This window comes from Arachis stenosperma, chromosome 6 (assembly GCF_014773155.1).
Source record: "Arachis stenosperma cultivar V10309 chromosome 6, arast.V10309.gnm1.PFL2, whole genome shotgun sequence".
Classification (NCBI taxonomy): Eukaryota; Viridiplantae; Streptophyta; class Magnoliopsida; order Fabales; family Fabaceae; genus Arachis; species Arachis stenosperma.
The window spans coordinates 56,888,277-56,960,365 of record NC_080382.1 but is presented as its reverse complement, the minus strand read 5'-3'; the positions used below and the strand labels follow the sequence as shown (position 1 = coordinate 56,960,365).

At 40.4% G+C, this 72,089-nt stretch overlaps 3 protein-coding genes and 2 non-coding genes across 5 annotated transcripts; 3 read left to right on the top strand and 2 right to left on the bottom strand.

Annotated features, from left to right (window-relative positions):
- Positions 1 to 39,928: 39,928 nt before the first annotated feature.
- Positions 39,929 to 40,036, bottom strand: LOC130938324 (small nucleolar RNA R71). Its single transcript, XR_009069494.1, has one exon. It is a non-coding gene; the product is annotated as a small nucleolar RNA R71 (small nucleolar RNA).
- Positions 40,037 to 44,782: 4,746 nt separating this feature from the next.
- Positions 44,783 to 45,856, top strand: LOC130934074 (uncharacterized). The gene is made up of 2 exons (XM_057863664.1): positions 44,783 to 45,203; positions 45,297 to 45,856. Exons 1-2 carry the CDS (start codon positions 44,783 to 44,785, stop codon positions 45,854 to 45,856), a joined length of 981 nt encoding a protein of 326 aa, XP_057719647.1.
- Positions 45,857 to 45,899: 43 nt separating this feature from the next.
- On the top strand, positions 45,900 to 46,871 carry LOC130934073 (uncharacterized). Its single transcript, XM_057863663.1, has one exon. The coding sequence runs from the start codon at positions 45,900 to 45,902 to the stop codon at positions 46,869 to 46,871; it is 972 nt and encodes a 323-aa protein (XP_057719646.1).
- Positions 46,872 to 50,013: 3,142 nt separating this feature from the next.
- Positions 50,014 to 54,505, top strand: LOC130934072 (uncharacterized). The gene is made up of 3 exons (XM_057863662.1): positions 50,014 to 50,105; positions 50,151 to 50,570; positions 53,956 to 54,505. Exons 1-3 carry the CDS (start codon positions 50,014 to 50,016, stop codon positions 54,503 to 54,505), a joined length of 1,062 nt encoding a protein of 353 aa, XP_057719645.1.
- A 9,882-nt stretch (positions 54,506 to 64,387) lies between these two features.
- LOC130938258 (small nucleolar RNA R71) lies at positions 64,388 to 64,495 on the bottom strand. The gene has a single exon (XR_009069430.1). It is a non-coding gene; the product is annotated as a small nucleolar RNA R71 (small nucleolar RNA).
- Positions 64,496 to 72,089: the final 7,594 nt, after the last annotated feature.

Below are 72,089 nucleotides of genomic sequence, written 5' to 3'. Positions count from 1 at the left end.
GCGTAGCCGTAGCCTAATGCATCATTTTTTTTCACTTTTAGCTACACTTTTCAAGTGTACCTGAATGGGTGTTTTTCTTGTAGTGTATGTTGTTCTTATACTTTGTTGTAGATCTACTATTGTTCCTCCCATTTTCTTTCAATTTAATTCAAGGTAATTCATAATAATTGTGTTTCTTTTGATTGTTGTTGTTAATTCCTTTCAATAATTGTTGTTAGATTTCATTCTTGTTGTAGATTTCATGTGCTTTCCTTCTATGCCTCTTATGTGTTTGACAAAATACTTCTTTTGGTTTTAGTGTAGATTTTGTTCTTCTTGGCTTTGGTTGAGTAATTAGTGACACTTGAGTTATCTAATTCCTTTGTTGATTGATAATTAGAAGTTGCTAATTGATTTGAATGTCTCTAAAGCTAGTCTTTCCTTTAGGAGTTGATTAGGACTTGAGGAATCAAATTGATTCATCCACTTGACTTTTTTCCATGGTTAGAGGTTAATTAGGTGGTAACAATGAACAATTTATGGTCACAATTGAGGAGGATAACTAGGATAGGACTTCTAGTTCTCATACCTTGCCAAGAGCTTTGTTAGTTGTTAGTTTATTTCTTTTGTAATTTATATTTCTTGTCTAAAATCTCAAAAACCCCAAAATAACTCATAACCAATAACAAGACACTTTATTGTAATTCCTAGGGAGAACGACCCGAGGGTCAATACTTTGGTTTATAAATTTAGGGGTTTGTACTAGTGACAAACAAATTTTTGTATGAAAGGACTATTGTTGGTTTAGAGACTATACTTTACAACGAGACTTCCTTGGTGAAATTCTACACCGTCAAAAATCCAATCATCAAAATGGCGCCGTTGTCGGGGAATTGCAATGGTGTTATGTTATTGGTTATTGTACATATATAAATAGTGTGAATATCTTGCTTTTTGCTTTATTTGCTAGTTGTAGAATTTTATTTCTCTTGTTTTCTATTAGCTTTTGTCTTTAGTTTCTTTTTTCATCATGAATTCTCACTTTGGCTATGAGTGTGATTACAACTATATTGTAGGAAGTTGGGATTACAATGAAGAGATGTATCAAGGATGAGACAATCAAAGGTGGGAGGAGCCATATGCATATGATCAATCCTCATGGCAACAACCTCCACCAATGCACTATGAAGAAGAGCCATTCTATAATGCATACCAATCCAATGGCTATGGTGAATCTCCTTGTGACTTTCAAGAACCACCACCATATGCCTATGATCCATACCCTCAACATAATCATCGACCATACTCACAGGCCTCTTTTCACCAACCACCTTTATATGACCCTAATCCATATCCATCCTACCAACAACCATAAGAGCCATATGAACCACACATAGAGCCACCACCACTCCAACATCAGCATTTTCAAGAGCCACCCCCTCCATATTATTACCAAGATGAACCACCTTCAATATATAAAAATTTCCAACCACAAGATGAATACTACTTTCCACCACAACCTCCCATGGAAGAATACTCATGTCCTTCAATCCAAGAGCCCTATGACCCTACTCATGATATCCAAGAGGAACAAGAGTCAAAGGGTCGTCTCAAGGAAGCATTGGATCAATTTCAAGCAACCATGGAGTGTGTTGTGCAACAAGTGGAAAGAGTGGAAAACATTGAACCACCACATCATTACTATGATGAACCACCTTCCTATTATGAACCCTTCTCCCAAAATGATGAACCCTTCCAACCACCCCAATTTCTAATGGATGAAACCCTTGGTGTTCTTGTTCAAGGGCAAGAAGGGATGAAAAGGGATGTGCAAAATTTTATGGCCACCTTAGAGGGGTAACAGATCAATTAGCCTCCCAATGCTTGAACACTCAAGGAACTCCCATAGCTATATGTGGAGAATCGAATGAAGAACATAGCATGAAGGAGAGATTGGAAACTCTGGTGGGAGATGAGGGAAGTTGCTTTGTGTTGGAACAATTGGAGGAAGCTAGAATTATCGAAGAAAAGGAAGAAATGGTTGAAGAGTTAGGAGATGCGGAACCTCCATGGGAACCTAGAGTTGAAGAAGCCCCCTCCAAGAAGATTGAAATTGATGTTGAGGAGGGATGTGCACAACCTCCAAGGCATATTCCATATCAAGACTTGGATGGGATAGAACAAGAATTGAGTTCCCATGGCAATGAAGAGCAAGCATCAAATTCTAGTGGTGGTAGATCCTTAGAACTTGAAGAACCTTCTCCCGATGAGATGGAAAGTAATGTGTAGGTAAATTTCTCTCACCCTCCCATTTATGAATTGAGTAAGGGAAATGCTTAGATAAAATTGTTGAACAAAGGATTGAGATTAAGAGATCTTGTGAGGAGGTGGAAGTCCATAGGAATGGAAGGATGGAAGTGGAATACGCTTTGTCAAGAACCTTGGAATCATCTTTGCCTAGGTTGCCATCTACTCCTTCACTTGAGTGGGTAAAACTCATTTCTATTAGCTTTATTGTCCCACTTGAGTATGGCTTGCTTGAAACGGATGGTCAACTTAGGGAGCTTTGTGGGATGAAGCGTAAGTGGAAAAAGTTTTGTGGTGGGCGTTACAATTCAAGACTCATTATGGTTGATGCACCAAACATGAGATATAAAGGTTGGAGTAGTTCTCAAATAGATGGGTCTAGGAGGATTGTTGGCCACTATATAGAGAATTCACCTTACTCACCACCTGGTTGGACTAATAATGATGATCAACTTCAAGATGGGTGTGAAAATAAAGTGTGGGATCTCGGATTAGAAAAAGAGGATCAACTTTGGGAGCCCCAAGCTTGTGAAGAACTCCATCAACACTTGGCTCAATCCATGAGAAATCTTGGGGTATAATGGATAACCAAGCATTGGTAGGAGTTCCAAGATGAATTCAAGCATAAGCTACCTTGAGAGGAGCTCCCCATAAGTCCAACTTAAGGACAATAAACAAAAGTGCTAGGTAGGAGACACCCCACCATGGTAATATCTTTTCATTTTCTATTTTGTAAATATTTGGTAGAATTAGTCTAATTTCATGTTTAGATTAGTTGGTTGAGTTTAGTTAGTAGTTTAGTATGTTAAATAAGGTTTTAAGGTGTTTTTGTAGATGTTTGGAGGTTTGAAAGGCTTGGTTTGGTGCAAGAAATTGGAAAAATTTTTGAAAAAATAGAGAACCATCCATGCGTACGCTTACATGGTGCGTACGCGCACTCCAAGCATTTTCGACCATCCACGCGCACGCGCACATAGCGCGCACGCGTGGATGCAGAAGTTCCACCCCTAGCCAATAACCCGAGAGTTATGCGAACGTTGCGTGTGCATTGTGCCTGGGGCACAAACGACCTCATGCGTACGCACGCATGGCGCGCACGCGTCACTCTCGAAAAAAAAAGAGGGAGCAGGGACGCGTACGCACACTGTGCGCGTATGCGCCCCTTCACAGATGCGGCACCAAACTTCAGGCCGAGAGTTGCGCTAACTCTGGGCCAACACTAAGCCGCTGGCCCAGCTAGCCACCCACACGGACGCGCACCGTACGCGTCCGCACCCCCTCTCTATATACCCATCCGCGCGCGCCATGCGTGCGTACGCGCGGATGCCCTTATTTCAAACATTTCTTTTCTTCTCTTCCTTCTATTTCCTTCCTTCTCCTTTCTTCTTCCCTCTTTCTGCCTTTCATCCAACACTTCCAAACACCACCTATAACAACTTAGTTAGTTAGTTATTTAGTTTAGTTTTCATTTTATTTTTCCCTTTTCATTATAAGTGTTGGATTACTAACTCCGTTTGCCATACATTGCTGCTTATCATTAACCACATGCTATTTTAGCATGAATGCTTTTAGATAATCTTTGTTGAATTCTATGATTGAGGTTATATTTTGCTACTTGGTTTTGAGTTTTTCATGCTTACCTTTTGAAAAATACAAAGTGATGAGAATTGCCTTCGAGCTTGTGACTCTTTTGAATTGCATGTTGTAGCTAGCCACCATGTCATTTGAACCCTATTCTTTGATTAAGCAATCTCTTGACAATGGATGTTGACCAATTACTTTAATGCATTGTTGATAAACCCTGATTTTGTGGTTTATCTTGTGCTTATTTTGGGGGATTTTATCACCTTTTCTCACATTTATTCAATGAAATAGCATGGTTTTGCAATTCTCCCTTGATTTGTGCTTAAATGTGAAAACATGCTTTTTAGGCCCTAAAATAGCTAAATTTAACTCACTTTAATTCCATTCGATGCCTTGATATGTTTGTTGAGTGATTTCAGGTTCATAAGGCAAGTATTGGATGGAAGAAGTGAGGAGAAAAGCATGCAAAGTGGGAGAACTCATGAAGAAATGAAGGAACCATAAAGTTGTCAAGCCTGTCCTCTTCGCACTCAAACAAACATAACTTGAGCTACATAGGACCAAATGAGGCGGTTTTAGTTGCGTTGGAAAGCTAACATCCGGAGCTTCGAAATGATATAAATTTTTCCATAGTTGCTTGACGTATAGAGGCGCGCACGCGCCATGTACGTGGACGTGCCGATGCAGCTCGTGACCCACTAAAGAGCAACTCGTGGCCAGCGATTTCTAGCTCATTTTAGGCCCAATCTAACTCATTTCTGATGCTATTGAACCCAAGGATTGAAGGGGGAATGAATCAAGTAGTCATAGTTGAGTTTTCATCATGTTTTAGGCTATAATTCTAGAGAGAGAGTCTCTCTCCTCTCTCTAGATTTATGATAGAAATTAGGGTAAAGTTAGGTTAATCACTCTCAAATTCATCTTTCAATTCTTGTTTTGATTTCAATTCTCTTTACATTTTAGTTTCTATTGTCTTTGTTCTTCTAGTTTCTCTTGTTAATCTCTTATTTTGTCCTCTTTTATGTTTATGAACATTTGTTGATTTCAATTTTCTTTAATGCAAATTAATGTTTCCATGTCTCTTTTATGTTGATCTTGATTGTTATTATTGATTTCTTGTTCATGATAGTTATGGGTTCTTTTAATTCTTGCATTTTATGAAGTTTACTTTTCTTGCACTCTAGGTGTTTGTTAAAATGCTTTCACTAGTGTTTGAGTAGTTTCCTCTAGTCTTGGCCTAGGCTAAGGGAATTGAGTGACCTTAAGTCATTGGGTCTCAATGAATTGGTAATTTGAGAACCCTTGGTGATCAATTTGATATCCATTGACACTAGCCTACTACTAGGTTAAATAGTTGTGAGGTTAGACCTTATGGGTTGATGTGATCAAGCCTATTTGACGTACTTCAAGCCTTGGAGTAGATATTACATACTTAAGGCTTTGGAAGTAGACTTAATAGGTTGGCCTCTCATAATTATCAATATATGGTTTGTAGACAAGGATAGTAATCTCAATTACCTATGTCTAGCCAAGAGTACTTTTCTAATTCTTTTGTTAGTTCTCTTTACTCTTGGCCTAGGTGGAGTAATTAGTGACGCTAGAGTTATCTAATTCCTTTGAGTGATTGACAATTGGAAGTTGCCAATTGATTTGGATGCCACTAACACTAGTCTTTCCCTTGGGATTTGGCTAGCACTTGTGGAATCAAGTTAATTCATCCACTTGACTTTCCTCCTATGTTAGAGGTTAACGAAGTGGTAGCAATAAACAATTTGTGGTCATAATTAAGGAGGATAACTAGGATAGGATTTCTAATTTTCATATCTTGCCAAGAGTTTTGTTAGTTGCTAGTTTATTTTCTTTGCCATTTATATTTCTTGTCCAAAATCTCAAAAACCCCAAAATACCTCATAACCAATAATCATACACTTCATTGCAACTCCTTGTGAGACGACCCGGAGTCCAAATACTCTGGTTAATTCTTATTTGGGGTTTGTTCTTTGTGACAACCAAAATTTTTGCATGAAAGGATTATTGATTAGTTTGGAAACTATACTTTACAACGAGACTCCATTAGATGAATTCTAAATCGTCAAGAATCCGATCATCAAAATGGCGCCGTTGCCGGGGAGTTGCAATGGTGTTATGTTATTGGTTATTGTATATATGTGAATAGTGTGAATATCTTGCTTTTTGCTTTATTTGCTAGTTATAGAATTTTGTTTCTCTTGTTTTCTATTGGCTTTTGTTTTTATTTTCTCTTTTCATTATGAATTCTCACTTTGGCTATGAGTTTGGATCTAACTATGTTGTAGGAGATGTGAATTTCAATGACAACATGCATCAAGGATGGGATAATCAAAGGTGGGAGGAGCCTCAAGCATATGATCAATCCTGTTGGCAACAACCCCCACCAATGAACTATGAAGAAGAGCCATTCTATGATGCATACCAATCCAATGGCTATGGTGAATCACCTTGTGACTTTCAAGAACCACCACCATATGCCTATGAGCCATATCCTCAACATAGCCCTCAACCATACTCACAAGCCTTTTTTCACCAAACACCTTTATTTGACCCCAATCCATATCAACCATACCAACCACATTTTGAACCATATGAGCCACACATAGAACCACCACAATTCTATCATAATTACTCCCAAGAACCACCTCAATACACACCACCTCCTTACCCTTACCAAGAAGAACCACTTCCCTATCATGAACCCTTCCTCCAAGATAATGAGCCCTTCTATCCACCCCAATCTCAAATGGATGCCACCCTTGATGTTCTTGCTCGAGGACAAGAAGAGATGAAAAGGGAAGTGCGAAATTTCATGGCTGCCCTGAATGCGGTAACAAATCAATTAGCCTCCCAGTATTTGAGCACTCAAGGAACTCCCATGGCTATATGTGGAGAATCAAAAGAAGAGCATAGCATGAGGGAGAGATTGGAAACTCTGGTGGAGAAGGAGGAATGTTATTTTGTATTAGAGCAATTGGAGGAGCCTATGATCATTGAAGAAAGGGAAGAAGTGGTTAAAGACTTAGGAGATGCAGAACCTCATTGGGAACCTAGAGTCGAAGAGAACCTCTCCAAGGCGATTGAATTGGATGTTGAGAAGGAGAGTGCACAACCTCCAAAACAAATTTTGAACGAAGACTTGGAGGGAATGAATCAAGAATTGAGTTCCCTTGGTGATGAAGATCGTGCATCCAATACTCTTGGTGAAGAATCTTTTGAATTTGAAGAGCCTTCTCCCAATGAATTTAAAGGTGATGAGGAGGTAGATTTCTCTCATCCTCCAATTTATGACTTGAGTGATGGAGAAGAATTGGATGAAGGTGATGAGCAAAGGATTGAAATTAAAGAATTTTATGAAGAGGTGGAAGTTGACGAGGAAGAACACAAAGGAGTAGAGCTTACAAGGACATTGGAAATACTTCTCCACAAGCCACCACCATCCATTCTTTCATTCAAGTGGGTAAATTCCTTATTCTCAAGCTTTATTATTCCCCTTGAATATGGATTGCTTAAGACGGATGGTCAACTTAGACATATTTGTGGCTTTAAGAGCAAAAGGGAGATAGTTAGTGGTTGGCATTGTAAATCAAAGTTCAAAATGGTTACATGCTCAAGGCTTAATTGCAAGGTTTGGTGTCAAACTAGATTGCTTGAGTCTAGGATGTTGTTTGGTTGCTTAAATGAGAATTCCAAGATTATGGCACCCGAATGGAACAACGATGATCAACTTAAAGATGGGTGTCGAAACAAGGTATGGGATCCGGGAATACGTGAGGATCACCTTTGGGAGCCCATGGCTTGTGAAGAACTCCATCAAAGCTTGGAGCTATTAAATTTGAAGAATGGAGCTTATTGGAGATTCAAGCATTAGTGGAAGTTCAAGGATAGCTTTAAGCACAAGCCACCTTGACAAGGAGCCTCCCAAATGTCCAACTTAAGGACTTAAACTAAAAGTGTTAGGTGGGAGACACTCCATCATAGTAAACTCTTTCCACTCTCTTTTAGATTTGGTTGAATAAGTGATTGGAGTTGCCATTATAGGTAGTTTTCTTCTTTTCTACACTCTTATACATTTTGTTTCGATGATATGTTGTAGTAGTGTGTTTTGATTAGTTTATATTGTTGACTAAGTAGGTTGCTTGTAGTATAAGTTTTGTTTTTAGTGTATTTGAAAACTTTTCAAAAACTAAAAAGATTTGTTGTTAAATTTGATTTGTGATTGTTAAATTAGGAGAGTGCCCTGTTTTTGAAAAAAAAGGCAATCCGCGCGCTAGCACGCTACGCGCGCGCGCAGATTTGCCCTGCCGCATCCGCGCGCTAGCACGCTGTGCGCGTGCGCGCCGTTGTGGTTTCACAACTCCTAGTACTAAAACCCGAGAGTTGTGCCCACTTTGTGCCATCTTTGTGCCAGGCAATCCGCGCGCTAGCACGCTGTGCGCGCGTGTGCGGATTTGCCCTGCTGCATCCGCGCGCGCGTGCACGAATTTACACCCTGTTTTTTTTCCTTCCTCCTTTCTCCCTCTTTCTTCTTTTCTTCTTCTTTCTTTCTATTTTTTTTTCTTTTTCTTCTTCCTCCTCTCTTGAAAATTTTTCTTTTTTTTCTTCCAAAAAAAAATTTATAAATAAAATAAAAAATAAAAAAATAAAAATAAAAATAAAAATAAAAATAAAAATAATAAAAAAAATTCAACTTTTTTTTCCTTTTCTTCCATCCTCTTTTATTGCATTTGCTTGTTTTCATTCATTGCATTTTAATTTTATTTTTGTAACTTGTTTTCCCTTTTATTTTCTAAGTTTCTTATTTTAATAATGGTGTTGGATTCTTATATTCAATTGTTGAGAATTTCTTGGTTAATCTTGGTGCTTCTTGACTTGTTTGATATTGTTGGGTGATGAAACTTTTAAATCAATGCTTAATCTTGTATGACTCTTATACTGTTTATGCATTGCTATGAACTTGCATGTCTTTTATGACCTACTCTTTCTAGTCGAACCTAATGCTTTTGAGTGCTCTTCATGCTTTGACTTTACTCTTGCATCAAGTATTAGTTAGTATGCCTTTTCTTGAATTGCTTTCTCACTCACATGTTGTAGCTACCATGTAGTGAGAACTTACTCTTAGTTGGCATTAGCCTCCGCCCATGTTCTATTTGGTTTAATATCTTTGTTATGGGCTTACTTGTCTTTCTTTTTCTCTCCTTTTAGGTTGGCCACCAAGAAGGAAAGGAATGGAAAAGCTTCTAATGGGGCAACAAACAAGTTCATCCACACAATCTTTTGAAGGAGCTCATCAATTGTAGCAACCCATCCACATTGCTCTTCTTTGCATGCACCGAGGACGGTGCAATCTTCAAGTGTGGGGAGGTCGTTCGACCGATCTCTATGGGTAACAACTCCCCTTTTAGCACCATTTTTTTTTTCAATTTTTATCTTTGTCAGTTAGTTGTTGCATTTCATGGTAGGTTGCATGCTAGTTAGAATTTGTACATATTTTTTTACCACTTCTTTTTATGTTAGGACTACTTGGTTAGGGTGATAATTTCTTTTCCAAGAAAAATTATTTTAGGGCACCCTACCAATTTGAAAAAAAAAATTTGTGATAAACTTGCTTGAAGAATGTATTTTGGAACATGATTTTTGAGCTAAGAACACAAGCATGTGAGTTTTGAGCCCAATTGTGTGGTTACATCTTATAACCTATTATTTCCCATTCTTGTGTGCATTATTCTCTTTCTATGATTGTAATCTTTGATTTGTTTGATTCTTTATGTCCATTATTCCATGTATACATGCATTTATATGATTGAGGCCATCATTTCATTTAGCTCACTTACCCAAATAGCCTACCTTTAATCAACCATTGTTAGCGAATTTTAAGCCTATTTAATCCCTTTTGTTCTTAATGTTAGCACATCAGTACCCCTAAGTGAAAAACAATAAATGTCTTTGATTTGGATCTTTGATTAGCTTAGGCTAGTGAGAGTGTATCATTTGGGTATGGGGAAACTTGGGACATTGGTTGAGGTAAAAGTGTAATTTTTGTATTTTTGTTAAAAATTTTGGGAATTGGGTACATATTCATGCACTATATGTAAAACCATATGCATTGATACGTTTGTTTATACCTTTGAAAAAAAATGCAGAAAAAATATATATATAAAAGAAAAAATAGAAAAAAAGAAAAAGAGAAAAGAAATAAAAAGGGGAGAAAAATGCCCCAAAGTAAAGTTCAATAAAAATAAATGCATATGGAATGTGAATTAAAGAGAATGCATGAGTATGTGAAAAAGTGAGAATCATGGGTAGCTAGGCATTGTATTAGAATTGTATAGGTTGTTATATGTGTTAGGTGAGAGCTTAGGTTAATCAAAGATTCAAATTTCAAGCTCACTTGACCATATGCATCCTACCTTTACCCTGGCCCTATTACAACCTATGAACAAGTCCTCTTGATGAATGTATGCATGCATTGAATAATTGTTGATTGTTAGATGAAAACAAATCTTGGAAAGCATGATTAGAAGAGAATTGAGTGATTGACCCTATACACTAGAGCGACTAGAGCGGATACACTTCCGATGAGGGTTTGATGCTCAATTCCTTGTTCCCGACTTTCATGAGCTTTTCTTCTTGCAAGTCTATTTGAACTTCATTTTGATATTTGAATTGGTAGGATTCATGAGTTATCATACTACTTAGCCCTACATGTGCATACATGCTCTTGGAGATTGATTTGCTTTTGACCAAGTAGGTAGAATCAATTTACATTTAGTTGCATTCATATAGACAGGTGCATATAGTTTCTTTGCATTGAATAAATATTCATACCCTTTTCTTGTCCTTCTTTATTCTTAGCATGAGGACATGCTTGGTTTAAGTGTGAGGAGATTTGATAAACCCCGATTTTGTGGTTTATCTTGTGCTTATTTTGGGGGATTTTATCACGTTTTCTCACATTTATTCAATGAAATAGCATGGTTTTCCAATTCTCCCTTGATTTGTGCTTTAATGTGAAAGCATGCTTTTTAGGCTCTAAAATAGCTAAATTTAACTCACTTTAATTTCATTCGATGCCTTGATATGTTTGTTGATAGATTTCAGGTTCATAAGGCAAGTATTGGATGGAAGACGTGAGGAGAAAAGCATGCAAAGTGGGAGAACTCATGAAGAAATGAAGGAACCGTAAAGCTGTCAAGCCTGACCTCTTTGCACTCAAACGACCATAACTTGAGCTACAAAGGTCCAAACGAGGCGGTTTCAGTTGCGTTGAAAAGCTAACATCTGGGGCTTCGAAATGATATAAAATTTGCCATAGTTGCCTGACGTATAGAGGTGCGCACGTGCCATGTATGCGGACGCACTGATGCAGCTCGTGACCCACTAAAGAGCAACTCGTGGCCAGCGATTTCTAGCTCATTTTGGGCCCAATCCAACTCATTTCTGATGCTATTGAATCCAAGGATTGAAGGGAGAATGAACCAAGTAGTCATAGTTGAATTTTCATCATGTTTTAGGCTAGAATTCTAGAGAGAGAGGCTCTCTCCTCTCTCTAGATTTAGGATAGAAATTAGGGTAAAGTGAGGTTAATCACTCTCAAATTCATCTTTCAATTCTTGTTTTGATTTCAATTCTCTTTACATTTTAGTGTTCTATTGTCTTTGTTCTTCTAGTTTCTCTTGTTAATCTCTTATTTTGTCCTCTTTTATGTTTATGAACATTTGTTGATTTCAATTTTCTTTAATGCAAATTTATGTTTCCATGTCTCTTTTATGTTGATCTTGATTGTTATTATTGGTTTCTTGTTCATGATAGTTATGGGTTCTTTTAATTCTTGCATTTTATGATGTTTGCTTTTCTTGCACTTTAGGTGTTTGTTAAAATGCTTTCACTAGTTTTTGAGTAGTTTCCTCTACTCTTGGCCTAGGCTAAGGGAATTGAGTGACCTTGAGTCATTGGGTCTCAATGAATTGGTAATTTGAAAACCCTTGGTGATCAATTTGATATTCATTGACACTAGCCTACTACTAGGTTAATTAGTAGTGAGGTTAGACCTTATGGGTTGATGTGATCAAGCCTATTTGACGTACTTCAAGCCAAGGAGTAGATATTACGTACTTAAGGCTTTGGAAGTAGACTTAATAGGTTGGCCTCTCATAATTATCAATATATGGTTTGTAGACAAGGATGGTAATCTCAATTACCTATGTCTAGCCAAGAGTACTTTTCTAATTCTTTTGTTAGTTCTCTTTACTCTTGGCCTAGGTGGAGTAATTAGTGACGCTTGAGTTATCTAATTCCTTTGATTGATTAACAATTGGAAGTTGCAAATTGATTTGGATACCACTAACACTAGTCTTTCCCTTGGGATTTGGCTAGGACTTGTGGAATCAAGTTAATTCATCCACTTGACTTTCCTCCTTGGTTAGAGGTTAACGAAGTGGTAGCAATAAACAATTTGTGGTCATAATTAAGGAGGATAACTAGGATAGGACTTCTAATTTTCATATCTTGCCAAGAGTTTTGTTAGTTGCTAGTTTATTTTCTTTGCCATTTACATTTCTTGTCCAAAATCTCAAAAACCCCAAGATACCTCATAACCAATAATCATACACTTCATTGCAACTCCTTGTGAGACAACTCGGAGTCCAAATACTCCGATTAATTCTTATTTGGGGTTTGTTCTTTGTGACAACCAAAATTTTTGCATGAAAGGATTATTGATTGGTTTGGAAACTATACTTTACAACGAGACTCCATTAGATGAATTCTAAACCGTTAAGAATCTGATCATCAATTGTATTTCATGATCATATGCATCCATATGCTTTAGCTTGAATGCTTTCATACTTCTTCAATGCTTGTTTTACCTTACAAGTTCACTTAAAGCATCTCAAGCACACTAGGATAAGTGAAGTGCAGGCTTCTTTTGTGACATCACTTTTATGTTAATGTGTGTTCTAAAAGGCGCCTAATTTAGAACTCACATCCCTATTTTCATAAATGTCACACTAATTCACTCACTCAATTCTAGTGATTAGGACCTCATTCCAACAATGTATGCTTCCTTTCTTTTGTTTTCTCATCTCATGGTGTTATATTTTTGTTTTTCATAAATGATACACCGCAAGCAAAAAAATGGAAGCGGAAGAAAGAACATGCAGCAATCCGGAGATTCGCCGTACCCCTTTGCTCATCTTTGAATGCACCGATGACGGTGCAAACTTTTAAGTGTGGGGAGGTCGTCCGACTGGTCGGCGATTTTGGGTGACAAGTTTCTAATCTCAATACTTTTGCATTTCATTGTTTTAGGTTTTTAGGATTTTTGTTTCATTTTCTTATTTTTGCATATGTATACACAATAAGCTTAGTCAAAATAATGAAATGTTTCAAGGATTTCTATCTATAGGGCACCAATTGATTTGAGTGAAAACTTTTCATAGAACTTGCTTGAATTATATATCTTGTGGATCATATTTTTGAGCTAAGAAAACAAGCAAGTGAGTTTTGAGCCTAATGGTGTGGTTACATCTTATAACCACTTATATTTCCTTCTTATGTCCATTATTTTGTGTATACATGCATTTATATGATTGAGGCCATCATTTCATTAGCTCACTTACCCAAATAGCCTTACCTTTGATCTTTCATTGTTAGCCAATTTGAGCCTACGATTAACCCACTTTGTTTTTTAATTTAGCACATTACAAGCCTTAAAACGAAAAGTAATAAATGTCCTTAATTTGGATCTTTGATTAGCTTAGGCTAGTGTGTGTAAGTATCATTCAAGAGTGGGGAAACTTGGGATATTGATTGGGAAAAAGGGTATGTTTTTTTGTTTTGTATGTCTATACTTGGGAATTGGGTACATACTCATGTGTTAATTAAATGTAAAACCATTTGCATTGATATTCTTGAAAGAAAAAAAATGATGAGAAAAACAAAAGAAAAAGAAAAAATAAATAAGTATGAAAAAAATAGAAAGAAAAGAAAAAGAAAAAGAAAGAAATAAAACGGGGACAAAATACCCCAAAGAAAAGTGAAGCTCAATAAAATCAATGCATATGTGTTGTGAAATGAAAAGAAAATACATGAGTATGAGAAGAAAAAGGTGAAAAATGGGTAGCTAGGTTAGCTTTGAAATTGTATAAGATGTCATAGGTTAGGTAGGAAGTTTAAGCTTATCAAAGATTCAATTTTCAAGCTCACTTGACCAAATATGCATCCTACCTTGACCCTAACCCCATTACAACCTAAAGAAAAGACCTCATGATAGATGTATGCATGCATGAAATATATGTCGATTGTTAGAAGAAAAACAAATCTTAGAATGCATGATTAGGAGAGAATTGAGAGAATCAACCCTAAACACTTGAGCGAATAGAGTGCAAATACATCCGGTGAGGGTTTGATGCTCAATTACATGTTTCCACCTATGATCATCTCCTTTCATGCAAGTTTGTAAAAATATTTAATAGCTTAATTCAATTGTGGTTTGGCATGGTTGTTAATATCTTTGGCCCTTGTGCTTATATATGTACTCTTGAGGAATTGATTTATTTTGACCAAGCAATTGCATTTATTTAGATAGATGCATATAGGTAGATTGCATTTAGTTAGTTTCCATTGAATAAATGCCATGCCTTTTACTTCATTCTTAGTTTAAGCATGAGGACATGCTTGGTTTAAGTGTGGGGAGGTTGATAAACCCCATTTGTAGGGTTTATCTTGTATTGATTTTAAGAGATTTTAATACCTTTTACCCACATTTATTCAATGAATTAGCATGATTTTGTGATTGTCTCCTTATTTGTGCTTAGATGTAAAAACATGCTTTTTAGGCCTTTAACTTGATGATTTTAATCTCCCTTTGATTCCACTAGATGCCTTGATGTGTTTGTTAGTGATTTCAGATTGAAAAGGCTAGGAATGGATTAAAGGAGTGAAGAGGAAAACATGGAAATTGGAGAAATCATGGAAAAAGCCAAAGATTTGGACTCGCCAATGGACGTGCGCGCGCACCTAGCGCTTACGCGCACCCTGCGAAATGGCCCATGGACGCGTACGCGTGCTGTGTGCGTACGCATCGGTGCTGATACTTGATTTTTAAGTGAATTTGCACCCAATGAATTCTGAAGAGTTATGGGGCCCAATCCCAACCAACTTTGGCGCCTAAACTGCTATTTAAAGCCAAGGATTGAAGAGCAAAGGGGGATTCTAGACTTTTGATCATTCACTCATTAGGATTAGTTTTAGTTAGTTTTAGAGAGAGAAGCTCTCTCTTCTCTCTAGGATTAGATTAGGATTAGGCTTAGTTCTTAGATCTAGGTTTTTCATATATCTTCTTCCACTTTTTCTTCTCGGTTCCTTGTTGTTACATTCATCATTCTTCTATTCTTTTGTTGTAATTTCCTTTATGTTGTTCTTATACTTTGTTGTAGATCTACTATTGTTCCTCCCATTTTCTTTCAATTTAATTCAAGGTCATTCATAATAATTGTGTTTCTTTTTATTGTTGTTGTTAATTCCTTTCAATAATTGTTGTTAGATTTCATTCTTGTTGTAGATTTCATGTGCTTTCCTTCTATGCCTCTTATGTGTTTGACAAAATGCTTCTTTTGGTTTTAGTGTAGATTTTGTTTCTCTTGGCCTTGGTTGAGTAATTAGTGACTCTTGAGTTATCTAATTCCTTTGTTGATTGATAATTAGAAGTTGCTAATTGATTTGAATGTCTCTAAAGCTAGTCTTTCCTTTAGAAGTTGATTAGGACTTGAGGAATCAAATTGATTCATCCACTTGACTTTCCTCCATGGTTAGAGGTTAACTAAGTGGTAGCAATGAACAATTTGTGGTCACAATTGAGGAGGATAACTAGGATAGGACTTTTAGTTCTCATACCTTGCCAAGAGCTTTGTTAGTTGTTAGTTTATTTCTTTTGCAATTTATATTTCTTGTCTAAAATCTCAAAAACCCCAAAATAACTCATAACCAATAACAAGACACTTTATTGTAATTCCTAGGGAGAACGAACCGAGGTTCAATACTTCGGTTTATAAATTTAGGGGTTTGTACTAGTGACAAACAAATTTTTGTATGAAAGGATTATTGTTGGTTTAGATACTATACTTTACAACAAGTCTTCATTGGCGAAATTCTAAACCGTCAAAAATCCAATCATCATATGACTTTATTCGCAGCTTCTGCTTGTTCATTAGCCTGTGGCGTGTTATACGGATGTGAATTGGTGCTTTATTTTCAAGTTGGCTACCAACTTTCTAAAGCCTGTGTCTGTAAATTGGGTGCCATTGTCTGTGGTAATGGAGTAAGGAACCCCAAACCTTGTGACAATGTTTTTATATAAGAATTTCTAACTTCTTTGCGCTGTGGCATTGGCTAAGGGCTCTGCCTCAATCCATTTTGTGAAATAATCTACCCCTACAATGAGGAACTTGACTATCCTGATCCTTGGGGAAAGGGCCCGGGGAGATCGAGTCCCTACTTTGCAAATGGCCAAGGTGATGCTACGCTGATGAGTTCCTCTGGTGGGGCGATGTGGAAATTGGCATGTTTCTGACATGGTGGGCATGTGTTAACGAACTCGGTGGCTTCTCTTTGCAAAGTCGGCCAAAAAAATCCAGCTCGGAGTACTTTCTTGGCAAGAGCTCGTGCTCCGAGATGATTGCCGCAGATGCCTCTATGTACTTCTTCTAAAACTTCTTTCGTATTTGAAGTCAGTACACATTTCAATAAAGGGGTTGAGATCCCTCTCCTGTATAGGATGTTGTTTATGATGGTGTAGTATTGTGCCTCTCACTTTAACCTTTTTGCCTCCTTCTTATCTGTAGGGAGTATCTCTGATTTGAGGTCGCTGATTATGGGAGTCATCCATCCTTGATCCTGACTTAATATAGCTAGGACCTTTTCTTCCCCCAAAATTGATGGGCTTTGCAGTATTTCCTGGATGAGGCTTCTATTGTTGCCCCCTGATTTGGTGCTGGCTAATTTTGAAAGTGCGTCAGCTTGGACATTCTGATCCCAAGGTATGTGGCGGACCTCATATTCCCCGAGTTGTCTAAGTTGTTCCCTGGTTTTTTCCAGGTACTTTTTCATAGTAGGATCCTTAGCTTGGTAGCTTCCTGCTATTTGTGAGGTGACTACTTGTGAGTCGCTGAAGATGATAAGCTTTTGAGCTCCAACCTCCTTAGCCAGCTTCAAACTAGCTAGTAGTGCCTCGTATTCAGCATGGTTGTTTGAAGCAGGGAACCCGAATTTGTGGGAGAGTTCGAGTTGGGTTCCCTGATAACTTTCTATTATCACACCTGCACCATTTCCTGTTTTGTTTGAGGAGCCGTCTACATAGAGATTCCATTTTGTAGGAGTTCCCGGATTGTCAGTGTACCTAGCAATGAAGTCGGCCAAATATTAGGACTTGATGGCCGTCCGAGCTTCATATTAAAGATTGAACTCAGATAGCTCGATTCCCCTTTGTAGAGTTCTTCCAGCTAAGTCTGTCTTTTGTAAAATGCCCTTCATGGGCTGGTTAGTCCGAACTTTGATGGTGTGAGCTTGAAAGTAGGGGCGAAGTCGTCGAGAAGTTAGTATGAGGGCGTAGGCAAATTTTTCTATCTTTTGATAGTACAGCTCGGCCCCTTGTAGGGCTTTGCTGATGAAGTAGATGGGTTGTTGCCCATTTTCGTCCTCTCTGACTAATGCTGAGGCTACTGCCCGACTTTCTACTGCAAGATATAATATAAGTGCTTCTCCTTCCCGTGGTCGGGTAAGAATGGGTGATTGTCCCAGGAATCTTTTGAAATCTTGGAAGGCTTGCTTGCACTCCGGTGTCCATTCGAACTTTTTCCCTTCCTTAGTGTGGCGTAGAAGGGGAGGGATCTTATGGTTGATCCAGCTAGAAATCTGGATAAGGCTGCTAGTCGCCTGTTGAGCTGTTGCACTTCTTTGACGCAGGTCGGGCTTTTCATGTTGAGTATTGCCTGACATTAATCAGGATTTGCCTCAATTCCCCTTTGTGTGAGCATGAAGCCCAAGAACTTGCCTGCTTCTACCGCAAAGGTACATTTTGTCGAATTGAGTCGCATACCGTGCTTTCTTATGGTGTCAAACACTTTGCTGAGGTCGGATAGTAATGATTCTTCATTTTGTGTTTTTACCAACATGTCGTCAACATATACTTCCATTATTTTTCTGATATGTTCTGCAAAAACTTTGTTCATCAACCTTTGGTAAGTAGCTCCTGCGTTTTTAAGTCCGAATGGCATGACGACATAGCAATAATTTGCTTTTGGGGTTAGAAATGAGGTCTTTTCTTGATCGGGTGGATACATCGGGATTTGATTGTATCCTAAATAGGCATCCATAAACCAAAGGTACTTGTACCTGGAGGAAGCATCTACTAGAGTGTCGATACTTGGGAGTGGATAAGGATCTTTTGGGAAAGCTTTGTTGAGGTCGGTGTAATCAGTGTACATCCGCCACTTCCCATTTGATTTTTTCACCAGGACGACGTTGGCTAGCCATAGTGGGTATTTGACTTCTCTTATGAACCCTGTCTCCAGTAGGGCTTGTACCTGTTCTTCCACAGCTTAGGATCTTTTTGGTCCGAGTTTCCTACGCTTCTGTTAAAATGGCCGAGATCCTGGGTATACTGCCAGCTTGTATGCTTCTTCAATCTCACCCTCAGTTGTGGACGAAGTTCTTCCCGACCTTGAACTCCCCCAAGTTCAATGGTGTCGATTTCTTTTCCTTTGTCCATGATGTTCAGAATTTTATTGTAACAGCGTCGCGCTATTTTCTGGTCTCCTTTAATCATAGCGATCCCTTCTGGATTTGGGAACTTCATGCATAGATATGGAGTTGAGATTACTGCGGCGAGCTGATTCAGAGTTGTCCGACCTATCAGGGCATTGTAGGCTGAGCTCACGTCGACTACGATGTAGTCCATGTTGAGTGTTCTTGATCGGGTTCCCTTTCCCAAGGTTGTATGTAGCGGGATATATCTAAGCGGTTGAATTGGAGTATCTCCTAGTCCAAATAAGCTGGTCGGATATGCTCTGAGCTCTTTTTCTTGAAGGCCGAGTTTATCAAAGGCAGATTTAAATAGGATATCCGCTGAGCTTCCCTGGTTCACCAGTGTGCGATGGAGATTAGCGTTTGCCAATATGATGGTAATGACCATGGGATCATCATGTCCCGGGACGATAATTGCCGCGTTTTCTTGTGTGAAAGTAATACTAGGGAGGTCGGCTGATCCTTCTCCTTCGATATGATATACTTCTTTAAGGTGCCTTTTGCGAGATAACTTTGAGATCCCCCCACCTGCAAGTCCGCCATTTATCACGTGGACGTGCCTCTCCGAGGTGCGAGGTGATCGTACAGCTTGTCCGACCTCTTCGTCCCTTCTTTACTTTCTGGGCTCATCTGTCTTGCTGGCTAAGTACCGATCTAGTCTCCCCTCTCTTACCAATTTTTCTATGACCTTCTTCAAGTCGAAGCACTCGTTGGTGGGATATCCATAGATTCGTTGGTATTAATAGTATTCAGATACAAGGTGGTGGGATCTTCTCAATGTGGTATACTTCTCGGTATATTTCCACAAGAGACACCCGGAGAGGGGTGTAATTGTGATATTTCTTAATCTTCTCTCCATGCTGATCTTCTTTTTTCTTGGAGTCTTTATATTTATCTCGGGAGGAGTAGGAGAATCCGGATTTTGAGGTCTCACCTAGTCGAGAGTTTTCCTCCATGTTGATGTACTTTTCTACTCGCTCTTTCACTTCATTCAGAGATGTGGGATGTTTCTTTGATATGGAGTGACTAAAAGGTCCCTCTCGTAGGCCATTGATGAGGCCCATAATGGCTGCTTCAGTTGGCAGACTTTGTATGTCCAGACATGCTTTGTTGAATCTTTCCATGTAGTTGCGAAGACTTTCTCGATCTCCTTGCTTGATACCTAATAGGCTTTGGGCGTGCTTGGTTTTGTCCTTCTGGATGGAGAATCTGGCAAGAAACTTTCCAGCTAAGTCGTCGAAGCTTGCGATGGACCTTGGTGGTAGATTGTCGAACCATTTAATTGCTGTCTTTGTTAAGGTAGTCGGGAAGGCTTTGCACCAAATTGCATTTGAGGCATCGGTGAGATACATTCTGTTTTTGAAATTACTGAGATGATGGTTTGGATCTAATGTGCCGTCGTATGGGGTTATGTCGGGAGCTTTGAAGTCCTTTCGGATTTTGGATTTCATAATCTCTTTGGTGAACGGGTCTTGATCTATGCGGGGGTTATCTTCATGATTAGATCGAGTAGTCTTGGTTTTTAGATCGGCTTCAAGTTTTAAGATCTTGTCCTCTAACTCTTTACGCCGCCTAGTTTCCCTTCAAAGGTCCTTCTCGGCTTCTCGTTGGTGCTCAGCTTCCTTTTCGAGTTGTTTGAGACGATCTTGTTGAGCTTGAAGTGCCTCTAGGATTTGTGTGTTTGGTGAATTCTTGTCTCCATTTGGTTGAGACGTATCTTTTGGTGTGGTGTCCGCATCCTTTGCGGCATTCTATTTTCTAGATCTAAGTTGTGGTCGTTGTCAAGGTTGTCCACCATGATGATGGGACGACTTCCAGGTTCCCCGACAACGGCGCCAATGTTCCGAGGGTTACCTGAAATTGTAGGTCGATCTCGGATGAGATCTCCTATACTGATCGGCGCTGTCGTGTCCGATTTGATGACGGTGGTCGGAGCCGCCGTGTCCGACTTGTTGGACTGGCTGGTGGTGCTGATCCTTTGTCACCAGAGGGTGGTGGTACCTGCAAGGGACTCCGATGCTTAAGTTAGCAAGGGTATTAAGCAGGTTTTTAGTAGAATTAGAGTATGAGTTATACCTGGGTGCTCCAGTGTATTTATGATGGTGTAGAGTGATCTTCCTTTGGGATAAGATAGTTATCTTATCTTATCTTTTGAGTGAAGTCATCCTATCTTTGACGGAACCGCCCTTATCTCTCCAGGCTTTGGGCTACCCTTGGACTTGGGTCATGTTCCTCTGTTTGGGCCCTTTTTGGGCTTTCCTGGTGATTTGGCCAAGCTCTTTGAGAAGAGGTCGGGTAATCCTAATCTGATGAGGTCGGTCAACTTGTCTTCAATCAGCCTGGGTCATACAGCTCCACCCAGGGCAGGAACAGTCACAGTTTATGGGAGTGATCTAAAGAGGTCTATGGTCACGATTTTTTGGGTGACAAAAAAGGGTCTATGGTTACAGTTTTTTAAAAAAGGGTGACTTAAAGGGGTTTATGGTTACGGTTTTGTGGGGTGACCTAAAAAGGTCTATGATCACGGTTTTGGAGATGACCTAAGATGGTTTATGGTCAGAGTTTTTCACCGTGACCAAAAGTCATCTATAGTCACGATTTTGAGGGATGACCTAAAAAGGTCTATGGTAACAGCTTTACAAAAGGGTGACCTAAAAGGGTCTATGATCACGGTTTTGGTGGCTGAGCTAAAAAAGTCTTTGGTCATGGTTTTTCAAAAAAGCGACCATAGAGTACCTATGGTCACGGTTTTAGAGAGTGGCCTAAAGTGGTTGGTTTTTCAATTTTTTTTAACCTAGTCAACAAAAAAAAAATTTTAACCTTCCCAAAACGGTGTCATTTCCTCTCCCCCACCCCACGCCGAAAATCCTCATTCCCCCTCACTCGAGTTCTTCACTTCGCACTTAGCACTTTCATCCCAAACCATCTTCTCTCCTAGTAGGCACGCTCGTCCCAAGCCTTTCTCTCTCCCAACAGCCACGCACGCTCGTCCCAAGCCTTTCTCTCTCCCAACAGCCACGCACCCTCGTCCCCGTGACGCATGGCGCTACCTTTCGTCGTGCTCGAGCCCCTCTCATCATCACAAGTCACCAGCTTTTTCCTCGTGGTCGTCGAAGTGTCATTTGTCGCCAGCCCCTCTCCTCTGCTTATCAGTCGCCAGCCCACCGTTCGTCCTGTTCGCCAGCCCAAACCCCTCACTTATCGTTTTGTCATTCTTGAAGCCTAAAAGCAAACCCTAGATTCACCAATCGCGAGCTTTCCACGGGCCCTGTTTTGCCACTGTTCGCCCGTGGTCTGTCGTGGTGGTCATCGCAAGGTTGTCGTCGTGGTGGTCATCGCTAGGCTCCGGTCATCCATCGCATTAAACTGCTCTTCCTCAAACTCTGTTCACTTTAATCACTTAGCAAAGGTAATGGTTGCTCTATTATTTACATAAACTTGATGTTAATATTATATATATTATTAATTTATTGGCTCTTATAAATATATTGGTACATAATCTTGACTGTTGAATCAAAAATTATAAAATATTAGCCTAAACTTGAGAAAAAACTTAATAAGTTTTGAAAATGTGGAATGAGATTGAAAATTCTTGTCATGCATAAAAGGTATACATTTTAAGGAAGAAAAAAGATGATATGATATAGTTCAAAAGAAAATATTGAAGCGGTAGTAGTTGGATATAGATAAAAATAATTTTTATTATTGATCTACTAAATATCAACCATGATAATAAGTATGACTCTATTAATTTCTTATAATAATTTCTATAGGTATGCTTCTTAGATCTTCTTTGTATATATGTATGTTTTAGGGAAATAAAGAAAACACACAAATCAAAGGTAGCCAGGCTATAACCTTGTCTCAATGGTTAATATCTATAAATGTAAACTGAAGAAGTTTGTTTGGTAGTAGCCTATAATAAAAAGGGATAGTGACAAATAAAACACCAACAACATCAAACTCACCTTATCTTATTGCTATTAAGTTTTCATTTCCCTCGGGCCTCAGTAGCATACAAAATTTATCTAAGGAAATGTCTTAACTAATAACTAATTAACACCTACAACTACTAGGAAGGGACACAGAAAACTGAATGGAAGTGTATATAAAGGGTTTGAGTGCAAAGTGTGAGGATATATATAAAAGTGTATTTTCACCTTCAAATCAAATTCATAGTTGATTAATTTTAAGATAATCCTTTCTGATAGTTTTTTTTAATTTAAAGTTTTATTCTATATGCAAATTATTATTACAATAATTGTTTGAAATAGTATGAAGTATTAGATATCATCACTTTTATCTGAGAATCAAATTTTTAAGTCATGGTAGAGTTCTAACTGCTGTAATAGAATCCTAGTTGCTTATCATAAGATAAGTTGTGGCATTAGTTATCTTACTAATAGTTGAAATTATAGACAATAGACTTTAGGATATAAGGCCAGGTTATCTGATAGGGTATGTTTCTATTGTTGTTGATTGATTGGGCAGAGATGATGAATTAAGTGTTGTTGAGCTTGATATGATGATTGTGGTTGCCAACCCAAGGCAATTCAAAATCCAGACTCGTTCCTCAATAAGAAGAAGGACTATAAGGATGGCAAGTACTCCCAGGTTGTGTCCAACGCCCTCGACATGAAGCTCAGGGATGACTTGGAGAGACTCAAGAAAATCAAGTCTCACTCATAACTCTTTAATGAACTTTTTAATTTAGTCTAATTTAGATTGAATATGTATTTAGAATTTACGGATAGGGATGGATGTTAATTGTTGGTTTGTTCAATGTAATTTTGGATGAAGTTGAATACAATCTTTGATATTGTGCTAACGTGATATGTAATGGACCAGTTGATTTTGGTATGATTTTTGGTTCAGTTGTTAACTTGTTCTTTCCATTCCACGATGGTGTGATTGTTTATTTCTATTCTTGATAAATATTTTTATCATAGATGGAACAAAATATCCTCATTACCTGGTAGATATAGTTATCTGAATCTTCATCTCTTTAGTTTTATTCAATGGCTTTTCATGAGTGTATATTTAATTTGACTATCCTGCATGATTTGATCTAAAATCATGATGTTCTTTTCATGAGGGTATATTTAGTGTTTGAACTTTAATGTTGATTGACTTATTAAACTTGTGTCGCATATTCATTACTCAATTGTACTACATCATCAAAAAGCATTTTTTTCTCTATTCTAACATGTTTATTTCTTTTGCTAGGAGAAGGACATGATGTGAAGAAAATATTTTCCATAGAAATATGAGATGGGATGGGTCTCATATAAACTTTAGTTATCTAAATGTAATATTTTGATGTGTTCTATATTTTTTTTAAGAGACTTTACTCGTTATCACATGTAAAGGATAAATTAAACCCTATTTTAATTTATGTTATTTGAACTAAGCATATCTAGCTTATAATGTAAATTTTATGATTTAGATTTCTTGAATTTCACATTCTTATATTTATTTTGTGATTAAAATAATTTTCAGACGTGATTACGGTTTAAAAAATAAATTTTATAAAACAAAGTAGGCTATGGTCACAGTTTTAAAGAGGGTTGATGCCAGGGCATCTTGGCCAGTTTCACTAGCCTTTTCTTTAAATATTTTAGGTAGTTTCATGCATTTTCTTACGTAATAAGTAAGTTTTTGGGTGAATATGCACTTACATCTTGATTCAAGCAAACATTGTGAACTTTACATGATTTCATGAGAATAATGCATGAATTGAATGCCAATTTAGATGATGCAGGATCTCATAATCTAGAACAAAGCTTCGATGCACCTTGTTTGTTTGATTTCAGGCCAAATGAAGCATAGAAAAGTCACATTAGTAGCCATGTTAGTACCACTAACGTGGTCACTAACGTGGAAAGGGAGCAAGCTTGCAACGTTAGTGGTAAAGTTAACACCACTAACGTCTTCGAAGGCCATCTTAACCCACGTTAGTTGCACTAACGTAGGGACTAACGTGGAAGAAAGAAGAAGCTCCAACGTTAGTGGCAAAGTTAACACCACTAACGTTGCAAAGGCCACAAACAACCACGTTAAGAGACACATTAACGCCATTAACGTGAGCTCTAACGTGGAGCAAAAAGGTTCTCCAACATTAGTGACACTAACTTTGTCACTAACGTTGGATCAGGCCAAGTTTACCCACGTTAGTGGCCACATTAATGCCACTAACGTAGGAGGTAACGTGGAGCAAGGAGTATAAGAAGCCAACATTAGTGACACTAACTTTGTCACTAATGAGCAGATAATTTATACGCTTTTTGGCATTGTTTTTAGGTAACTTTTAAAAAGTTTTAGTTACTTTTTAGTATATTTTTATTAGTTTTTATGCAAATTTCACATTTCTAGACTTTAATATGAGTTTGTGTGTTTTTTTTTGTGATTTCAGGTATTTTCTGGCTGAAATTGAGTGACCTGAGCAAAAGTTTGATTCAGAGGCTGAGAAAGGACTGCAGATGCTGTTGGATTCTGACCCTCCTGAACTCGAAGTGGATTTTCTGGAGCTAAAGAAGCCCAATTGGCGTGATCTCAATTGCGTTGGAAAGTAGACATCTTGGACTTTCCAGCAATGTATAATAGTCTATACTTTGCCCGAGATTTGATGGCCCAAACTGGCGTCCAAACGCCCCCCAGAGACTCTTTTCTGGCATAAAACGCTGGAACTGGCACCAAAGCTGGAGTTAAACGCCTAAACTGGCACCCAAGCTGGCGTTTAACTCCAAGGATGGCCTATGCATGTGAAAGCTTCAAATCTCAACCAAAGCACATACCAAGTGGGCCCTGGAAGTGGATTTCTGCACTATCTACACTTAGTTACTTATTTTCTGTAAACCCTAGTAACTAGTTTAGTATAAATAGCACTTTTTACTATTGCATTAGGAGCTTTTTGATCACTTTAGATCATTTTGCATGTTTAGGGGAGGCTGGCCATTCGGCCATGCCTTGACCTTCTTTTCTTATGTATTTTCCAACGGTGGAGTTTCTACACCTCAGAGATTAAGGTGAGGAGCTCTGCTGTTCTTCATGAATTAATGCAAGTACTATTGTTTCTCTTTCAATTCACGCCTACTTCTTCTCCAAGATATACTCTTGCACTCAATTCAGTTAAGTCAGAATGAACGGGTGACCCGTGACAATCACCCATTATCTTCGTTACTCGCTTAGCCAAGATCCGCGTGCCTAACAACCACAAGCGGTCTACATGATGTTCAACGTAGTCATTGGACGACAGCCGGAGTATATTCTCTTAGGTCTCTGATCCGCGATTTGCATCGTCTCTACTGACAACAGAGCATCCGAATTTGAGATTAGAACCTTCGTGGTATAGGCTAGAAACAATTGACAGCATTCCTAAGATCCGGAAAGTCTAAACCTTGTCCATGGTATTCTGAGTAGGATCTAGGACGGGATGACAGTAACGAGCTTCAAACTCGTGACTGTTAGCCGCAGTAACAGTGTGCAAAAGGATCAAGGGATCTTATTCCTACACAAGTGAGAACCGACAGATGATTAGCCCTGCGGTAGCTGTGCCTGGTATTTTTCATTCGAGACGAGAAATCTGACAGTTGATTAGCCGTGCAGAAACTGTAGCTGGACCATTTTCACTGAGAGGATCATACAGCTTGCCATGGAAGGGAGCACGCATGATTGGATGAAGACAATAGGAAAGCAGAGGTTCAGAAGCAACAAAGCATCTCTAAACGCTTATATGAAATTCCCACCAATGAATTACATAAGTATCTCTATATTATTTTCCATTTTATTTATCTTTTAATTATCAAAACCTCAAAACCATTTGAATCCGCTTTACTGAGAATTACAAGATGACCCTAGCTTGCTTCAAGCCGACAATCTCTGTGGGATCGACCCTTACTTGCGTAAGGCTTTATTACTTGGACGACCCAGTGCACTTGCTGGTTAGTTGTGCAGAGTTGTGAAAAGTGTGATTGCAATTCCGTGCACTAAGTTTTTGGCGCCGTTGCCGGAGATTGTTTGAGTTTGTCAAACTGACGGTTCATCTTGTTGCTTAGATTGGGTAATTTTATTTTATGTTTATGCTTTTTGTTTTTATTTTCGAAAAATACAAAAAAATTTAATAAAATCATAAAAACCAAAAAAATTATTTTGTGTTTTTTGTTTGAGTCTGGTGTCAATTGCATGTTTTTAATTTTCCTAAGTTTTCGAAAAAAATATGCATTGTGTTCTTCTGTGATCTTTAAGTTGTTCTTGATGATTCCTTTTGTTCAATCTCATGATTCTCTTGTTTTGTGTTTTATGTTGTTTTTCATATGTATTTTCGAATTCATAGTGTCTAAACATTCAAAATTTCTAGGTTTCATGTCTTGCATGTCTTTCTTTTCTTAAAAATTTTGAAAAATATGTCCATGATGTTCATCATGATCTTCAATGTGTTCTTGGTTTTCATCTTGACATTCAAAGTGTCCTTGCATGCATTACTTGTTTTGATCTTGCATTTTTATGTTTTATTTCATTTTGTTGTTTTTCTCTCTCTTCATTAAAAATTCAATATATATATATATATATATATATATATATATATTTCAAGTAAATAATACAGAGAAATGAAGGTTTAGAACATAAGGCAAAAGAATCACAGAGAAAAAAGGGCTCACTAGCGTTAAAACGTCAGTAAAGAGGCAATTTGGGCGTTAAACGCCAGAATGGCTATCATTCTGGGCGTTTAATGCCAGTAAAGGTACCATTCTGGGCGTTTAGAAAAACGCCCAGTAAAGAAGGATTTCTGGCGTTTAACGCCAGCCAGGGTATCTGGCTAGGCATTAAACGCCCAAAGAGGCAGCCACAGAGGTGTTAAATGCTAGAATGGATATCATTCTGGGTGTTTAACGCCAGGATGACACAAAGGAGGTAATTTCATTTCCAATTCAAATTTTTTCTAATTTTTTAATTCATAATTTTAAAATCTTATTGTTCATACCCTGACCGGGGTCCTCCAACTCGGCAAATTCGTAAGAGGTCCGACCTTGTCCTAAAAGCTCGGACCTAAAGGTCGGACCTCGGACAAAGAGCAAGGAAGGCCCATCAAAAGGAACGCAGCCCAAACCTAAAGGCCGAAAAGGCCTAGAAAAGGCGGTTCCACAAAGATAGAGATAAAACTCCCAAAGATAAGATAAGATAAGAATATCTTATCCGGGGAAGATCACTGCCAACTACTATAAATACACTGGAGCACCCAGGTATGGCATTCATTCCAAATCTACACATATCTGCTTGGACCCATGCTAACTTAAGCATCGGAGTGTCATTGCAGGTACAACCACCAACCGTTCTGCATATCAAGCTCGGGTCACTGAACCCCCCTACCTCGGGCCTTTCCAGACGACCGAGCTGCACGTTTCAGGCAAACCCTCAGAACATTGGCGCCGTTGCCGGGGACCTGGAAGTCATCCCTCTACCATGGCGGACAAACCTCTCAACGATGAGCGCGCTGCTTCTGAACAAGAGGACGAAATTGACACCGGAGAACGACCGGATAGCCCTCTATCACCACGTACTGCAGGAGGAAACAAACAGAATCGCCCAAAAACATCACCCCCAAACAAGGATCCACAAAATTCCGAAAAAGAGAAGAGCTCAGAAATTCTAGAAGCAGTCCGGGCACAACAAGACCGACTAAAACAACTCGAAGAGGACATAAAGAAACAGAAAGAAACTGAACAAGATCTGAGAAGGGAGACTCGAAAGCGCAGAGAATTAGAAGAAAAACTGCGGAGAATAGAGGCCAACCTGAAAGACCGGACGGAACGCGGCACCACCACCGAAGACAACCATGATCCCTTCACGCAAGAGATCATGAAGGAGAAGGTACCGCGAAACTTCAAACCACCCGATATGGACCTCTACGACGGCACCACCGATCCAAGTCATCACCTCAGCAACTTCAGAAGCAGAATGTACCTAGTCGACGCCTCCGACGCGACTCGGTGCAAAGCCTTCCCCACCACTCTCACCAAGTCAGCCATGAAGTGGTTCGACAACCTGCCACCAAGATCAATCACCAGCTTCGAAGACCTAACCAAAAAATTCCTAACAAGATTCTCTATTCAAAAGGACAAGACAAAACATGCCCCCAGTCTACTCGGGATCAAACAAGGTGACCAAGAAACTCTCCGAAAATACATGGAGCGATTCAACAAAGCTTGCCTGGACATACAACACTTGCCCACCGAAGCAGCCATCATGGGACTAGCAAACGGCCTAAAAGAGGGACCGTTTAGCCAATCCCTATCCAACGATACCCGACCTCCCTATACGAGGTGCAGGAGCGAGCAGAAAAATATATCAACATGGAGGAAACCTCACAGCTAAGAGACTCTTCTAGGAAGGAATCACCTACCCACTCCGAGATCGGGATCGAGAACAGAAAAAGAAAGAAGAACCCAACTCGGACAAACCACGGAAGTACCACAGCTACACCCCCCTCCGAGTCTCCCTGGTAGACGTCTACAGAGAAGTATGCCACACCGAAAAGATCCCACCACCTCGACCGCTAAAACATAAGAAAGCAGGGAGAGATCGGTCCGAATACTGTGAATATCACAAGCTCTACGGTCATTCTACTAACGACTGCTACGACCTAAAAAATGTTATAGAAAAGCTAGCCAGAGAGGGAAAACTCGACAGATACATAGCAGAAAAAGGAGAAGAGACCAGGAAGAGAAGGCGGGGAGACAACGAAGATCGGGCCGAACAAACCCCACGAACCCCTGAAAGACATGTTCACATGATAAATGGAGGTTTTGCAGGCGGAGGAATATCCAAATCCTCACGAAAAAGACACCTCAAAGAAGTCTATCACGTCCGAGAAGACAGTCCCCTGCCCGAATTACCTACTATTTCATTCACCCGAGAAGATGCTCAAGGGATAACTCCCGGACACGACGATCCAATGGTAATCACCGTTATCCTAGCAAACGCCAACTTGCATCGAACCCTGATTGACCAGGGAAGCTCAGCAGATATCCTGTTCAAAACGGCCTTCGACAAACTCGGACTTGAAGAAAAAGAACTAAAGGCCTACCCCACCGACCTATTTGGTCTAGGGGATACTCCGATCCATCCCTTAGGATACATCTCGCTACACACTACCTTTGGAAGAGGCGAGCAATCTAAAACATTAAGCGTAGACTACATTATAGTCAACGTCACTTCAGCATACAATGCCCTCATTGGGCGACCAACCCTAAACAGACTGGCAGCTATAGTCTCGACCCCACACCTCTGTATGAAGTTCCCTACCACAAAGGGAATCGCTACTCTAAAAGGCGACCAAAAACTAGCGCGACGATGCTACAACGAAAGCCTGAACCTAAAAGGGAAAGAGGTCAACACAATAGAACTCGGACGAGTTCAATCCCGAGAAGACCTCCGGCCACAGCCAGAAGGAGAAACCGAAAAAGTCCAGATTGGAAACACACCTGAAAAAACAACAAGCATAGGAGCAAAGCTCGAAACGAGCCTAAAAGAGGAACTCATAACCCTCTTAAGGGAGAATTCCGACCTCTTCGCCTGGAAAGCCTCCGACATGCCGGGCATAAGTCCCGACCTGATGTGCCATAAGCTATCGATTTACCCGGGATCCCGGCCTGTCCAACAAAGACGCCGGAAGCTCGGACCCGAGCGCATGCAAGCAATAGAAGAACAAGTACAGGCACTGCTAGATGCAGGGTTCATTAGGGAAGTAAAATACCCCCTATGGCTCGCAAACGTGGTCCTGGTAAAAAAGCCCAACGGAAAATGGAGGATGTGCGTCGATTACACAGATCTCAACAAAGCTTGCCCCAAAGACCCATATCCACTACCAAACATCGACACATTAGTAGACGCAGCCTCAGGCTATAGATATCTCTCCTTCATGGACGCATACTCGGGATACAATCAAATCCCAATGTACGGACCCGACCAAGAAAAGACCTCGTTCATAACCCCAAGGGCAAACTACTGCTACGTAGTAATGCCCTTCGGGCTAAAGAACGTAGGAGCAACCTACCAGAGGCTAATGAACAAAGTGTTCTCAGAGCACATCGGACTACAGCTGGAGGTGTACGTCGACGACATGCTGGTAAAAACACAAGAAGACAGAAACTTGCTGACCGACCTCGCCAGTGTTTTCGGCACCCTCAGAAGGCACAACATGAGGCTTAACCCGACAAAGTGCACCTTCGCCGCAGAAGCCGGAAAGTTCTTAGGCTTCATGCTGACTCAAAGGGGCATCGAAGCAAACCCGGACAAATGCCAAGCGATACTCAATATGAGGAGCCCGACGTGTGTCAAGGAAGTACAACAACTGAATGGAAGGCTAGCCGCACTATCAAGATTCTTGGCAGGATCAGCAATAAAGTCACTACCTCTCTACTCACTCCTAAAGAAAGGGAAACCCTTCTCATGGACCCCGGAGTGCGAAAAAGCCTTTCAAGACTTCAAGGAATTCCTCGGGCAGCCACCAATCCTAACCCGACCTCTAAAGGGAGAAGAACTCGTACTATACCTCTCGGTCGGACATCGGGCAGTCGCTTCAGCGTTAATACGAGAAAATGACCAAGGACAACACCCCATATACTTTGTAAGCAAGGCACTACAAGGGGCCGAATTAAACTATCAGAAGATAGAAAAATTCGCCTACGCCCTAGTGTTCACAGCCCGGAGGCTCCGTCCCTACTTTCAAGCCCATACCATCAAAGTCCGGACAAACCAACCAATGAGACACATCCTCCAAAAAACAGACCTGGCAGGACGAATACTGCAATGGGCGGTGGAACTGTCCGAGTTCGACCTCCACTATGAAACCCGGACTGCCATAAAATCCCAGTATTTAGCCGACTTCATCGCAAAATACACTGAGACCCCTGGAACCCCACTCTCGTGGAACCTGTACGTCGACGGGTCCTCAAACAAAGCAGGAAGCGGAGCCGGGGTTATACTCGAAAGCGACCAAGGAACACGGATAGAACTATCCCTAAAATTCGAGTTCCAGGCTTCGAACAACCAAGCCGAATACGAGGCCCTACTAGCAGGTCTAAAGCTAGCCGGAGAGGTCGGAGCCCAAAAAATCACGATCTTCAGCGACTCCCAGGTCGTCACATCACAAGTAAATGGAAGCTACCAGGCCAAAGACCCCACTATGAAAAATACCTGGACCAAACACAGGCACAACTACGCCACTTTTCAGAGATACAGATTCAGCACATACCTCGGGAACAAAACGCCCGGGCAGACGCCCTCTCAAAGCTTGCCAGTACCAAGCCCGGAGGCAACAACAGAAGTCTCCTCCAGGAAACCTTACAATCTCCCTCCGTGCTAAGAGAGGAAGAAGCACTAAATATATCCAACCAACAGCAAGGATGGATGACCCCCATACTCAACTACCTAAAGTCGGGAACTCTCCCCGCCGAAAGAAAGGAAGCTAGAAGACTCATAAAAGACGCCCAGAATTATACACTAATTCACGACATATTATACAGAAGAGGATTCTCAAACCCCCTCCTTAGATGTGTCCCGACCTCAGAAACAAAGAGCGTCCTCGAAGAAGTCCACGGAGGCATGTGTGGGAACCACCTCGGAGCTCGAGCATTATCCAAGAAAGTAGTCCGAGCCGGATTCTACTGGCCGACTTTGCAAAGAGACGCAACAGAATTTGTAAAAATATGCCCCCCTGCCAAAAATACGCCAATTTTCACAAAGCACCACCCGAAGACCTTATCAGCGTCACCGCACCATGGCCCTTCGCCAAATGGGGACTTGACCTACTCGGCCCGTTCCCTCAAGGACCGGGGCAAGTCAAATACCTCATGGTGGGGGTCGACTACTTCACAAAGTGGATCGAAGCTGAACCCTTAGCCACCATCACGGCTCAGAAAAGCCGCAAATTTCTATACAAAAATATCGTCACGAGATTCGGAGCCCCCTACTCCATCACCACAGACAATGGAACACAGTTCACAGACATAAGTTTTCAAAACTTGGAGGCCGAGCTAAAAATCAAACAGCAATTCACCTCAGTCGAGCACCCACAAGCCAACGGACAAGCGGAGGCCGCAAATAAAGTCATCTTGGCCGGGTTAAAACGAAGACTCCAAGAGGCCAAAGGGGCATGGGCCGAGGAGCTCCCCCAGGTGCTATGGGCATATCGGACAACCCCACACTCTACAACGGGAGAATCACCATTCCGACTAGCTTACGGGATGGAGGCAATGATTCCTATCGAAATAGATGAAGGGTCACCCCGAGTCATCTTCTACAACGAAGAAGGTAACCCACAGGCACAAAGGGAAGAACTCGATCTCCTCCCCGAGGTCCGAGAAAAAGCCCGGATCCGAGAAGAAGCCTTAAAACGGCGAACGGCCCTCAGATACAATCAGAAAGTAATAAAACGAAGCTTCTCAATTCACGACCTAATTCTGATCCGAAATGACATCGGAACACAAAAGTCGGGAGAAGGGAAGCTAGCTGCAAATTGGAAGGGACCCTACAAGGTAACAGAAGTCTTAGGAACAGGCTATTACAAAATATCCGACCTAGAAGGCAATGAGTTGCCCAGGGCCTGGCACGCCTGTAATCTAAGACGATACTACAGCTAGAAAAACTTGACCCGAGGTGTACTCTTTTTCCCTACAAGGGTTTTTTAATGAGACACCCGGACAAGAAAAGCACCCGACCTAGCCAAGGGTAAACACTCTGTAAATATTCTTTCCTTTTAATACTAATCAAATTTTTCTCTGTTCCTTCTCCTTTTTTCTCCCTCATCATGAAACAAATCCTGAAAAGTACCCCGCCAAGGCGCATTAATTTATGCTCGGCAAAACGCAAAAAATCATTGCCAAGAGACCACACAAGGTCGGCAAAGATGAAGCGACGAGGTTCAAATTAATGTGAGAAGTTATAAAGCAACTCTGAAAAGGCTCAAAAAGCCAAAATAAAAGAGGTTACAAAAATAACTTAAAAGGCCGACCAACAACAAAGTCGGATCCAACAAAGGGAAATACTCGACCGCCCCCCCCCCCCCCCCGAGGTCCGAGAAAAAGCCCGGGTCCGAGAAAAAGCCCGGATCCGAGAAGAAGCCTTAACACGGCGAAAACAAAGATTTCGAAAACGCTTACTAAAAGGTTGCTATACAAAAACAACTAAAAAGTACAAGCGAAGAAACGAAATCAAAGAGAAGTGTAAAACAAAGTTTCAAAAAGCGCTAGCTAAAAGGTTGTTATCCAAAAACAACTAAAAAGCATAAAGCGGAACTAAAAGTCAAAACGCAAACAAACACCACATAATAAGCTAAAAAGTTACTACAAGTAGCTAATAGCAAAAAGGTGTTCAAAGCATTTAACAGGAACCATCCAAAAAAAGAGCCCACAGGCCGGGCAAAAAACCAAAGACAAAAGGATTACAGGGAATCAAGATCCTTTCTGGACTCCACGTCGGTAGAAGGCTGCGGAGGAAGAACCATAGAAATCGGGACAGCCTTAACAGCACCGTCATCTCGGTTTGAAACCTCCACACCAGATTCCTCCTCGGCCAAAGATAAAGTCGGGTTCGCAACCGGAACTTTGGGGTCAGACACCGGAACCTCATCCTTGTTGGGAGCAGGAACAATCTTTCCCTCCACGACAACATTATCCGTACTGAATAAACTCAGATCCAGGTCAGGAGCAAGAACCCGGACTTGAGCTTTCAAATTTTCAAACATAGCATCCATACCCTTAGCCACGTGTCCTTCTAACTCGTAAAAATCATCCTGAGCGGATTGCAACCTCTCCTTTGTCTCCACAAGCTCGGCATATGTTCGAGTATAACTCTCCTTCGCCGCCTTCGCCATCTCCTCAGATGCATTCGCTGCCGCCACAGCCGCGGTAGCTTTAGCTTTCTCCTTCTCCAAAGATGCCTCCAGCTCAGAAATCCTAGCAGCCTTCAGTTCACTAATCCTCTCGAACTCAGACTGAGCCTTCTCAAGTCGGGAACTGGTCGCACCGATGGGGGATTTCTTGAACTCCCGGGCAATAGCGGCATGAAGACTAGCCATCCGGACACAGCTCCGCGCCATATACTGAAAATGGTGCTCCATAGACACATCATCAGTAGAAATAAAAGTCTGAGGGAGAATATGCTGTTCAACCCAACCAAGAGCATCAAAATCCTTATCATTAAAACCCGCAAGCTCTTGAGAGGTCTTCTGCTTCTTGGGAGGAGGACCCGAGGACGAAGGAGGGGAAGAGTGACCGGGTCCAGAGGTCGGAGGATCCTGATTTATAGGTCGAAACTGGGGAGTCGGAATAGTCTTCGACCGAGTAGTGACACCCACAGTAGTCTTCTTCGGAGAAGATCGGGCAGAAGCCTCCCCAGCCTCGATATTTCGAGCAGCCACGGACTTCTTCATCCGACGAAGATACTTCATGGAATCCGCCTGAGAAGACATCTCTGCAAAAATAAAAGAAAAGGATCACCAAGACAGAAATTCCACCAAAACAAAAACAAGCAAAGCCAAAATACCAAAAGGATAATCTCGGAAGGGTCGGGAACTACCTAACTCGGAACGGAGAAGGCTTGGATCCCCCAACATTTTCTTCGTGTCCAAGTGAGGTGCCCGACCCCATAAACTGCTTACCACACCCACAAAAGCCTGCTCCACCTCATCTAGACTCTCAAAGGTATACTTAGTAGACACTACTTTCTCCTGCCAACAAAGAGGAAAAGAAGGCTCCCCACTCTCATCTAAAAAGAAAGGTCGGACATCTCCAGTAGCCCGGACCTTGAAATAGAAGTTCTTAAAATCATGAAAGGACTCATCATACAGGGTGCAAAACTTCCTTCCCTGGTTAGCCCTAAAAGAAACCCAAGATACCTTCCCTCCACCCGACCCTGGCTTTGTCAACACAAACAAGTAGGAAAAAAGAGAAATAGAGGGAGCAACGCCCAAGAACTGACACAAAAGTTGAAACAGCTTTAAAAACGCCCAAGAATTTGGATGGAGCTGCGTAGGAGCAAGATTACAAGACCACAACACCTCAGACTCCAGATCGGTAAAAGGAAGTCGGACGCCCAGCTTAGAGAAAAAACAATCATAAGCATAAAAGAAAAGCTTTTCGGAACTATCTAGGGGCGGGAAGCATACTCTCTCCTCGGAATCTGGGGCAACTAGTTCATAATCCCTCTCAGACTCTCTATTTTCACATATGCTACAATGCCTACGGAACCTAACTAAGTACTCAGAATTGACCACGGTAGGAACTCTTAGAGGAAGAGGGTCTACCCAATCAAGACCACATGGAATTTTAGTCGACATCGCTTGAAGAACCTTTCGAGACATAAAAATTCTTACCTACAAAGAAGAATACAACAGCAGACAAAAAATCACATAAAGAAGACAACGAAAACCCATTCAGCAAAGCAAGAAGAAAAGTAGGGCAACACAGAACAAAAACACCAGGGAACAAAAAAGAGCCCCCCCCATATAAAAACAACAGCAATGGCGGCACCTCTTTTGGGGCAACCCAGGCATAAAGAAAAAAGAAATAAACAAGAGCCACACAAAAAACAGAAGCATATGATCACAAGAAAAGAGAAACATGGGAACAAACCTGGAAGAAGAAACGAAGACGAAAAGCTCCGAAGCAAGGAGAACGAAACAACGGCATAGAGGAAACCCCGAAAAGACACACAGAAAGATTCTGGAAAGCAGAACAAAGAGAAAGAAGAAGAGGCGCTCGTAAAAGCATAAGAAAAACAAACGCAGAAAGGAGGAAAGGAGCAAATAAATAAAGCCTTCACAGAGCCCGAACGGAAATCGAGGAAAAACGGTAAAATGCAATAAATGCAGGAAACGGCCATTTTTGAATTTTGAAAAACAGACTACTATGCCCGAGCACGACCTCCCAAAAAGGACGAACTCGGGCAGGGGCACTGTTCATACCCTGACCGGGGTCCTCCAACTCGGCAAATTCGTAAGAGGTCCGACCTTGTCCTAAAAGCTCGGACCTAAAGGTCGGACCTCGGACAAAGAGCAAGGAAGGCCCATCAAAAGGAACGCAGCCCAAACCTAAAGGCCAAAAAGGCCTAGAAAAGGCGGTTCCACAAAGATAGAGATAAAACTTCCAAAGATAAGATAAGATAAGAATATCTTATCCGGGGAAGATCACTGCCAACTACTATAAATACACTGGAGCACCCAGGTATGGCATTCATTCCAAATCTACACATATCTGCTTGGACCCATGCTAACTTAAGCATCGGAGTGTCATTGCAGGTACAACCACCAACCGTTCTGCATATCAAGCTCGGGTCACTGAACCCCCCTACCTCGGGCCTTTCCAGACGACCGAGCTGCACGTTTCAGGCAAACCCTCGGAACACTTATCTTTCCACATTTTCAAATGTCCTTGCTAACAATTAATGTTTTGATTAAAAAAATTGCAAGTTTGTTACTTTCTTGTTAAGAATGGTTCAATCTTTGAATTTTAGAATCATATCTTTTAGTTTCTTGTTAGTCAAGTCATCAAGTTTAAAAATCAAATCTTTTTCAATCATATCTTTTCAATCATATATTTTTAAAATCATATCTTTTTAAATCAAATCTTTTTCAATCATATCTTTTTAAATTTTGATTTCAAAATCTTTTTTTCTAACATCTTATCTTTTCAAAATTATTTTCAAATCTTTTTCAACTAATTACTATTTCTTATCTTTTTCAAAACCACCTAATCACTTCTCCACTTCCAATTTTCAAAAATCACTAACCACTTTTTCAAAAAAAAAATTTAATTAACTAATTGTTTTAGTTTTAATTTTCGAATACTCTCTCTCTCTCTCTCTCTCTCTCATCTCTTTCTATTTATTTGTTAACACTTCTCTTCTACTTATAATTCTAACCCTTGATAAACCCCAATTTTGTGGTTTATATTGTGTAGAATTTAGGGGGTTTTGTCAATATTTTTCACACTTATTCACAAGAATTACATGGTTTTGTGTTCTCTTCCTAATATTGCTTCATGATGAAAAACATGCTTTTTTTGCCTTAAAATTGCTATATTTGATCCTTTTCTATTACCATTCGATGCTGTGACGTGTTTGTTGAGTGATTTCAAAATTTATAGGGCAAGAATGGCCTAGAAGAGAGAAAAGAAGCATGCATAAGAGGAAGGAACGTGAAGATTTGGATTTTGGAAACTTCCACACCGGTGCGAGTGCATACACGGCACGCACGCACTCATGGCGCGTACGCATGACAAGCTGCACGTGACCTCATTAAAGGAAATCGTGCCTAGCGATTTCTGAGGCTCAAGAGGCCCAAATTCAAGCTAGTTCTGCATGGAAAAGGACCCAAGGATGCTAGGGGGAAAGGGGGGATCATTCATTCACACTAAGACACAAAAATTTTAGCTAGTTTTTGGTTTTTGTTCTTCTAGAGAGAGAAACCCTTGTTCCTCTCTAGATCTAGCTTTGATTTAATCCTCCCTTGTTGAATTCTGAATTGGATCTTGTTAATTACTAGTTTCAATTGCTTAATTTGAATTTCTTAGTATAATTTTGTTTAGATCTTGTCTTAGTTTTATGTATTCTTGCCAATTGTCATTTTATACCCATTCCATGAATCTTGTGAATCTTAAATTGTTAATGTTACATTGATGATTTTCATGATTAATTGTGTGTTTGAGTGATTGTATGTTGATAATTGTTAGTGGGTACTTGTTAATTTCAATTTAATTGCAATTTGAATATATCTTTTAGTAATGCTCACCATGTGTTTGATGAAATGTTTTACTTGATTATGGGGTAGTTCTCTTTACTTTTGGCCTAGGCTAAGGGAATTGGATAAACTTGAGTCATTGGGTCTAATGGATTTGATGATTTGGGAGCCCTTAGTGGTCAATTTGATAACCATTGACACTAGTCTACTACTAAGTCAATTAGTAGTTAGGTTGGACCTTATGGGTTGACATTGACTAAACCATTTATTATACTTCAAGTATAGAAGTAGACTTAATGAGTTTGGTTCCTCATAATTGTCAAGAGATGGTTATTGGATAAGGATAGTGACCCCAATTCCCATGTCTAGCCAAGAGTTGCTTTTATCATTTGTATTTGAAAACCCAAAAAAAATCCCAATTGCTTTGTCTTAGTATAGTTATTTGTTTGGTTTTAGAGTAGAATTATATTGGATGTTATCTTATTAGTTTGGAATTGCTCACTTCTTACTTTAGTTATTTGAATTAGCTTCTTGCATTTCAAGATTACTTGCTTGTTAAGATTCCTAGTTTAATTTCTTGCTCATGACTTGCAACCCCGGAATTCTAACCAATGTTGATGCACATGTTTGCCCATTCCTTGTGAGACGACCCGAGGTTTAAATACTTTGGTTACTTTTATTGGGGTTGAACTTGTGACAACAAATTCCTTTGAAATTTGATTCACAGATTATTTGTCGGTTGAGGGCTATACTTGCAACGCAAAAATCTTGTGAATTTCCTTACCGACGGTATCCGTGCCATCAACCTTCTCTCTCCCTTTGTGTTCGAATTCTTCTTATTCTTTATCTACCTCATTCCTTTATTCTTCTTTCTTTTGACACATCAAGGAATCTCTATACTGTGACATAGAGGATTCCACTACTCCCTTTTGTTCTCTTCTTTTTCATATGAGCAGAAACAGGCATAAAAATATTCGTGTTGAAGCTGATCCTGAACCTGAAAGGACTCTGAAGAAGAAGCTAAGAGAAGATAAAGCACAACACTCCGGAGAGGACCTTATAGAGAATTTCAAAAAAGAAGTAGACATGGCAGCTGAACCCAACAACAATGCTAGAGATGCAAGGAAGATGCTTGGTGACTATACTGCACCAACTTCCAACTTCTATGGAAGAAGCATCTCAATTCCTGACATTGGAGCAAACAATTTTGAGCTTAAGCCCCAATTAGTTTCTCTATAGCAGGCGAATTGCAAGTTTCATGGACTTCCATCGGAAGATCCTCATTAGTTCTTAGCTGAATTCTTGCAGATTTGTGATACTGTCAAGACCAATGGGGTTGATCTCGAGGTCTACATACTTATGCTTTTCCCCTTTGCTGTAAGAGATAGAGCTAGGATATGGTTGGACTCACAACCTAGAGAAAGCCTGAACTCTTGGTACAAGTTGGTCAATGCTTTCTTGACCAAATTCTTTCCACCTCAAAAGATGAGCAAGCTTAGAGTGGAAGTCCAAACCTTCAAACAAACTGAAGGTGAATCCCTCTATAAAGCTTGGGAAAGATATAAGCAATTAACCAAAAAGTGTCCTCCTAACATGCTTCCAAAATGGAACATCATATGCATATTCTATGATGGTCTGTCTGAATTATCTAAGATGTCATTGGACCATTCTGCTGGTAGATCTCTTCATCTGAAAACCCCTGCAGAAGCCCAGGAACTCATTGAGATGGTTGCAAATAACCAGTTCATGTACACTTCTGAAAGAAATCCTGTGAATAATGGGATGACTCAGAAGAAAGGAGTTCTTGAGATTGATACTCTGAATGCCATATTGGCTCAGAACAAAATATTGACTCAGCAAGTCAATGTGATTTCTCAGAATCTGACTGGATTGCAAGCTGCATCCAGTAGTGCTAAAGAAGCCTCCTCTGAAGGAGAAGCTTATGACCCTGAAAATCCTACAATGGAAGAGGTAAATTACATGGGAGAATCCTATGGAAACACCTATAATCATTCATGGAAGAATCATCCAAATTTCTCATGGAAGGATCAACAGAAGCCTCAACAAGGCTTTAACAATAATAATGGTGGAAGAAATAGGTTTGGCAATAGCAAACCTTTTCCATCATCTTCTCAGCAACAGATAGAGAATTCTGAGCAGAGCCTCTCTGGCTTAGCAAACATAGTCTCTGATCTATCTAAGACCACTCTCAGTTTCATGAATGAAACAAGGTCTTCCATCAGAAATTTGGAGGCACAAGTGGGTCAGCTGAGTAAAAGAGTTACTGAAACTCCTCCTAGTACACTCCCAAGCAATACAGAAGAGAATCCCAAAAGAGAGTGCAAGGCTATAACTATAACCAAAATGGCTGAACCTAGAGAGAGTGAAAAGGCAGTGATTCCCAGTGAGGAAGACCTCAAGGGACGTCCACTGACCAATAAGAAGTTCTCTATTGAGGAACCAAAGGAATCTGAGGCTCATACTGAGACCATAGAAATTCCACTGAACTTACTATTGTCATTCATGAGCTCTAATGAATATTCTTCCTCTGAAGAGGACGAAGACACTGTTGAAGAGCAATTTGCTCAGTATCTAGGAGCAATCATGAAGCTGAATACCAAGTTATTTGGTAATGAGACTTGGGAGGGCGAACCTCTATTGCTCATCAATGAACTGAATACATGGATTCAGCAGACATTGCCTCAAAAGAAACTGGATCCCGAAAAGTTCTTAATACCTTGCACCATAGGCACCATGACCATTGACAAGGCTCTGTGTGACCTGGGGTCAGGTATCAACCTCATGCCACTCTCTATAATGGAGAAACTAGGGATCTTTGAGGTACAAGCTGTAAGAATCTCACTAGAGATGGCAGACAAATCAATGAAATAGGCTTATAGACTTGTAGAGGATGTCTAAGTGAAGATTGAAGGCCTTTACGTCCTTGCTGACTTCATAATCCTAGACACTGGGAAGGACGAGGATGAATCCATCATTATTAGAAGACCCTTCCTAGCCACAGCAAGGGCTGTGATTGATGTGGACAGAAGAGAGTTAGTCCTTCAATTGAATGAGGACTACCTTGTGTTTAAGACTCAAGAATCTTCTTCTGTAAACATGGAAAAGAAGTAGGAAAAGCTTCTCTCAATATAGAGTCAGACAGAGCCCCCACACTCAACTTCTAAGTTTGGTGTTGGGAGGCCACAACCATGCTCTGAGCATCTGTGAAGCTCTGTAAGAGTTTTCTGTCAAGCTATTGACATTAAAAAAGCGCTTATTGGGAGGCAACTCAATTTGATTTATCTATATTAATTACTTTTTTTATTTTATTCTCCATTGTTGGTATATGTTTTCTTTAGGTTGATGATCATGTAAGTCACAAAAATAGCTGCAGAATTAAAGCGGAATCAAAAATAGCATTAAAAATAGCACACCTGGAGGATGAGCTTACTAGCATTTAAACGCCAGTAAGGATAGCAGAATGGCCATTTAACACCCAGTCTGGCAGCATTCTGGGCGTTAAACGCCCAGTCTGGCAGCATTCTGGGCGTTAAATGCCAGAACTGGCAGCCAAACTGGTGTTTAACGCCAGAAAGGGGCATCAGCCTAGCGTTTAACGCTAGAAATGCCACACAGAGGGTGTGTAAATGCCAGAAGGGTGCAAGGATGAGAAATCCTTGACACCTCAGGATCTGTGGACCCCACAGGATCCCTACCTACCCCAACTCACTCTCATTCCTCTTTACACCTTTCCATAACACTCTTCAAACACCATTCACCTATAAATCCTACCCTCTTCCCAAAATAAACCCCACCTACCTCACCATTCAAATTCAAAACCATTTCCCTCCGAAACCCACCCCTTCTCACACGGATTCCCTATCTCCCTTACCCTATAAATAACCCTCTACACTTCTTCATTTTCACACATCACCAACACTTCCTACCCCCTTGGCCGAACCCTTCACACACCTCTATTTCCTCCATTTCTTCTTCTTCTCCTTCTTTCTTTCTTCTTTTGCTCGAGGATGAGCTTCAAACTCGCGACTGTTGGGCACAGTGACAGTGTGCAAAAGGATCAAGGGATCATATTCCGACATAAGTGAAAATCGACAGATGATTAGCCCTGCGGTAGCTGTGCCTGGTATTTTTCATCCGAGACGAGAAATCTGACAGTTGATTAGCTGTGCAGAAACCGTAGCTGGACCATTTTCACTGAGAGGATCAAACAGCTAGCCATGGAAGAGAGCACGCATGATTGGATGAAGACAATAGAAAAGCAGAGGTTCAAAAGCAACAAAGCATCTCCAAACGCTTATCTGAAATTCCCACCAATGAATTACATAAGTATCTCTATATTATTTTCCATTTTATTTATCTTTTAATTATCAAAACCTCATAACTATTTGAATCTACCTGACTAAGATTTACAAGATGACCATAGCTTGCTTCAAGCCGACAATCTCTGTGGGATCGACCCTTACTCGCGTAAGGTTTTATTACTTGGATGACCCAGTACACCTACTGGTTAGTTGTACGGAGTTGTGAAAAGTGTGATTGTAATTCCGTGCACCAGTCACTAATGTTGGAGATGGCCAGTATGCCCATGTTAGTGGCCATGTTAATGCCATTAACGTGAGCACTAACGTGGAAGGGAAGGAGTTTTGTAACGTCAGTGACAAAGTTAGTGTCAGTAACATCTTCGTGTCATGGCATGCCTACGTTGATGGCTACGTTAGTATCACTAACGTGGACCATTAACATGGGAGAAAAGCAAGGTTGTAGCATTATTGGCGATGTTAGCACCAATAACGCTATCGAAGGTTAGGAAAGGCTACATTAGTGGTCACGTTAGTGCCATTAACGTTAGAGTTAATATAGCTAAAAGGGGTTGGGACGTTAGTGACAAAGTTAGTGTCACTAACATCTTCGAGCCAGAATTTATACTTAACGTTAACACCACTAACGCCTTGACTAAATGCAAAACATGCCTGACTCAACTTCTTTCTACAAGCAAAGCTAAGTCCACTGAAGACTGTAGCTGCTTCAACTAAAGATCAAAGGCCCATATCCAAGACTTGCAGAGCTGATAGAAGATCAGAGGAGTAGTATATATAGGAGTAGTTTTGAACTAAAAGGGGATTGAAGTTGGGATCTGGAGGATCCAAGAAATTGTAAACACTCTGTATATTTACTTTCTCTGCAAATTTACAATGCACTCTTCATTTATGCTTTCCATTTCCAGAGTTATGAACAACTAAACCCATTTTCATTGGGTTAGGGAGCTCTGTTGTAATTTGATGGATCAATTGTAGTTTTCATTCTTCTTCCTCTTTCTTTTCAATTGATTTTACTAGAAAGCTTTCGATCTTCATCCAATTGGTTAGTCATCTTGGAAAAGAGGCTCTCCATAATTGGATCTCCTCGGAACCTTGGAAGAGGAATAAATAGATCATGCTAGAAATGCTTTCTGGTATTTACTTCCAGTATTAGCTATTTTCTTTTATTATTCTCTTTTGTTTATTTCCTTAGTTATTTACATTCCTGTTCAACTAATCCACTAACTGTTTGATAAATTGCGTCACTCACACTAATAGTAATCTTAACAAGAGTGATTTCTTCACTTTTCTCTTGCTTGTGTGATCTACTGATTGTATGACAGGTAGAAGAAGAGGAGCTTCAACCTCCTTTGAATCTGAACCTAAGAGGACCTTCCTTAGATTAAGGAGGGAAGCAAGAGGGAGGAAGGTTGTTGGTGCAGAGGAAGAAGACGATAACTTAGAGATAGACATGGAGGAGAATATGGAGAACTACCATGAAGAGGAGACACATAACCATGCCAGAAATGGTGCAGCAAACCATGCTGGGCAGGAGAGAAGAGTTCTAGGCTCTTACATTAATTCAAATCCCGGAAAATATGGAAGTAACATCCAAAAACCAACCATACATGCCAATAACTTTGAATTGAAACCTCAACTCATTATCCTTGTTCAGAATAGTTGCTCATTTGGAGGAGGCACCCAAGAAGACCCTAATCAACACTTAACCACTTTCCTAAGAATATGTGATACTGTGAAGTCAAATGGTGTTCATCCCGACACTTATAGATTGCTCTTGTTCCCCTTCTCTCTTAGGGACAAAGCATCTAAATGGCTAGAATCCTTTCCAAGGGAGAGTCTGACGACTTGGGAAAATATGGTGAGCAAGTTCTTAGCGATATTCTATCCTCCTCAAATAGTCAATAGATTAAGGGCTGAGGTCTAAACATTCAGGCAACAAGATGGTGAAACTCTCTATGAAGCATGGGAGAGATACAAAGACTTGACAAGAAGGTGCCCACCAGACATGTTCAATGAATGGGCGCAGCTACATATTTTCTATGAAGGCTTGTCCTATGAATCAAAGAAGGCATTGGATCATTCTTCAGGGGGATCTCTAAACAAGAAGAAGACAATTGAAGAAGCCATAGACATCATAGAAACTATGGCCAACAATGAGTTTTTCTATGCATCTGATAGGAGCAACAACCGAGGAGTAATGGAGCTAAGTCATATGGGTGCATTGCTAGCTCAAAACAAGATGATTACTAAGCAATTGGCTGCCCTTACCAAGCATATGGAAAGGAATCAAGTTGCAGCAGTCACCACCTCACCACCAGCTCAAGAAAGAGTGAATACAGAGGAAGGAGGTGACTGGGAACAAGCAAATTATGTTGGAAACTCATCCAGACAGTCCTACGATCTATACTCCAAGACTTACAATCCTGGTTAGAAGAACCACCCAAATTTTGGGTGGGGAAACCAGCAAGACCAAGGCCAAGATCAGAGGCATCGCAACCCCAACCAAAACAACAATGCAGCCTATCAACATTCAACTCAAAGGCCATATCAACACCCACCCAACAACTCTTCCCAACATCCATATCAGACCCAAAATGGCCATTCTCAACCCTCTAACCTCAACTCACCATCGTCATCTGAAGATAGGCTCTTCAGGATTGAGACTCTGCTTGAAGACATATGCAAGGAAGTTCAGGACAGTAGAGCGTTCTGGGAGGAAGTGCGATCCAACATGCAAAATCAGGATGCAGCTATCAAGAAGCTTGAGACACAGATTAGCTACCTATTCAGGCAAGTTCCAAACCACAGCCTTTGTAACAACACTAATGCAAACCCAAAGGAGGAATGTAAGGCTATCACACTTAGGAGTGGAAGAGAATTGAAGGAGACATCAAAGGAAACACAAGAGAAGAAAACGGATGAAAATAAAGAAAGACAAAAGGAAGCACGAGCTCCTGCTCCCAACTCACATCAAGAAGAAGAAGTATTGAAGCCATATATTCCAAAAGCTCCGTACCCTCAACGATTGAAAAAGAGTGGAAATGATAGCCAATTCTCACGATTCTTGGAAGTTTTTTAAGAGACTACAGATTAACATACCCTTTGTTGAGGCAATAGAGCAGATGCCGCTCTATGCTATGTTCTTAAAGGAATTGATGACCAAGAAGAGAAGTTGGAAGAATGATGAGACTGTTGTGCTAACTGAGGAATGTAGTGCTGTCATTCAATACAAGCTACCCCAGAAATTGAAGGACCCTGGGAGCTTCCAAATCCCCTGTATCATAGGAGAAATCACAGTGGAAAAAGCCTTATGTGCTTTGGGAGCCAGCATAAATCTGATGTCCTTAGTAACGATAATAAGAATGAGGATTGAGGAGGCTAAACCAACAAGAATGGCCCTTCAATTGGCAAACCGATCATTCAAGTTTCCCCAAGGAGTAGTGGAAGACTTGTTAGTAAAGGTGGGATATTTCATCTTCCCATCAGACTTTGTAGTGTTGGATATGGAGGAAGAAGCCAAAGCCTCAATTATTTTGGGAAGGCCATTCTTAGCTACTACCGGAGCCATCATAGATGTCCAAAAGGGTGAACTTACCCTTAGGTTACATGATGAAAAAATGGTATTCAATGTGTTTAAAGCCTTGAGCTACCCACGGGAATCACTAGGAGAATGCATGAGGTTGGATTCAGTGGAAGTCTTAGTACAAGTGACCCATGAGGAGGAAGAAATTGAGGAAATATTAGGAGAGGACCCCACATCAAACGAAGAGGCTGCAGCAGTCGAAGTTCTTATCCAGCGCACATCAGAAGAGAAGAATGAAGAAAAAGAAGCACCTAAGCTTAAACTGAAATCGTTACCATCCACCCTTAAATATGCATACTTGGGAAACAATGAAAGTTACCCAGTGATCATAAATTCATCTCTTAGCAAAGAACAGGAGGAAGAATTAATCAAAGTGTTGCAAACACATAAAGATGACATTGAATGGACCCTTGCTGACTTAAAGGGAATCAGTTCATCCATATACATGCATAAGATATTGTTGGAAGATGATGCCAAACCCTCCATTCAACCCCAAAGGAGGCTGAATTAAGTCATGAAAGAGGTGGTGCAGAAGGAAGTCATGAAGCTATGGCAGGGAGGGGTAATTTACCCAATTTCGGATAGCCCATGGGTGAGCTCCGTTTAAGTGGCTCCCAAGAAAGAAGGCATCACTGTAGTGCCCAATGAAAGGAAGAGCTCATCCCTACAAGAACTGTCACTGGATGGAGAATGTGTATTAATTAGAGAAAGCTCAATGAAGCCACTAGAAAAAGTCATTTTCCACTTCCCTTCATGGACCAAATGCTGGAAAGACTTGCTGGGCATGCTTACTACTGCTTCTTGGATGGCTACTCTGGCTACAACCAGATAGTAGTTAATCTAAGGGATCAAGAGAAAACATCTTTTACTTTGTGGGTGAAACCATGTTGATGGTGAGTGTGATATTGATTATGTATAATGATGGTTGATTAGAAATGGTATTATTGGAAATTGGGACAAGGGATGATGTATGACATGTTAATTTGTTTGGATTTTAGCCATTTGATTGAGATGGGCTAAAATGGTTGTATGGTGGTTGTGAATTTGATGAAAATGTTAACGTATGAGTTGAGGAGGCTTGAGGATGATTTTGGTATATTTTGATTGATTTCAAAAAGGGATGAAATTGGTAAGTTTTGGTTGATTTTGAAAAGGGACGAAGATGGCTTGTTTTGAAAATAGCACTTTGTGGTTTGTATGAAAATGTGGTTTTTGGGCATACTTTAACAGAGCATAACTTGGACTCCGGATCCTCGTTTTGTGCCAAACTTGTTTAGAAATGAAATTGGATCTAGGATGTTCATCAGTTCGAAGAACGGGAAAAAATGATTTAAAATGAAGAAGTTATGTCCGTTGGAAGGTTGGGGGTTTAATTTGTGAATTTTGCAGCTTTTAACTTAGAAAAAGTTTTTAGCAGAATACCCCCATGCGTAGGCGTGCCTAATGCGTACACGTCGTTTTTCAGAAACGCGCCATCCAAGCATGCGCATGGCTGATAAACCCATATTTCATGAGTTATTTTGTGCTTAGTTTGAGTGATTTATTCAATCCTTCACCCACTTATTCATATTAATTGCATGGTTTTACTTTCCTTTCCTATTATGTGATGTATGTGAAAAACATGTTTCCTAAGCTTTAAAATTAATTATTTTAATTACCTTTATTTCGATTCGATGCCGTGATTAGTGTGTTGAGTAGTTTCAGATTTTCTAAGGCTGAATGACTTAAAGGATGGAAAAGGAAACATACAAAAATGGAAGGAAAATGCAAAACGGAGCTTCAAAGAAACTGGCACCCACGCGATCGCATGGACGACGTGATCGCGTGCCAAAGGCAAAGAAGCAGCGACGCGGTCGCATGACTGACGCGACCGCGCGCCTTAAGCATAACTCATACGACGCGGACGCGTGACTGACGCGACCGCGTGGCAAAGAAAAGCTCCAAATAACGCGACCGCGTGACCCACGCGGACGCGTAACAGAGGACACGAATCAGAATTTACAGAATACGCCCCAGCGATTTCTGAAGCCCTTTTTGGCCCAGATCCAAGTATAGACAGCATAGACTAGAGGTTATAAAGTGTGGGAATGCATCCATTCAGGGAGAGCTCGCATTTTTATTTTCAATGATTTAGATTTAGTTCTGAGGGAGGTTCTCTCCTCTCTCTCTTTGGATTTAGGACTTCTCTTTGTTTTTAAGAGTGACTATCGATCCAGGTTTTATATTCCTTTGTTTTAAGATTACCTTTCACTATGTTTATTTATTCCAGCTTTGAATTGATTATTTACTTTTATGATTCAAGTTATGAATTATTCCATGTTACAGATTATTATTAATGATATTTGAAGTATTCCAGTTTATGATTGTTCCTTTTAATTATCATTGTTTCCGATTTGAAGATATTTTTATTCCAGTAATTTACTTTCTCTCTTTTGGTCTTGGTTAAGAAATTAGTAACTCAACAGTTATCAAACTCAGCATAATTGATAATCGTTATCTCGCTAATTAAACTGAACTTTGATAATCCCAACTTTTTCTTAGGAAATAAATAGGATTCGAAGGTCAACTAATTAGTCCCTTGACTCTCCTTTACTTTAAAGGTTGACTAAGTGGAAATTAGATACAACTTTCATTATTATTGAGAGAGATCACCAAGTTGGACTTCCAATTTCTCTTACCTTGCCAAAAGTTGTTTTTACAGTTATTAATTACTTTTAATCACCATTTAAATTAATTGTCATTTAAATCACTTGCTTCTCATCTTCTAAACCCCGATTACAACCTTTATAGCCAATAATAAGAACATACCCCCTTGCAGTTCCTTGAGAAGACGACTCGAGGTTTGAATACTCGGTTAACAATTTTTAAAGGGGTTTGTTACTTGTGACACCCAAACGTTTGTACGAAGGGATTTCTATTGGTTTAGAGACTATATCTACAACGCGACTGTTTTTATGAACTTCTTTACTGGCAAAAATCCTAACGTCAAAATGGCGCCGTTGCCGGGGAACTACTAACGTGTGCCTTATTATTAGTTATTGTAAATATTTTTCTTTTTTTTGTTTATTTATTTTTAATTTTCCTTTTTAATTTTATTTGCTACCATGAACTCTCACCCCTCTCGCTTTGACTTTGGTTCTAACTTTGTTGAAGGAAATAGAAGTTATAGCAGGAATATGCATCAAGGTCAGACCAATCAAGGATGGATGGAGCCAAGAGGATCTAATCAACCCTTTAGGCAACAGCACCCTCCGAGATATCCTGGACAAAGACCATTCTACAATGCATACCCAGCTGAAAGATACGGTGGACAACCTTGTAACTACCAACAAGCCCCACCCCGTGCATATAGGCCACCCTCTCAAAATAACCTCGAACCACCACACTCACAAGCTTCTTTTCACCATTCGCCACCATATGATCCTTCCTTACCCCAATACCAACCCAATCACTCCCAATCACTACCATCCTATTTTGTATCATGTCCAAGTCCAGCAACCCGAGAAGCAGAGGTTTGCCTAAAGGACACAGTAGATAATCTTCAAACAACCATTCAACAACTGGAGCAAGCAATAATTCAATGGATTTCTAGGTGCTCAGATACACAAGAATCAGCCATAGCCCCATGTGGACAGTCTAATGAAGAACAAAGCATGAAAGAGATACCAGAAACTCCAATGGACAAGGCAAAGAATGAATTCGTACTAGAACAAATAGAAGAAGCTGTCATTGTCCAAGAAGAAGAGTTGGTTGAGGATCTAGGAGATGCTGAATCTCCATGGGAATCCAGAACTAAGGAGAACTCCGTCAGGGACGTTACAATTAATGCTGAGGAGGATGGTACACAATCCCCAAGGCAAGTCGTTTATGAAGAATCAGATGGAATAATCCAAGAAGCAAATTCCCTTAATGATGACAGCCACAAGTCTAGTTCTCTTGGTAATGAACTTGCATCCGCAAAAGAATTCTCTGAGATCGAAGAATCTTCCCCAAGTGAATGCGAAGATGATGCGGTGGTAGACTTCTCTCAACCTCCAATCTATGACTCAAGTGATGAGGAAGATATAGGAGACTTCGACCAGGACACAGATACAATTGAGGACTCTTGCAAGGGTATGGAAGAATTCACAGAAGAGCATAAGGGAGTAGAACTTACAGAACCACCCGAAACACCTATCAAAAGGCCACTACCACCTAATACAAGCTTCAAGTGGGTACAATACTTAACTTATAACTTTGCTTATTCACTTGAATATAGTTTACTTGAAACAGATGGCCAACTTAGAGCTCTCTGCGGCTTTAAGAGTAAGAAGGAAATGGCTCGTACTCAGAGCTGGTGCACAAGGTTCAATAAAGTTCCACGCTTCACCTCGAAGTATACGGATTGGTATCGTGCTCAATTACATGGATCACGGAGAACGTTTGGTTACCATGGTGAGATTCTACTCTTTAAACCGCCCGGATGGAAACAGGTAGATCAAGACGGAGGCGGATTTAAAAGCAAGGCTTGGAATCCTGGAGTTTATTCTGACATTTATCACCCCGGGAACCTAAAAATCTGTTTGAAGCTGCTCAGAAGCTTCACATGCCTAGTTTGGGACCCCGGAGGCTATTGGCATTCCAAGCACTGGTGGAGATTTTTGGACGAATTTAAGCATAAGCCACCATAACTGGAAGCTCCTCTAATGTCCAACTTAAGGACTTTAACTAAAAGTGCTAGGTGGGAGACAACCCACCATGGTATGGTCGTTTCCTTTTCAGTTTATTTTACGTTGTTTGTTTTTATTTTTATTTCCTTTTAATTTTACTTTAGTGAACTTGGAATCATGCATAGCACTCATATTAATCACTGTATTCTGCATTGTTCATGCACAAAAAAAGGGTGTACGACGCGATCGCATGCCCCATGCGATTGCGTCCTATTGCGAAAACACAACCCACGCGACCGCGTGACCCACGCGGCCGCGTGACCTGAAGATCGGCGTAAAAATCCAACGTCCAGAAAGTTAGGCTGGAATCGTGCGGCCCCTGTGCGTTTTGCACAAATTGGCCCACGCGATCGCATGCCCTATGCAATCGCGTCATTTGCAAAAACAATATCCCACGTGACCGCGTGAGCAACGCGATCGCGTCGCATGGATTGCACTACAACCTCGAAAGAGACAGAGAGTTGCGTTGAAACAACGCTGGAGTCGTGCGTTTAGCACAACTTCCAGCGACGCGATCGCACGACCCATGCGATCGCATCACCCCCATTTTCACCCCCACCACGCGACCGCGTGCCCCACGCGGCCGCGTGGATTTCAAAATATAACTCTCCCAGGTCACGCGAAACCCCAATTCGCGCAGCCTACCCCCCCAATCTTCTTCCCCCTCTCTCTTCCCTCAACCCTCAACCACCACTCAGCCACCCTCGCCGCCACCTCCCCCACCGCCCAACCATCGGCGTCCACCCACAGTTGCCACCCAACCCCCTTTTTTTCCCCCTTCCTTTCTTCTTCTTTCTTCCCCTTCACCCCCTCCTCCGTTACTGCCCCCCTCCGCGCCACCACACACCGCCGCCGCCGTCCACCACCTCCTCCCTTTTCCCCTCCCTAACCACTGCCCCTCCGCGCCGCCGTGCCCTCCACCGCACCGGAAGCCACCGCCGCCACCACCCAGCCACTTTTCCGTCCCGTTCTACTTCTTTCGCTTCCCAGGTTCCGCAGCACGCACTCTTTTTATCCGTTCGTTGTTTTTCTTATTTTCTTTTTCGTTTATGTTCATGTTTAGGCTAGCTAGATATGCATGTTGTAGTGGATTTTAGGTTGTTAGGTTGTTTAGACTATGGTTAGTGGATTTAGGTCTGTTTATTTGCACTGTTCTTGCTTCTGTTTTATCATATTTGCATATATGATGTTGCTGATATCTTGTTCATATGCTGTATTTCTTGTATCTTGCTGCTCTTTACATTGAATTTTCATGTTTATATTATCTATATGTACCTGCAGCTTGACTTTTTAATTCATATGAACTGCTTTGATTGCTGTTTATTTTCCGGGATAATCCATATTTAGCCGGAATGCTGCCCAAATTTCTATAAAATATTTTCATTCATGTTTTGGTTTGGCAAATTGAACTCTGCTTTACCCGGACCATTTCATGAGTGCTTAGGCATGCTTTGTTATCCTTTAGATTTCCTGGTTTTTCAACTGCATGTGTGATTTTCTAATTCCAATTCTTCTTTATATCTCTTTGAATCAGCATCCGATTGTTTTCCTTATTTGGTTATGAGTTACTTCTATTCATACCTGTGAATCCTGGTTACATGGAATATTTTCTTTATGCCACTTACCTTAACCCACTTTTTACTGACTCACTAATTTTAACTCCTAACTTCCTTTTTCAAATTCTAACCATACTAATTTCTTTTGAAATCCCTTTTCTGACTTTCCACTTTCCCCTAACTTTCTATCCATGGCATATTGATTGTTTTTCTATATAACTTGAATTTTGATACATTTTGGATTGTACATTATTCCTTTCACACTTTTAAACTGCTTTACATTCCTTAATACACCTTTACCTAACTCATTTACCTCATTCTCATTCTCCTTTGCCGCTTTGAGTTTCTTTGTTTAATTGCCCCTGGTTTTCTGTTTTCCAGGATATCCACCTCATAGAGAAAAGGGAAAAGCAAGGCTACTAGCAAGCGTAAAAGAGGAGACCCCTCCCAGTCCATCATTGACTTAATGCATGATTCTTCATGGCGGGAGAAGAACTTTACACAGTAGGAAAAAGCTGACCAGCTGCTCCCTGCAAATGATCCCACAAAATTTACAAACCGGTACTGTGAGCTGAAGTACCCGGCATTTGCAACCTCTAGGAACCTATACCTGGAGAGAACTCTGAAGATTCCAGAAGCCCTCCGACAGTACACCACTGAGCAAATCAAGCAAAGCGGATGGTTCTTTCTGGAAAGAGCACTGGCAGAGGTTAATGCATCTTGGGTTAGGGAATTCTACTGCAACTACTACCTTACTACACTAGATGCAGTGAACCTGAGAGGAAAACCGATTTTGGTCACTGAGGAGGCCATAGAGCACATTCTCTAGCTCCCGGCCAAGTTCGATCAGCCTGATGGTTATAAAAAGGCTGAGGAGGACATGCGCTGCTGCGTTTTGATTGGGATGCTGTGAAGGCCCGGATAGCTCTCGACCCGACTGTTCCCTGGGAGATGGGTCAGGACACCACCATGCCCAGAGGGATCAAGAGGGTGTACCTAAATGATGAGGCTCGGCTTTGGCATCAAATCTTGAGCAACTATGTGATGCCGAGTACTCATGAGACGGAGATTCCGGCTGCCATGATCACCCTCCTATGGTGTGTGATGGAAGGTAAGGACCTTTATCTACCACGCTTCATCCATCATTATATGGCCAGGGTCCATGTCCGAGGCACCCTCCCTTTTCCTTATCTGGTTACACAGCTAGGCCGTCAGGCTGACGTGCCATGGGAGGATGCCGATGAGAAACCACCAGCAGTGGACTGCAGGAAGATCATTCCTCACAGCAAGAACTTCTTAGCTTTGGGCTACATACCACCACTCCTCACAGCAAGAACTTCTTAGCTTTGGGCTACAGACCACCACCATTCACTGCTACTGATGAGACAGCCCCACCGTCCGCTGGACCCTCTTCATCCACTGCTGCCCCTGCTGCCACCACTGCCCCTCCACCTGCCTCAGAGCCCGTATACCGCCTAGTGCACCGCCTTTTTCGCCAACTTGATCAGATGGAGCGCCGTAACCAGCGCCGGTATGAAAGATTGGAGCGTCGCAGCCAGCGTCGCTATACACATCTGAAGCTGATGATCCGACAGGGCGCTGACATCCCCTTCGAGCCCGAAACACCATCCGAGCCATCAGAGGAGGAGGAGGATGAGCACGAGGAGGAGACTCATTCCCAGGCAGAGACCCATCAGCAGGCAGGCGCAGAGCAGGCTGCCCCACACCAGGAGGTCCCACATCGGATTGAGGCTGCAGATCCGCAGATTCCGATCCAGTCAGCACCTCCTCTACAGCAGCCAGACCCTCAGCCCACCTCCACCACAGCACCTCCAGCTACTACCCCTACCAGTGATGACACCCCTTCACACCCGGCCTGACTGAGCATCAGGGACGATGCTTCATTTTAAGTGTGGGGAGGTCACCATCTCTGGCGTTTTTATTTTGGTGAACCACTACATCTCTTTTTCTTTTATTTTGGATATTTTTCTGTATTTTTCCTTTTTATTGTTATTTTCTGAGCACTTATACATTGCTACTTTGATGTATTTCTACTCTATTTCTGCATTTTGCATTTTTAGTTAATATTTTAGCTATTTAGTTTATTTTAGTTATTTAGTTTAGTTTGCAATTCTAACTTATTAGTGGATTAATTAGTATAGTTTACCCTTTTTAACATAAGATAGCATAGTCTAATTGAAAAATATAAAAAGGGAGTAAGCTAGGAAATTGAACATAACAGATTTAAATCCATAAACCTTGTATATATAAGCATTACATGATGTAGTTAAGCTGACAACATTTCATCAAGGAGGAACATTAAAACTTTAAAAGCCACCCTAAATAATTTTTTTGATGAGAATAATGGGAATGTTTAACTAAACCTGCATAACATATATGAATGATATATGATGCTTGAGTTAGAGAACACACAGTCTGTGAGTCTTGAGCTTAATTGTATGGTTGCATTTAAACCATAATTTTATTCCTATGTGTTTCACTTCTTTTTATTCTGATGTTCTTTACTTTGCTTTAATCTATATGTCCAACTATAGAATATAAAATGTAGATACATACCAAAAGAATGATTGAGGCCATCATTTGATTTTAGCTCACTTACCCCAAAAATAGCTTACCTTTTACATCACCCTTGTTAGCCCCCCTTGAGCCTTTTAAAACCCCTTTATTCTATTTAGCCAAATTACTAGCCTTAAGCAGAAAAACAAAAGAAAATCCCAAGTGAATCCTTGGTTAGCTTAAGACAGAAAATTATAAATAGAGTAAATTGTGGAAAACCTTTTGGGAACATGGATGATAGAAACAAAAGGTAGAAAAAGTTGAAAGAAATAAAATAACTTAGAAATTTTAGGAAGCATACTCGTGAGAAATCAAAGCGACTCAATTACCATGTGCAAAATAATAATAATAATAATAATAATAATAATAATAATAATAATAATAATAATAAGAATTGAGGCATGAGCATGTAACAACAAGTGGGAAAATATGGAAAAATAGGTAAACAAATTTTGTTGTATTAAATATGTATGTTAGGTTAGATCTTAGTCTAATTAAGGATTCACTTATTAGCTCACTTATCCCTATACATAAATCCTTACCTTTACCTTGGCCCCATTACAACCTTAATTAAAGACCTCATGATTTTTGGTATGACTATACTCTATAATTGTTGATTGGTTAGATGAAGAACAAAGTTATATGAAGTAAGAATAAAAAGAAAAGTAGAGTGAATAAACCCAATAAACACTGAGTGACTAGAGAGTAAACACAAAATCCAGTAAGGGTTCAATAACTCATCAACATATATCTGTGCATAAATTACTAATTGTTTTGCAAGTTTGTACAATATTTTTCTTTCCCATCTCATTTGCTAAAATGCTTTATTATTTGAGGGTTGGCTATATATATATATATATGACTCCTTGAGAATGTGAATTAATTTGGCTACATGTAAGCTTTATATATGAGTGGATAAATTGGAATTACATGACTCATTTAGGTAGATGCATTTAGAATAGGTTGCATTGCATAACATTCCACCACTTTAACCTAATCTTAATCTTCATCTTGGATTTAGCATGCTATTGTTTAAGTGTGGGGAGGTTGATAAAACCATATTTCATGAGTTATTTTGTGCTTAGTTTGAGTGATTTATTCAATCCTTCACCCACTTATTCATATTAATTGCATGGTTTTACTTTCCTTTCCTTATTATGTGATGTATCTGAAAAACATGTTTCCTAAGCTTTAAAATTAATTATTTTAATTACCTTTATTTCCATTCGATGCCGTGATTAGTGTGTTGAGTAGTTTCAGATTTTCTAAGGCTGAATGACTTAAAGGATGGAAAAGGAAACATACAAAAATGGAAGGAAAATGCGAAACGGAGCTTCAAAGAAACTGGCACCCACGCGATCGCATGGACGACGCGATCGCGTGCCAAAGGCAAAGAAGCAGCGACACAGTCGCATGACTGACGCGACCGCGCGCCTTAAGCATAACTCATACGACGCGGACGCGTGACTGACGCGACCGCATGGCAAAGAAAAGCTCCGAATAACGCGACCGCATGACCCACGCGGACGCGTGACAGAGGCCACGAATCAGAATTTATAGAATATGCCCCAGCGATTTCTGAAGCCCTTTTTGGCCCAGATCCAAGTACAGACAGCATAGACTAGAGGTTATAAAGTGTGGTAATGCATCCATTCACGGAGAGCTCGCATTTTTATTTTCAATGATTTAGATTTAGTTTTGAGGGAGGTTCTCTCCTCTCTCTCTTAGGATTTAGGACTTCTCTTTGTTTTTAAGAGTGACTCTCGATCCAGGTTTTATATTCCTTTGTTTTAAGATTACCTTTCACTATGTTTATTTATTCCAGCTTTGAATTGATTATTTACTTTTATGATTCAAGTTATGAATTATTCCATGTTACAGATTATTATTAATGATATTTGAAGTATTCCAGTTTATGATTGTTCCTTTTAATTATCATTGTTTCCGATTTGAAGATATTTTTATTCCAGTAATTTACTTTCTCTCTTTTGGTCTTGGTTAAGAAATCAGTAACTCAACAGTTATCAAACTCAGCATAATTGATAATCGTTATCTCGCTAATTAAACTGAACTTCGATAATCCCAACTTTTTCTTAGGAAATAAATAGGATTCGAAGGTCAACTAATTAGTCCCTTGATTTTCCTTTACTTTAAAGGTTGACTAAGTGGAAATTAGATACAACTTTCATTATTATTGAGAGAGATCACCAAGTTGGACTTCCAATTTCTCTTACCTTGCCAAAAGTTATTTTTACAGTTATTAATTACTTTTAATCGCCATTTAAATTAATTGTCATTTAAATCACTTGCTTCTCATCTTCTAAACCCCGATTACAACCTTTATAGCCAATAATAAGAACATACCCCCTTGCAGTTCCTTGAGAAGACGACCCGAGGTTTGAATACTCGGTTAACAATTTTTAAAGGGGTTTGTTACTTGTGACACCCAAACGTTTGTACGAAGGGATTTCTGTCGGTTTAGAGACTATATCTACAACGCGACTGTTTTTATGAACTTCTTTACTGGCAAAAATCCTAACGTCAATGGCCCACACGTGCACGTCGATGCATTGCACCAAATGTCCAACCCTTTTCCCGAGAGTTGTGCCAGAATTGTGCCAGTTTTGTGCGTGGGGCACAAACGCATCCACGCGTACGTGTGGCTGACGCATACGCGTCATTTGGCTATTTTTCCATCCATGCGTGCGCGTTGGCGTCACATACGCGTCGATGAACTTTGTGACCATCCACGCGTGCGTGTGAAGGACGCGTACGCGTGGCCCTGTTTTTATCCCAAAGTTGATTTTTTAGTTTTAAAAGCCAAATTTCATACTTCTAAGCCTCCAATCTCACCCCTTATGTCTTAAATCATTATGATATGCCTAGCAATGAGAAAGGAACTATGGGATGTGGTAACTTGTGAATGAAGCAAGGGGAAAAATTATGATCAATGGTGATCAAAGATGATTATATGAGATACGGAGGATGGCGGTAGAAGTGCTGCATGTGCCATAAGCCGAAGGGCTGTGTTTATTGATAAGTTGGCTGGTTCTGGATTGAACTATGAGCCGGATGATTGTGTTAATGCCGAGTTACGACGGAGCCTTTATTGATTATGGCTGAGTATAAATGCATATATGCTATTGAATGAAATGTGAATGTTGCACTTCCACTATCGGAGATACGAGTTTCCCTGGGTGAAAGCAGTGGCTAGCCACCATGTACTCCAGGTAGAGACTCGATACTCTACTGACCCTATGTCGTAAGTGTGGCCGGATACTGTGAAAGTTCCGGATAAGCTCGCCCTCCGTGAATATACACCATTGAGGGTGTTGGATATGGATCATGATTATGATCACGTTTATGTTGAGTATAACTCGAGTTGGGGATGCACGACAGAGGGACAGTCCAATGGTTAGCTTCCAGGACTTGTCGGGTTGGCTATATAACCAACAGATGATATCATCAGCCATTAGGGACAGGCATTCATCATATGCATATTATGTGAATTGTTTGGAATTGCCTAATTGACTGCATATTACTTGCTAATTGTCTAAATTCCTTATCTGTCCCCTATCTGTATATCTCTTGTTTGACATAACTGTGTTTGCCATATTATACTCCTGCTCGTGGTTGGGAGGTCTGAAGGATTTGCCATATTATGGTTTAGTCTGTTTATAAGCTTTGAATTTATCTGGTGGAAGTTCTAGGATTGCCTTTGGCTTTTCCACGACATTACATGTTAGATATGTGGGCACTGTTACCGTATTGAGAACCTTTGGTTCTCACCCCTGCAAATTTTGTAGTTTTCAGATGCAGGACATGAGGCTTCTCACTGAAGCGTGTTGGAGGCTTTTGGATTTGCGAAGATCCTTTGTTCTCGGGACTCTGTTTTGGTTTTATATGTTTTTCTTAGATACTTTTATCTCTACTTAAATAATACAAACTGTGATGAGTCCTCTTAGAGGGGATTTTGGAGAATAGGTTTTCCGTATTTATGTTCCTTTCGATTTCCTTGGGGTTTCTTATTTTATTTACTTGTATATATTGCTATGCTCAGACCGGTCATCTTCGCAACCGGATTTTGAGTTTTGATATTCCTGTTTTTGGCACTCCTTTGTATATATATAATCTCACCTTAGTTTATTCCTTTATTCGGTACGTTATTGGTCGGAGTGTTACAATTTTTAGTTGCGCTTTTGCTTTGCACTTTTTCTTCAAAGGATCCTAGTTATAATCATTTTTCACACTACTATATATACTAAATTTTTATTTCAGAGGTCGTAATACCTTGCCATCTCTGAATTATGACTTAAGCATAAGACTTTGTATGGTAGGGTGTTACACCTGTGGTTTTGATTTACGATTGTTATGGGTGTTTTATTTATGCTCTATGATTGTTGTTGTTCAGTTTTTCTTGCCTTGTTGTGTTGTTGCTTCGCATTATTTTGTTTAACTTCATTTACTCCCAATGTTTCAAGGGTGGTCTACAAACATTATAGACTTTAAGGCTTGTATTTTCTTTCTCTTCTTTGGTTATGAAAGATTATGTCCTTCTAAATTTCAAAAAAAGAAATTGAAGCTATCTTGTTTGTGTTTGTTTATCTATACTATATTTCCAAACAAATTAATAAGTTTTGATATTAGAAAAGTATTTTCTCCCTCCTTCTCTCTCTCTCTCTATATATATATATATATATATATTGAGAAAGCTTTTATCTAGATGATGAGCAGATATTTTTTACACTTTTTGACATCACTTTCATACAGTTTTTAGTAGTTTTTATTTAGTTTTTATTGAGTTTTTATAGGTTTTAGTGTTAAATTCACATTTTAGGATTCTACTATGAGTTTTTGTGTTTTTGGGGAATTTCAGGTAATTTCTGGCTGAAATTAAGGAGCTAGAGCAGAAGTCTGATTCAGAGACAGAGAAAGCACTACAGATGCTGTCTAGATCAGAACTGCCTACGTTCGAAAGAGCTTTTCTGGATCTAATATATAATAGTCTATACTTCGCTTCGGATTAGAAGGCCTAAAACTGGCATCCAACGCCAGCTTCCTGCCCCCTTCCAGGCATCCAACGCCCAAAGAGCAGAGCAGAGCATCCATTGGCCCAGAGAAAACCTCCTAGCTAGCGTTCCGTGCCCAAGGAGCCTCACAGCACGTGGATCTCATCAGAGCTCAGTGATGAGCGGATAATTTGTATACTTTTTGGCATTGTTTATAGTATGTTTTTAGTATGATCTAGTTAGTTTTTAGTATATTTTTATTAGTTTTTAGTTAAAATTCACTTTTCTGGACTTTACTATGAGTTTGTGTGTTTTTCTGTGATTTCAGGTATTTTCTGGCTGAAATTGAGGGACCTGAGCAAAAATCTGATTCTGAGACTCAAAAGGACTGCAGATGCTGTTGGATTCTGACCTCCCTGCACTCGAAGTGGATTTTCTGGAACTACAGAAGCCCAATTGGCGCGCTCTCAACGGCGTTGGAAAGTAGACATCCTGGGCTTTCCAGCAATATATAATAGTCCATACTTTGCCCAAGATTTGATGGCCCAAACCGGCGTTCAAAGTCACCTCAAGAAATCCCAGCGTTAAACGCTGGAACTGGCACCCAAATGGGAGTTAAACGCCCAAACTGGCACCAAAGCTGGCGTTTAACTCCAAGAAGAGTCTCTACACGAAATTGCTTCATTGCTCAGCCCAAGCACACACCAAGTGGGCCCGGAAAAGGATTTTTATGTCATTTACTCATTTCTGTACACCCTAGGCTACTAGTTTCTTATAAGTAGGACCTTTTACTATTGTATAAAAAAAAATCTTTTGATCACTTTTAGATCTCTAGATCATCTTTGGACATTTGAGTTCTTAGATCATTGGGAGGCTGGCCATTCGACCATGCCTAGACCTTATGCTTATGTATTTTCAACGGTGGAGTTTCTACACACCATAGATTAAGGTGTGGAGCTCTGCTGTACCTCGAGTATTAATGCAATTACTATTGTTCTTCCATTCAATTCCACTTGTTCTTTTACCAAGATATCACTTGTTCTTCAACATGATGAAGGTGATGATTGACGCCCATCACCATTCTCACCCATGAACAAGGTGACTGACAACCATTCTTGTTCTACAAGCATCTGAGGCTTAGTGAATATCTCTTGGATTCCTGATTGCACGATGCATGGTTAATCGCCTGACAACCGAGTGCTCGCCTGACAAACGAGCCAGCCATTCCGTGAGATCAGAGTCTTCGTGGTATAGGCAAGAACTGATGGCAGCATTCAAGAGAATCCGGAAGGTCTAACCTTGTCTGTGGTATTCTGAGTAGGATTCAATGACTGAATGACTGTGACGTGCTTCAAACCTGTAACCTACTGGGCGTTAGTGACAGACGCAAAAGAGTTATTCTATTCCGGTAGGGGAGGGAACCGAACCGGTGATTGGCCGTACTGTGACAGAGTATTGAGCATTAGCTTTCACTGCGAGGATGGGAGGTAGCTGCTGACAACAGTGAGACCCTATACGAGCTTGCCATGGAAAGGAGTAAGAAGGGTTGGATGAAGACAGTAGGAAAGCAGAGAGATGGAAGGGAAGGCATCTTCATGCGCTTATCTGAAGTTCCTACCAATGAGTTACATAAGTATCACTATCTTTATCTTTTATGTTATTTTCGTTCATCACCATATATATCTGAGTTTGCCTGACTAAGATTTACAAGATGACCATAGCTTGCTTCAATACTAACAATCTCCGTGGGATCGACCCTTACTCACGTAAGGTTTATTACTTGGACGACCCAGTGCACTTGCTGGTTAGTTGTGCGAAGTTGTGTAATGCCATGGTATTGAGCGCACCAAGTTTTTGGAGCCATTACCAGGGATTATGAGAGTTGTGAAAAAGTATAGTTCACAATTTCGCGCACCAAGTTTTTGGCGCCGTTGCCGGGGATTGTTCTAGTTTTGAGCAAGCCTTTGGTAACATCAGTGCCAAGATCCGGCAACAACATCAAATTTTTGGTGTTATTGCCCGGGATTGTTCAGGCTGGACAACTGACGGTTCATCTTGTTGCTTAGATTAGGTATTTTTTTTTTCGAAATTCTTGAAGATGAATTCTAGAGTTTCATGATGATTTGTTGAAATCTGGCTGGCTGAGAAGCCATGTCTAATCTGATTGGACCGAGGTTTCAACTTATCACCACAAGAGCTTGTTGATTTTGTATCAATCTTGCTTTTGGAGCAATGATTTGCTAAGGCTTGGCTGACCTTTGGTCATGTCTAGTGTTTTGGACCGAAGCTTTCTTTGAAAGCTTGGCTGGCTGTGAAGCCATGTCTAATTCCTGGACCGGAGTCTTAGACTAGCATTGCACTGATTCCTGGAATTCTCATTAAGAATTTTGATACTTTTTTTTCCACTTAATTTTCGAAAAATACAAAAAAAAATTTGCAAAACCATAAAATTCAAAAATATTTCTTGTTTGAGTCTAGTGTCTCATCCTAAGTTTGGTGTCAATTGCATGCATTCATATGTCTTAGTGATCTTCAAGATGTTCTTGATGATTCACTTGCTCTGATCTTTGAATTCTATTGACTTGAGTATTTTGTGTGTCTCATATGCATTTTCAGTTCATTAGTGTCAGTAGTATACAAACTGCTAAGTTTGGTGTCTTGCATGCATTGTTATTTGATTCTTGTTGCATTTTTATTATAAAAAAATCCAAAAATATTTTTAATTTGTGTCTTTTCAAGTCAATGATACAAGGGATTGAAGATTCAGAACACACTGCAGAGGAATTATACAGAAAAAGCTGAGCATTCAAAAATGCCCAGTGAAGAAGGCAGACTGGCGTTTAAACGCCAGCCAGGGTACCTGGTTGGGCGTTTAACGCCCAAAAAGGTAGCATTTTGGGCGTTAAACGCCAGAATGTATACCATTCTGGGAGTTTAACGCCAGGATGGTGCTAGGGGGAAGATTTTGTTTTCAAATCAATTTTTTTCAAGTTTTCCAAAATCAAATCTTTTTCAAATCAATTCTTTTCAATCAAATGTTTTCAAAATCAATTTCTTTCCTTTTTCAAAGATACTTACTAACAATTAATGATTTGATTGAACATCTCAAATTTGTTGCCTTTTCTGTTGAGAAAGGTTTTATGTTTGAATCATATCTTTTCTTGTTAGGCAAGTCATTTGTTTTCAAAATCATATCTTTTCAAATTGTTTTCAAATCATATCTTTTAAAATGGTTTTCAAATCATATCTTCTCAATCACATCTTTTTAAAACCATAACTTTTCAATCAAATCTTTTTAACCACATCTTTTTCAAAATAGTTTCAATCAAATCTCTTTGACTTCTAATTTTAAAAATCTTTTTCAAAAATCACTTGATTTCTTTTCCACTTTCAATTTTCGAAAATTATCAACATCTTTTTAATTGAATTTTCGAAAATTCTCTTCCCTCCTTCCCACATCCTTCTATTTATGGAGTACTACTCCTTCTTAATGCACAATTCGAACCTTATCTAATTAAAGTTCGAATTCTTCTTCTCCTTCTTCTTTCTATTTCTCTTTTCCTCTGACATTTCAAGGAATCCTTATACTGTGACATAGAGGATTCCACATTTTCTTTTTCTCTTCTCTTTCATATGAGCAGGAGCAGAGACAAAGGCATTCTTGTTGAAGCTGATCCTGAACCCGAAAGGACCTTGAAGAGAAAGCTAAGAGAAGCCAAAGCACAACTCTCTTTAGAGGACCTGACCAAATTCTTCAAAGAAGAAGAACCCATGGCAGCCGAAAACAACAACAATGCCAACAATGCAAGGAAGGTGCTGGGTGACTTTACTGCACCTACTCCTGATTTCTACGGGAGAAGCATCTCTATCCCTGCCATTGGAGCAAACAACTTTGAGCTTAAGCCTCAATTAGTTTCTCTAATGCAACAGAATTGCAAGTTCCATGGACTTCCAATGGAAGATCCTCATCAGTTTTTAGCTGAATTCTTGCAAATCTGTGACACAGTCAAGACTAATGGGGTTAACCCTGAGGTCTATAGACTGATGCTATTCCCTTTTGCTGTAAGAGACAGAGCTAGAATATGGTTGGATTCTCAACCTAAAGAAAGCCTGGACTCTTGGGAAAAGCTAGTCAATGCCTTCTTAGCAAAGTTCTTTCCACCACAAAGATGGAGTAAGCTTAGAGTGGAAGTCCAAACCTTCAGACAGAAGGATGGAGAATCCCTCTATGAAGCTTGGGAAAGATACAAACAATTAATCAGAAGATGTCCTTCAGACATGCTTTCTGAATGGAGCATCATAGGAATTTTCTATGATGGTCTCTCTGAACTATCTAAGATGTCCTTGGATAGCTCTGCTGGAGGATCTCTTCATCTGAAGAAGACGCCTGCAGAAGCTCAAGAATTGATTGAAATGGTTGCAAATAACCAATTCATGTACACTTCTGAAAGGAATCCTGTGAACAATGGGACTAGTCAGAAGAAAGGAGTTCTTGAGATTGACACTCTGAATGCCATACTGGCTCAGAACAAGATATTGACTCAACAAGTCAATTTGATTTCTCAAAGTCTGTCTGGAATGCAAAATGCACCTGGCAGTACTAAGGAAGCTTCATCTGAGGAAGAAGCTTATGATCCTGAGAACCCTTCCATGGAAGAGGTGAATTACCTAGGAGAACCCTATGGAAATACCTACAATTCTTCATGGAGAAATCACCCAAATCTCTCATGGAAGAATCAAGAGAGACCTCAACAAGGTTTCAATAATAATAATGGTGGAAGAAATAGGTTTAGCAATGGCAAGCCTTTTCCATCATCTCCTCAGCAACAGACAGAGAGTTCTAAGCAGAATACTTCTGACTTAGCAACAATGGTCTCTGATCTAATAAAGACCACTCAAAGTTTCATGAGTGAAACAAGGTCCTCCATCAGAAATTTGGAAGGACAAGTTGGTCAGCTGAGCAAGAAAGTTACTGAACTCCCTCCTAGTACTCTCCCAAGTAATACAGAAGAAAATCCAAAAGGAGAGTGCAAAGCCATAACCATGGCCGAATTCTGGGAGGAAAGAGAGGAGGTGGACGCCACTGAGGAAGACCTCAATGGGCGTGCACCAATCTCCTCTGAGTTCCTCAATGAGGAACCTTGGGAATCTGAGGCTCAAAATGAGACCATAGAGATTCCATTGGACTTACTTCTGCCATTCATGAGCTCTGATGAGTATTCTTCCTCTGAAGAGGATGAGTATGTTACTGAAGAGCAAGTTGCTAAATACCTTGGAGCAATCATGAAACTGAATGACAAGTTATTTGGAAATGAGACTTGGGAGGATGAACCACCCTTGCTCACCAAAGAACTGGATGACTTGTCTAGGCAGAAACTGCCTTAAAAGAGGCAGGATCCTGGGAAGTTTTCTATACCTTGTACCATAGGCACCATGACCTTCAAGAAGGCCTTGTGTGACTTAGGGTCAAGTGTAAACCTCATGCCCCTCTCTGTAATGGAGAAATTAGGGATCTTTGAGGTGCAAGCTGCAAGAATCTCATTAGAGATGGCAGACAATTCAAGAAAACAAGCTCATGGACTTGTAGAGAATGTTTTGGTGAAGATTGAAGACCATTACATCCCTACTGACTTCATAGTCCTAGAGACTGGGAAGTGCATGGATGAATCCATCATCCTTGGCAGACCCTTCCTAGCCACAGCAAAGGCTGTGATTGATGTTGACAGAGGAGAGTTAATCATTCAAGTGAATGAAAAATCCTTGGTGTTTAAGGCCCAAGGACATCCCTCTGTCATCATGGAGAGGAAGCATGAAGAGCTTCTCTCAAAACAAAGCCAAACAGAGCCCCCACAGTCAAACTCTAAGTTTGGTGTTGGGAGGCTACAACCAAACTCTAAGTTTGGTGTTGAAACCCCACATTCAAACTCTAAGTTTGGTGTTGGGAGGGTTCAACACGGTTCTGAGCATTTCTGAGGCTCCATGAGAGTCCTCTGTCAAGCTAATGACATTAAAGAAGCGCTTGTTGGGAGGCAACCCAATGTTTTATAATTAATTATTTTCTTTTGTTATTTTATCTTTTTTTTGTAGGTTGATGATCATAAGAAGTCACAAAAACAATGAAAAAAGCAAAAACAGAATGAAAAACAGGAAGAAAAACAGCACACCCTGGAGGAGAAGAAGCTGGCGTTCAAACGCCAGTAATGCTAGCTGTTGGGCGTTTAACGCCCAGTCTGGCACCCTTCTGGGCGTTTAACGCCAGAAAGGGGCACCAGACTGGCGTTAAACGCCAGTAAAGGGCAAGAACCTGGCGTTAAACGCCAGGAATGGGCACCAGCCCGGCGTTTAACGCCAGAAATGGCTCAAAACGTGATTTTGAGCAACATTTGGTGCAGGGATGACTTTTCCTTGACACTACAGGATCTGTGGACCCCACAGGACCCTACCATCACTCTCTCTCTTCTTCCCCCATTCACCAATCACCTCAACACCTCTTCCCCAAAAACCCTTCACCTATCAAATCCCATCTTTCTCTTCACCATTCACATCCATCCTTCATAAATCCCTACCAACCTCACCCTTCAAATTCAAACCACTTTCCCTCCCAAACCCACCCATAATGGCCGAACCTTTGCCCCCCTCTCTCCTATAAATACCCTTCTTCAACTCTTCAATTTCACACAAACTAAACACCACTTCTCCCCCTCTTTGGCCGAAACCACTACCATCTCCCTTCTTCCTCATTTCTTCTTCTTCTACTCTCTTCTTTCTTCTTTTGCTCGAGGACGAGCAAACATTTTAAGTTTGGTGTGGTAAAAGCGTTGCTTTTTCGTTTTTCCATAACCATTTATGGCATCCAAGGCCGGAGAAACCTCTAAAAAGAGGAAAGGGAAGGCAAAAGCTTCCACCTCCGAGTCATGGGAGATGGATAGATTCCTCTCAAGGGTGCATCAAGACCACTTCTATGAAGTTGTGGCCTTGAAGAAGGTGATCTCCGAGGTCCCCTTTTCACTCAAAAAGGGTGAATATCCGGAGATCCGCCATGAGATCCGAAGAAGAGGTTGGGAAGTTCTTACCAACCCCATTCAACAAGTCGGAATCTTGATGGTTCAAAAGTTCTATGCCAATGCATGGATCACAAAGAACCATGACCAAAGTGTGAACCCGAATCCAAAGAATTATCTCACTATGGTTCGGGGGAAATACTTGGATTTTAGTCCGGAGAGTGTGAGGGTGGCGTTCAACTTGCCTATGATGCAAGGAGATGAGCATCCTTACACTAGAAGGGTCAACTTTGATCAAAGGTTGGACCAAGTCCTCACAACCATATGTGAAGAGGGCGCACAATGGAAGCAAGATTCAAGAGGAAAGCCGGTCCAATTGAGAAGGCATGACCTCAAGCCCGTGGCTAGAGGATGGTTAGAGTTCATACAACGCTCAATCATCCCCACTAGCAACCGGTCCGAAGTTACCATAGACCGGGCCATCATGATCCATAGTATCATGATTGGAGAAGAAATAGAGGTTCATGAGGTTATAGCCCAAGAACTCTATAAGGTGGCGGACAAGACCTCCACCTTGGCAAGGTTAGCCTTTCCTCATCTCATTTGTCACCTCTGTTATTCAGTTGGAGTTGACATAGAGGGAGACATTCCCATTGATGAGGACAAGCCCATCACCAAGAAAAGGATGGAGTACACAAGAGATCTCACTCATCATGAGATCCCTGAGATTCCTCAAGGGATGAATTTTCCTCCACAAAACTATTGGGAGCAACTAAACACCTCCCTAGGAGAACTAAGTTCCAACATGGGACAACTGAGGGTGGAGCATCAAGAACACTCCATCATCCTTCATGAAATTAGAGAAGATCAAAGAATCATGAGGGAGGAGCAACAAAGACAAGGAAGAGACATTGAGGAGCTCAAACACTCCATAGGATCTTCAAGAGGAAGAAAGAGCCGCCATCACTAAGGTGGACCCGTTCTTTGATTTCCTTGTTATTTGTTCTTCTGTTTTTCGAATTTTAATGCTTATGTTTATCCATGTTTGTGTCTTATGATCATTAGTATCTTAGTGTCTATGCCTTAAAGTTATGAATGTCCTATGAATCCATCACCTCTCTTAATAACAACGTGCTTAATTGAAAAGGAAAGAATTGCATGAATTTTGAATTTTATAATAGTTTAATTATTTTGATGTGGTGGCAATATTTTTGTTCTCTGAATGTATGCTTAAACAGTGCATATGTCTTTTGAATTTGTGGTTCATGAATGTTGGCTCTTGAAAGAATGATGAAAAAGGAGACATGTTACTGAGGATCTGAAAAATCAATAAAATGATTCTTGAAGCAAGAAAAAGCATTGCAAAAACGAAAAAAAAAGCAAATGAAAAAAAAAAAAACCGAAAAAAAAAGAAAGAGAAAAAGAAAGAAAAAGAAAGAATAAAGTTGTGATCCAAGGCAAATAAAAGTGTGCTTAAGAACCCTGGACACCTCTAATTGGGGACTTTAGCAAAGCTGAGTCACAATCTAAAAAGGTTCACCCAATTATGTGTCTGTGGCATGTATGTATCCGGTGGTAATACTGGAAGACAGAGTGCTTTGGGCCACAGCCAAGACTCAATAAATAGCTATGTTCAAGAATCATCATACTTTACTAGGAGAATCACTAACACTATCTGGATTCTGAGTTCCTAAAGAAGCCAATCATTCTGAATTACAAGGGATAGAGTGAGATGCCAAAACTGTTCAGAGGCAAAAAGTAAAAGCCCCGCTCATCTAATTAATACTGATCTTCACAGATGTTTTTGGAATTCATTGCATATTCTCTTCTTTTTATCTTATTTGATTTTCAGTTGCTTGAGGACAAGCAACAATTTAAGTTTGGTGTTGTGATGAGCGGATAATTTGTATACTTTTTGGCATTGTTTATAGTATGTTTTTAGTATGATCTAGTTAGTTTTTAGTATATTTTTATTAGTTTTTAGTTAAAATTCACTTTTCTGGACTTTACTATGAGTTTGTGTGTTTTTCTGTGATTTCAGGTATTTTCTGGCTGAAATTGAGGGACCTGAGCAAAAATCTGATTCTGAGACTCAAAAGGACTGCAGATGCTGTTGGATTCTGACCTCCCTGCACTCGAAGTGGATTTTCTGGAACTACAGAAGCCCAATTGGCGCGCTCTTAACGGCGTTGGAAAGTAGACATCCTGGGCTTTCCAGCAATATATAATAGTCCATACTTTGCCCAAGATTTGATGGCCCAAACCGGCATTCAAAGTCACCTCAAGAAATCCCAGCGTTAAACGCTGGAACTGGCACCCAAATGGGAGTTAAACGCCCAAACTGGCACCAAAGCTGGCGTTTAACTCCAAGAAAAGTCTCTACACGAAATTGCTTCATTGCTCAGCCCAAGCACACACCAAGTGGGCCCGGAAGAGGATTTTTATGTCATTTACTCATTTCTGTACACCCTAGGCTACTAGTTTCTTATAAGTAGGACCTTTTACTATTGTATAAAAAAAAATCTTTTGATCACTTTTAGATCTCTAGATCATCTTTGGACATTTGAGTTCTTAGATCATTGGGAGGCTGGCCATTCGGCCATGCCTAGACCTTATGCTTATGTATTTTCAACGGTGGAGTTTCTACACACCATAGATTAAGGTGTGGAGCTCTGCTGTACCTCGAGTATTAATGCAATTACTATTGTTCTTCCATTCAATTCCACTTGTTCTTTTACCAAGATATCACTTGTTCTTCAACATGATGAAGGTGATGATTGACGCCCATCACCATTCTCACCCATGAACAAGGTGACTGACAACCATTCTTGTTCTACAAGCATCTGAGGCTTAGTGAATATCTCTTGGATTCCTGATTGCACGATGCATGGTTAATCGCCTGACAACCGAGTGCTCGCCTGACAAACGAGCCAGCCATTCCGTGAGATCAGAGTCTTCGTGGTATAGGCAAGAACTGATGGCAGCATTCAAGAGAATCCGGAAGGTCTAACCTTGTCTGTGGTATTCTGAGTAGGATTCAATGACTGAATGACTGTGACGTGCTTCAAACCTGTAACCTACTGGGCGTTAGTGACAGACGCAAAAGAGTTATTCTATTCCGGTAGGGGAGGGAACCGAACCGGTGATTGGCCGTACTGTGACAGAGTATTGAGCATTAGCTTTCACTGCGAGGATGGGAGGTAGCTGCTGACAACAGTGAGACCCTATACGAGCTTGCCATGGAAAGGAGTAAGAAGGGTTGGATGAAGACAGTAGGAAAGCAGAGAGATGGAAGGGAAGGCATCTTCATGCGCTTATCTGAAGTTCCTACCAATGAGTTACATAAGTATCACTATCTTTATCTTTTATGTTATTTTCGTTCATCACCATATATATCTGAGTTTGCCTGACTAAGATTTACAAGATGACCATAGCTTGCTTCAATACTAACAATCTCCGTGGGATCGACCCTTACTCACGTAAGGTTTATTACTTGGACGACCCAGTGCACTTGCTGGTTAGTTGTGCGAAGTTGTGTAATGCCATGGTATTGAGCGCACCAAGTTTTTGGAGCCATTACCAGGGATTATGAGAGTTGTGAAAAAGTATAGTTCACAATTTCGCGCACCACTCAGCCCAAACACTCACCAAGTGGGCCCCAGAAATGGATTTTAGCACTAAATAGGCTTTTTTTACCCTTACTAGTCATCTGTTTGTATTTAAGGGATTTTATTTATGTAATTTAGGAGATTTTTAAAACCTTTTACACCTCTCACGGAGGGAGGTCTGCCATATTTTTGTTTTTCCATTATTTCTACTTTCAGTATGAGTGAGGGGAGGAGCCCTGCTGAGTCCAATGAATTAATAAAAGTATTACTATTTTTTTTATTCGTGTTTGATCTATCTCTAAGATGTATATCCCAATCTTCATTGTGGTGAATAGGATGATCTAACCAATTAGCTTTGTTCATCACATTAAGATGAATGTGCCTGACAAATACCCGCGTTTACTTGGGTTTGTTTGAGTACCTGGAAGAAAAGTACGAGCCAACAGCTATGTATATACTTCTCTCAGACAGTTAATCCACGACTTCATTAGGGACTTCTCGAGACATCAGTTCATCTTATTTCTGGGGAGATTAGGATCTCTGTGGTATACGCTAGAATCCAAAGAAGCAACGTTCTCTGATCCGAAAGATTTGACCTTGTCTGTGGCGTTTTGAATAGGATCGCCAGAAGAATGACTTGCTAAGCGCTTCACCCTTCGTCAGATTGAATGACCACGGCCAATGGCATTCAGTCTGTAGCAGAGGAGATCAATGACCACGAGCAATGGCTTTGATCACTTACAGCCTGCCATAGAAGAAGATCATTCACAAGCAAAGAAGACAGTAGTACCAGAGTTATTTTAGAAAGACAAAGCAACTCCAACTCTCAACTCTATTCCCAGCATATAATTCCTATTACTTAACTTCTTCTGATTCCTCCTAACTAAGACCTGTAAGACAACCATAGCTTGTTTCAAGCCACAATCCTCATGGGATCGACCTTAACTCGCTCAGGTATTACTTGGATGACCCAGTGCACTTGCTAGTATTGCTGCTGTACGAAATAGTGAGTTTTGTATACACATGCACCAAGTTTTTGGTGCCGTTGCCAGGGATTGTTGAGTTTGGACAAACTGCCAGATTATTTTGCTCCTTAGATCAGGTAAGTTTATTTTACATTATTTTAATTGAGTCCTTTATTTTTATTTTCTTCTTCTCAATTTTCTAAAATCATTAAAAACTTTTCAAAAACATTTTTCTTTTCTTTGTTCAATTTATGTTCTTGTTGAGTCTTTGATTAAAGTCCTTTATTTTTATTTTCTTCTTCTC

What these genes read in the sequence shown, in the direction of transcription:
- LOC130934073 (XM_057863663.1), top strand. Translation starts at nt 45,900, where the DNA reads ATGCCGCTCTATGCTATGTTCTTAAAGGAATTGATGACCAAGAAGAGA.
- LOC130934074 (XM_057863664.1), top strand. Translation starts at nt 44,783, where the DNA reads ATGTTCAATGAATGGGCGCAGCTACATATTTTCTATGAAGGCTTGTCC. An exon ending in CTCCAAGACTTACAATCCTG is followed by an intron (nt 45,204 to 45,296) that starts GTTAGAAGAACC and finishes ACAACAATGCAG; the next exon opens with CCTATCAACATTCAACTCAA.
- LOC130934072 (XM_057863662.1), top strand. Translation starts at nt 50,014, where the DNA reads ATGAAAGAGATACCAGAAACTCCAATGGACAAGGCAAAGAATGAATTC. An exon ending in GTCATTGTCCAAGAAGAAGA is followed by an intron (nt 50,106 to 50,150) that starts GTTGGTTGAGGA and finishes ATGGGAATCCAG; the next exon opens with AACTAAGGAGAACTCCGTCA. An exon ending in CCACCTAATACAAGCTTCAA is followed by an intron (nt 50,571 to 53,955) that starts GTGGGTACAATA and finishes CACTCCTCACAG; the next exon opens with CAAGAACTTCTTAGCTTTGG.